Genomic DNA, 72,089 nt, shown 5'->3' with positions numbered 1-72,089 from the left:
TGTTTCTAGCTCTCTATCTCTCTCCCTTCCTCTCTGTAAAAAATCAATAAAATATTTTAAAAAGAAAAAAGAAAAAGAGTAACCGTTTTTTGAAACTGCCACCTGAGGGCTAGACTCTGCATTCCCATAGCCTCATCAAGCCTCCCCCACCCTGAGAGGTGGGAGCAGTGGACTGACTTCCCTGACTTACACCGCTTCTTTTTAAATTCCCTGGGTATAAACACAAATGTAGGAGGCGTTATTCTTTTGTGGCTTCATGTATGTTGTCTTTTTTATTAGATACAGTGTTGTACTTCCCTGCAGATCTTAGTATTTGGCATCCTACCAAGCACCATGTGAGCTCTCTGGGACTTGTAAACTAAACTTGATTTGGTAATGCAGCCTGCCTTCCACCGGACAGATTAAAACCTAGACCAGTGGTTCTCAGATCACAGCGATTTTGCAACCACCCCCCTTCTCTGGGGTATACTGGACAATGTGGAGATATTTTTTGTTGTCACCACTCAGGGGAGACTGTACCACCAACATTCAGCAGAGAGAGAGAGAGACCAGGGATACTGCTAAATGTTCCACAATGCAGACGACAGCCCCCTACACAAGAAAGAATTATCCAGCCAAAACGTCAACCGTGTCAGGGTTGCGGAACTCTGGCTTAGAGTTTCAGCCACACAGGGCAAGTGGTACTGACTGGGGCTCTTACTGACATCAATTTCCTAGCGTATAGGAGACAGGATTTTATTAGCAAGGCCAGGTTACAAAGGAGCATAGGCAGTGATTTTCAAATTTTGGTCTTAAGCAGCAGAATCCATCTGTTGGCTGACCTTAACTCTATTATAAAATGTAAATACGTTTCCTTTGATAGTTAAAAAACTCTCACCAATCAATAAGAAAAAGACTGATAGCCCAGTTGAAAATCAAGTGTCAGTTCACAGCAAGGGGAATGTAAGTGGCTTCTAAACATGTGAAAATGTAAAACTTCACTCATAATGAGAGAAAATACTCATTAAACTACAATGAGATATCATTTTTCACATATCAAACTAATACATTTGGTCATACCTTGCATTGGCAAGGATGTGAAGGGCAAGTGATAGAAGTGTAAATTGGTACCCTATGGAATGCAATTTGGCATTATCTATCAAAATGTGAAATGCACACGCCATATGTATAAAATGCCATGTATATGTAAGGATAATCACTGTGCCATGGTTTATGCTAGCAAAAGATGGGAAATACACAAAATATCCATTAACGAGGAACTGGTTAAATATATCACCGGTACATATGTTTATATGCACATAAATTATCACTAAAACTCAGGAAGTGGGTGACAAGTTGCTCCTAGAAAGGGCAAATGGGAGACTGAACAGCAGAGGTATAAAGAAGATTCATTTTTACTACAAAGCTGTCTGTGCCTTTTGAAGTCCTCACCATGTGTATCATTACATGTCATACATGCATGCGTTCGTCCTTCGCCATCTGTATATCGTACATTATATATACAGTCCTCCCTCGGTATTCTTGGGGTATTGCCTCCAGGACTCTGAGGATGGACACCAACATCCTCGGAGACTGAGGTCCCTTGCATAAAATGGCGTAGAACAATGCATATAGCTGCCCCCTGCTGTGGATTTGAGACCTATGGATATGGAGAGCTGACTATTAAATATATAAAAGCAGGGCTGTTCTGGTTGAAGTAGACTCCCTGAGTTTCTACCATGGCATTCCTCAAGCTATCACTGAGGAGATTTAGGGTCCCAAGAGAACATAGCAAAAGCCACTGTCATAGCTGTCTAGGGTAGATTAACTACTATAATAAATAATCCAAAAATATCAATGGCTAAATTCAGGTTTCCTAAAATGAGTTGGAAAGTGTTCTCTTCTATTTTATGGTATTATTTATAACTTAAATGTTTGGTAGACTGGGGTTTCTTTGTTGAAGGATTTTAAACTACAAATTCAGTTTCTTTAATAGATATGGGACAGTGAAGATTATCTATTTCTTATATGAGTTTTGGTACTTCAAATAATTGGTCCATTTTATTTAATTAATTTAATTTATGGGAATAGATTTGTTTGCAGTATTTGTTGTTTTTTTAAAATATTTTTTATTGATTTTAGAGAGGAAGGAAGAGAGAGATAGAAACATCAATGATGAGAGAAAATCATTGATTGGCTGCCTCCTGCACGCCCCCTACTGGGGATTGAGCCCCCAACCCAGGCATGTGCCCTTGGCCGGAATCAAACCCATGACCCTTCAGTCCGCAGGCCGACGCTCTATCCACTGAGCCAAGCCGGCCAGGGCTTGTTATTCTTTCTGATGTCAGTCGTGTCTGCCCCAATGTCTCCTCTTTTATTCCTGATAATGCTACAGGATGGAGCCCAGGCCCAGACCAAGTCTGCCTCAGGCTGGCCTGAAACGCGTGGATGCTTGACTTCATGCAGGAAAGATTTCCCAAAACAAGTCCGGGTGATTTTGAGAGCATGTTGTTAAAGCTGAGGAGAGTGAAGCAAGGGACGGACTTGGGATAGGAGCTGAAGCAGGCGGGAGAGCCTAGGCTCTGGCTCCCTAGGAACGTTAAAGGAAAAAGGTGAGCCAAGGAGGGGCTGCCTTTAGCTCCCTGGGAAGTCAGGCAGGGCCAGGGGTAAGCCCGGCAAGCCGCTGCTTCCCACTGTTCCCCGAGTTCAAGTCTCATGGTCCCCTAGAGTTTAGGGGGAAGGAGACAGTTCGTGCCTGAGAAGGGACAGGGGGGTTCTAAACAGGGAGCCCAAACTGAGTCTTTGTCTTGAGGGTTTTCTCTCTCTTCTGGCGAGAATCTTAGGGGAGGGTTTCAGCAGAATAGTCACCAGCTTTCCGGGTGCGTTTTTAATATGGCTGATGCCTCAAAATGAGCGCATGGAGGGATTCGGAATTATTCTCTCATCTGTTTTATTGTCTTTCTTTTATCTTGGTTCTGTCTGGTTTTTATTGGGTTTTTGTTATTTGTTCCCCTGATTTCATCTGTCCTTGAGTTTAGCTGGCACGCATGGCATTAATTGGGTCTCCGTTCTCTATTTTCCCAGCCAGGGTGATTGAAGCTATGCGTTTTGTGGTCAGGGAGGAGAGGTAGAAACCCTTTGCTCTCAAGTGTCCTTGGTTAGGGAAGATTAGGTCTTGTAATTCACTAGCTGGCTGTAAGTTGTTCAAATGGTTTGGCCTTGTTTAATTATCTTGTCTCAGTTTCCCCCATTCCACTCTCTCAGGAATTTTTCTAGCTTCTTACTATCCTACCTCAATAATAGTAACGTGTGTCTTCTCCCCTTTTCTGGTCAGTCTGGCCAGAGGTTTACTACTTGTATCGTTTAGAATTAGGGGAGTCCCTTTTCCAGCCCTCTTCTCTCCAGATTCCCCCATACTGTCCAGCTACCAGGGTTACCTTTTCTCAGCTCTCTGACCAGAAAGATGAACTGTCTCCTGGCAGTTTTAGCTGCCACAGTCGTGCATAATTGGACCAACTTTGGAGCAAACAGTGAAAGAAAAGTGAAAAAAAATGAATGGGGACCCCCTCCCCCATATGCTTCAGACCACAGGGTTCTTTTAGGCACATTCTTTATCTTTCCCCTGCGTCCAGTCTCTCCCCCGAGCCCTGCTTGGGGCTCCCGCCCTCTCTGTGGTTTTCCTGTTTCAGGTGTCACAAGAGACAGCTAAGCAGCCAAGAAGAGCTCTAGAGTCTAGAATACACCCAATTCCCTGCAAACGCCTGCACCTGCATCTGGCTTAACTGCTAGCCTTGACCCACATAAAAAACATAGAAATACCAGGCCCTCCCTACACCACTTTGGTCTCAGCCCTTCTGTTTGCAGATGTAACAATAAATTTATACATTTTGCTTTTTAATTTTCAGTTGGCCTGGTTCCTCTTGGCATCCACCTAACATTTTGGTGCCGAAACCCTGGAACGCCGAGGGGAACCCGAAGGGGACCTCTCCCTCCCAGTGCTGAATCCGCTCTACACCCCAGCTCATTTCCTCTCTGGTAAGTGACAGTTTGGTCACCCTTCCGGATTTCAGATTTGCCATCTTCCGTCTCAGACAAAGACCTAGCGCTAGGCCATAAGTCCTCTCCAGCCCGGCCTCGGCCGGGACCAGGTCCCACCCTCTTCCTCATTGAAGGGACGCCCCCCACAGGGATCAGACTTTCTTCCCTCAGAAGCCTGACTGGACAGATGGTAGGGACTTTGTTACTTACCCCCGCTTCCTACTTTACACCATGAGGATTTCTCTGTCTGTCCTCCCAGTAACACTCCTCTGTAATCCAAACACCCTCAGCCTTTCCACAGAGGTCTGGCCCAAATGCCTTATTTTCCCTTGCAGTACTGCCTGGCCACAATATAAATCAGACAGTGATTCACGTTGGCCCAAGAATGGTACTTTCGGTTTAACGTTCTCCAGGACTGAGACAGTTTCTGTCACCGCAGTGGTCAAGGTCAGAGATCCCCTGAGTCCAGGCCTTCTTTACACTCTGTAATCGTCCTCTCTGTCAAACTTGCTCTACTCATCAAATCCTACTTCTCCACTCAAAGCCCCTTCCGCAACCCCGGACCTTTCCACCTGAGGCTCCTGATCCATCTGTCCCCGACCAGTTGGATCCCTCAGCCCCTCCCTTCGATCCTTCCCCATTCAATCTTCTGTTCCCCTCCGGGTCCCCCAAACCCACCTCCTTATGCCCCTATGTTTCCAGACACCACCTCTTCATGTCCACCCCTCAGCCTCCCTACCGAGCCCCACCTCTCACTCATTCCCAGGCAGCCCAGCCTTCAGTTCTGAGAGGTGGCTGGGGCCCAGGGTATTGTCCAGGTACACATCCCGTTTTCCATGTCCGACCTTGCATACATTGAGAGGTATCTTGGGTCTTCTTCCACCCACCTGACCACTTTTACCAAGGAATGTGAGTACCTGACCCAGTCCTATAACCTGGCCTGGCACGACATATATGTCCTCCTGTCCTCCTCTCTCTCCCCAGAGGAAAAGAAGCACATCTGGCTAGCAGCTCCGGACCATGCCCATACCCTCCATAGGCAGGACACGGCAGCCAATCCAGTTGGCGCAGACATGCTCCCCCGAACTGACCTGAGACGGATGACCTGGTTAATTCTCCAGGGCGCTGGCTCTGACCACCTGTCTCATTGCCGGACTCCAAAAGGCTGCCCATAAGGCAGTCAACTGTGACAAACAGTGAAATCACTCAGGCTCTCTTCCGCCTCACGGAGGCCTTTCAGGAATTTAGTCCCTCAACCCCCCCCCCCCCCCCCCCCCGGGAACTTTTTAAAAATAATATATATTTTTATTGATTTCAGAGGGAGAGAAAGAGAGAGAAACATCAATGATGAGAGAGAATCATAGATCAGCTGGCTCCTGCATGCCCCTCACTGGGGATCGAGCCCACAACCCAGGCATGTGCCCTGACTGGGAATTAAACTGTGACCTTCTGGTTCATAGGTTGATGCTTAAGGGGCCATGCCGGCCAGGCTCTTTTTTTTTCTTTAAATATATATTTTTTATTAATTTCAGAGAAGGGAGAGGGCGAGAGAGAGAGAAACATCAGTGATGAAAGGGGAACACTCACAGGTAGAGCTGTTCAGTTACTCCAGTCATACCTAAACCACATAACTGAACATTCATCCAACAAAGTCCCCATCTTAGGACCAGTAACAACCAACACTGACCTAGCATATCAGCACCTCTTTGCATCAACAGAACACTCGCTGCAGGGAAGGTTTTAGGGCATCTTGATCAACGCCGATGCAACTTTACTCCTCAACCTTCAGCCTTCCTCCCGCTGGGCTAGCAATTTCATCACCCAAACAGCCTTTTTCTAAAACCCATTGGGTTCTCAGCCTGGCCCACCATCTCAGCCACCTTCCCAACAACCATGACCACTCATACCCCCCAGTTCTGTTTAGGTCAGCCCCTTTCCTGCGTTAGCTATTTCCCGTGGCAGAGTCGTAACTCTCAATTACAATCTAACTGCAGCCTACTCCCCTCCCGTGGTCTCACACATTCTGAATTTCGGGTGGAAACTGAGAGGAAATATATATATAACATCACCACTGGGATGACACAGGTCAATCCCAAAAGGCCATTTTCAGCCCCTTACTGGGGCAGCCTTGGCTGGAACTCTTTCTGTTTGGAAAAATGAAAACAACAAGCTCACTCACCTCTTCACCATCAAAAACACCTTCTGCTTAGAAAATGCGGGAGTCTTCTTTCTGCTCGGCACCAATGCCTGCCTATCCCTGCCTCCCAGCCCACTGGACTGGGACCTGGACCCTGATCTATCCCACCCCCCGAAATAGACATTGCCCCTAACAATGAGCCCTTCAAGGTTCCTCTCACCACTTATGCACAGACCAGGAGGGACATTGCCCTCCTGCCCCTCCTTGCCTGCCTAGGAATAGCTATGGGCAGAGGCACTGGGGTAGGGGGCTAGCAACCTCCCTTTCCTACCATCAGAGCCTATCCAGAGACCTTGCAGACAGCTTAGACTTGCAGCGGTTCTCAACCTCTGGGTCGCGACCCCTTTGGTGGTCGAACGACCCTTTCACAGGGGTCGCCTAAGACTGTCCTGCATATCAGATATTTACATGACGATTCATAACAGTAGCAACATGACAGTTATGAAGTAGCAACGAAAATAATTTTATGGTTGGGTCACAACTTGAGGAACTGTATTTAAAGGGCCAGAAGGTTGAGAACCACTGGCTTAGAGGAAATTGCCCGAAGTATTGTTGCAGTCCAGGCCCGGATAGAGTCATTGGCAGCGGTTACCCTCCAGAATCGGAGCGGACTTGACCTCCTCACAGCTGAGAAGGGGGCTATGCCTCTTCCTAGAGGAAGAATGCTGTTTCTGTGCCAACCAGTCTGGCATCGTAAGGGACAGGGCCAGGAAACTAGTCGACAGGGCCTCAAAAGTCCGACAACAGCTTTCAGAATCCTGGGGCACCTGCCTGCAGAATCCTCACTGGACCTCCTGGCTTCCACCTCTAGTCGGGCCCCTCTGAACGCTCTTCTTGGCACTCATCTTTGGCCCGTGCATCCTAAGAGCCCTTTCCTCCTGCCTTCAAAACCGCCTTCAGGCAATCATCAATAGTTCCATCGGGGAAATGATGCTGTTCCAGACGTTCACTAGATCGCACCCCCTCCCTCAGTCACCGACTAATGTGGGACATCTCCACAGCCCACCTGAGCATGAAGAAGTTACAGAAGTCCGGGGCCGGCCTCCCTCCTCCACCCCAGCTCACAGAAGGAAAAAGAAAAAGCACAGGCCCACCTTCCCCTGCTCTCAGTGGCTCCCCTGCGCTCAGTACTTTTCCCCTGAGCCCCGCTGGGGGCTCCTGCCCTCTCTGTGGTTTTCCTGTTTCAGGTGTCACAAGTGACAGCTAAGGGCCAAGAACAGCAGTTCTAGACCCAGCTGCTAGCGTTGGCCGACGTAACAACATAAATACCCCTCCCTCCCTACTCTTGCTGGCTGACACCACTTTGGTCTCAGCCCTTCTGTTTGCAGATATAACAACACATTTATACATTTTGCTTTTTCTTTTTTTCTTTTTAAATATATTTTATTGATTTTTTACAGAGAGGAAGGGAGAGGGATAGAGAGTTAGAAACATCGATGAGAGAGAAACATCGACCAGCTGCCTCCTGCACACTCCCTACTGGGGATGTGCCCGCAACCAAGGTACATGCCCTTGACCGGAATCGAACCTGGGATCCTTCAGTCCGCAGGCCGACGCTCTATCCACTGAGCCAAACCGGTTAGGGCTACATTTTGCTTTTTTATTTCATTCGGCCTGGTTCCTCTCAATATCGACCTAACAGCTCCCTTTATCTCAGTCCCTCTAGCTTGAAAGATAAGTTTCTTGTTGGGATTTTAGATGCAGGTGCCACTGCCACCACCATGCAGCTCTGTGAGTAGGGCTGCCCCTAGGGGTAGGGCCAAAGAGAAAGGGAAAGACAGGAAAAAAACAAGGAGGATTGCCCACACTCTCCTGCTTGCGGGGGCTGCCTTCCCAGGTCTTCTGACCAGAAATTTTAGAATTTCCCTAGGAGTTTTTGCTGCCTGTGCCAACTGTGCAGTCATGCATTGTGGCTGTCTTTGGGTCAAAGCCAAGCGATAAAAAAGGTTAACTATGGAAAACTCACCCCTGTAGGTGCCTTCTTTACCACTGGTTCCCCTCCCAATCTTCCTGCTACTATTGCTTTCTGTATTCTGTCCAGAGTTTTTAGTTGTATCATTGGGAATGGCAGGCTATAGTAGACGCTAACTCCTTCTTGGTTAGTACCAGAAGTCTTGAAAAGTCTTTTATTGCCCAGTAGGTGTTGCTCAGTGGTTGAGCATCGGCCACGGTTCCATTCCCTGTCAGGGCACGTCTGGGTTGTGGGTTCGATCCCCAATAGGGAACGTGCAGGAGGCAGCCAATCAATGATTCTCTCTCATCACTGATGTCTCTATTTCTCTCTCCCTCTCTCTCCCTCTCTGAAATCAATAAAAATATATTTTTAAAAAGAATGTAACCATCTTTCTGAGACAGCTATCTACACTAATAAAAGAGAAAAATGGTAATTGGCGTACGACGCTACCCTTTTCATTGGCTAATCAGGGCTATATGCAAATTAACTGCCAACTAAGATTGGCAGTTAACTGCCAACAAAGATTGGCAGTTAACTGCCAACAAGATGGCGGTTAATTTGCATATGTAGGCACAATGCAGGGAGGCGAAAGGGAAAGCAGGAAGAAGCCCCCTGCCACTGACAGTGATCGGAAACCCAGGGGGGAGCTAAGACCTGGGGGGCAGGGCAAAGGCGGCCCTGGGTCCGCCTTTGCCCTGCCCCCCAGCCATGATCGGAGAATCAGGTGCCTTTGCCGCCCTGGCCAGTGATAGCAGGAAGTAGGGGTGGAGCCAGCGATGGGAGCTGGGCACAGTTGAAGCTGGCAGTCCCGGGAGCTAGGGGTCCCTTGCCTGGGCCTAAAGCGGAGCCCATGATCGCGGGGCCGCTGCAGCTGCAGGTCCCCGCTGCCCGGGCCGGACGCCTAGGCCAGAGGCGTTAGGCCTGGGCAGGGGCGGAGCCTGCAACCGCAGGGAGCTGGGGGTCCCCTGCCCAGGCCTGACACCTCTGCCGTAGGCCTCAGGCCTGGTCAAGGGGCCAATCCGGTGATTGGTGATCGGAGGGTGATGAGGGTCAACTCCTCTGGCCGAGGCATCAGGCCTGGGTGGGGGGCAGAGCCGGGGATTGGGGGGATATGATGGTCCCCTTGCCCAGGCCTGAAGCCTGGGTCAGAGGCGTCAGGCTTGGGCGGGGGGTGGAGCAAGCGATGAGAGGGAGATGGGGGTCCCCTGCCCAGGCATGATTCCTGGGCCAGAGGCCTCAGGCCTGGGCGGGGGTCAGAGCCAGTGATCGGGGGGAGATGGGGGGGCCCCTGTCCAAGCCTGACACCTCTGGCGGAGGCGTCAGGCCTGGGCAAGGGGCCGATCAGGCGATCAGAGGGTGATGAGGGTCTACGCCTCTGGCCGAGGCATCAGGCCTGGGCAAGGGGCAGAGCCAGCAATCGGAGGGGCCTGGGGGTCCCCTGCCCAGGTCTGACGCCTGGGCCAGAGGCATCAGGCCTGGGCTGGGGGCAGAACCAGTGATGGGGGGAAATGAGGGTCCCCTGCCCAGGCCTGACACCTCTGTCAGAGGCGTCAGGCCTGGGCAAGGGGCTGATCCTGCGATTGGAGGGTGATGGGGGTCAACGCCTGAGGGCTCCCAGTATGTGAGAGGGGGCAGGCTGGGCTGAGGGACACTCCCCCCACACACACACCCAGTGCACGAATTTCGTGCACCGGGCCCCTAGTAGTTAATAAAAAAGGAACATTTATTAATATTCTTTTATCACAGGATCTCACTATTTTATTACGCAAATTCTCAAACAGTGCTTCTGCACTGTCCAAGGCATAGAAGTACTGGAGGCAGAATCGAATGTTTTGAGGAGAGCACTTTATTCTGTGAATTAAACATTGAGACGTGTCACCTGGTACTTGGTAGGTGGGCACAAATGAGTATTGAGGTGATTCTCAGGGCACACTGCACATGTGGTGGAAATGAGGCAATTTCAAAAAATTCTGAACAAGTCAAGGGAGACTTTTTGGGGGTTGGGAGCAGACGTTAATGAGGTATAGGCTAGTAAGTCAGGACAAGCAGAGTGGGGAACTGAGACAGTTTAACAGCAGTTTGCAGACTTCTAGTAAATCCTATCTATCTTAAACCAAGGACACTTGAGAGTAAGTCATTTCACTTCTCCCTAACCAGGGGTGTTTTTCTGATTGACCAGGAAGAGGGTCAATCAGAAAACACATTCAGGGAGACAGATAACAGAAATCCAAATAGTGCCATTTGCCAACCACACTAAAGGACAGATGAAGTTAAAAGAATAAACCTCATTTTGGTACAGCAGCATAAAGCTGATGAATATTGGGGCCCTACTGTAAGACCTCCCCTAAACACCCAGCCTTTAGAACCCCTCAAAATGAAGGTTCGCCCAGCCGGCATAGCTTAGTGGTTGAGCATTGACCTATGAACCTGGAGGTCATGGTTCAATTCCTGGTCAGGGCATATGCCTGGGTTGCGGCTTCGATTCCCAGTGTGGGTGGGGTGTGCAGGAGGCAGCCAATCAATGATTCTCTCTCATCATTGATGTTTCTAGCTCTCTCTCCCTCTCCCTTCCTCTCTGAAATCAATAAAAAAATATTTTTAAAAAAACCCAAAAAAAGGTCTAGCCTTCCCAGGAGCACACTGGGGCCTCCCTGCTTCACCCTTCCCCCCACAGGCATACATCTCCCAAACTCTAAGGGACCCAACAAGGCTTGCAACCAGGGCAGCAATGGGCAGCAGCAGTTCCTCCCAGACAAACCCCCTGAACCTGTCCCCAGGGCCCCTGTTCTCTGACTTCTTAGTGAACCACACAGCCCAGCCTGGGCCCATCTCCCCAGCCCTTTCTGGCTTCCCTGTCCCCAGCTTTAGTAAGCGTCCTCTAGGATTCACCTGGACTCATGTTGTGAAAGTTTTCCTGCACAAAGTCAAGAACCTACACACTACCGGCTGGTCCTAGGAGACCCGTTCAGGTCCAGGTCCCCTTGCCGGTAACATTAATAAATAGAGCCCAACAGGATGGAAGGAGGCAGCTTGGCTTTGCCTGTGGCTAGACTGTAATTGCTCAGTACTGCCCCTATCAAGTTGGAATTTTCCCTTTCCTCACTCTCCTGTCAAGTGTTCAGGACAAAGAAGGGGGGGGGGGGAGGGTTGGTTCTTCCCTCAGTCTTTCCTTCCCTTTCAGACCAAAGGGAGCTGGATAGCAAGACACAAAACTTTAATCAAGCGAACAGGAAGAGGGTCAATCAGAAAACACACTCAAAAGCAAATCCAGGGCATTGCCAAGAGGAGTGGGCGCCCAACCACACGAGGGTTATATCCAGAAGGGCAGAGGTCCTCTGGGCCTCAGAGCGCCAGACGCCGGGGTGGGAAGCTGGAGGGCGGGTTGATTCCAGGTCAGCACCTGGAGATTGGGAAGGTACTGAAATTTAAATCTCAATGTAGGATCTTAAAAGTTTACCTTCAACGCTCTTGTAGAAGGCCATAGCAGTTTCTAGGGCCCTTATTATGCAAAAGTCTCAGTGACAGTTTTGAAGGAAGTCATTTTAAAGATAGAAGAATGGAATCAGGTGGAACTGGGCAGGCTTGGGTTTCCAACCTTGGCTTCTCCCAGAGGATCTCTTAAAAATCTGCATGCTGGCCGTACCCGGTTTGGCTCAGTGGATAGGTTGAACATTAACCCAAGAACCAAGAAGTCCCTGGTTCGATTCCTGATCAGGGTATAGCTCAGGTTATGGGCTCGGTCCCCAGTGGGGGGCATGCAGGGGGCAGCAGGTCATGTTACCTTCTCACATTGATGTTTCTCTCTCTCCCTCTCCCTCCCTCTCTCTCAAAAACCAACAATAAAAACATTTTATTTATTTATTTAAAAAGTACATTTTTACTGATTTCAGAGAGGAAGTGACAGGGGGAAAAAGACAGAAATATCAGTGATGAGAGAGAATCACTGTTTGGCTGCCTTCTGCACACCCTATACTGGAGATGGAGCCCACAACCTGGGCATGTGCCCTGACCAGGAATGGAACCCAGACCTCCTGATTCATAGGTCAGTGCTCAACCACTGAGCAACACCGGCCAGGCAATAAAAACATATTTTAAAAAATAGCGTGGAAACAACACAAATGTCCATCAACTGACAACTGGATTAAAAATGTATATCCATACAATTAAATATTATTTGGTCATAAAAAGGAATGAAGTACCAATACATGCTACAACATGGATGAATCTTAAAAACATGCTAAGTGAAAGAAGCCACTCAAAAAACGCACACATATTATATGATTTTATTTGTATGTGACGTCCAGAAAATCTATAGACAGAGAAAGCAGAGTAGTGGTTTCTTAGGGTTGGGGGTCATGGAGGGATAGGATGAAGTATGGTAGCTACCATCTATAGTTTAACTTTAACCCTACTGTTTGGCTTATGTACCTATTTGCTTTGTTTAACAATGGACAGTTACTTTGATTTTCTAAATTGTATAAGTCATCCCATTCGATTGAATGCCTTCTTAGAGAGCACATTCTTCTGTACCTGGAAACAGGACAGCACAATTACCCTAAATTGTTTTAGTGGCCACAGGCGGTGTGTTCCAGCTGACTCAGTGGTCCCGAGACCAGGACAGCACAATTACTCTAAATTGTCCTGACAACTCAGTGGTCGGGAGACCCGAGGGCTCTAAATAATGTGTTTCTATCAACTCAGTGATCTGGAGACCCAAAACTGTAATTTAGATAACATGCCTAAGTTTAACCCAGGTTACCCAAGGACTCTAGATAATGTATTTCTGTCAATTCAGTGACCCCGAGACCCGAAACTGTAATTAACATGCTTAATTCTGCTTCTGTAATCTGCTTTTTTGCGAGCCAGGTGCCTCATTCCAAACCCTGGGATGTAATCAATACCTTTGTGATCTTTGCCTATATAAGTCTGGTTTTGCCACCATCTTATGGCTATGAGATTTGGGAATGACCCCTCATAGTCCCAGATTGCAGTAAATGTGACTCTTTAATTCGACTTCTTGAGGCGTCCTTCTGTGATTCGCGGGGTACGTTACAACAGGAGATGCCGGGGTCCAACCCCAGCAGGTCCAGGGGTCCCCAAAGGTGTGGACGGAGTCGGCGAAGAAGGAATGACACGGAGACAGTGTTCAGTTGATCAGCAGCCTAGCCAGGATCTCTAGCCAAGTTCTGGTCTGGATCTCCAGAGATGTTCTGCTTAGGATCTCCAGCCAGGTTCTGTGTCCATATTCTCTTGCTAGGTTCTCCAGGTTCTCCAGCCAGGTTCTGTAGCCATGTTCCCTCGCTAGGTTCTCCAGCCAGGTTCTGTCCAGGTTCTCCAGCCAGGTTCAGTCACCAGGTTCTAGTCAGGTTCTCTTGCCAATTTCTGTAGTCAGGTTCAGTCCAAGATCTTTTGCCATGCTCTCTCCAGCGAAGTTCTTCTGTCTCTAGGTTCTGTGTAGGTTCTGTCTTCTTAGTTCTGTGTTCTAAGTTCTGTCTCTTGCTGTCTTGTTACATCTGTATTTATACCAGTTGATTCAATCCTATCAATCTCTATTACAAAGGTTAGGGCGTTTCTTATCTCCATTCCAGGGAGTAAAGATTATGTAGCTTAAGCATGATTGTTCGTAGTTAAAGTGATTAATTACCCGCCTGGCACTTAGTTAAGAGGTTTTATTCCCTCCCTAACTTCAGGGGAAAATCCCTACCTGGGGGAACAACCTTTTTCAGAGAGGAGACCTTGGTTAAAACACATAGTGCCAAGAAGGTGAGCAAACATATTAAGAACAGTATGCCATATATGCCAGGTCCCTTGAAACAGCAAGCATGGACCGGCCCCCTGCAAATTCCCCCTTTTTTATTTTTTAAAAGCAGGCATTAAAAAGAAAAACCCCAAATGCTCTCTTGTATCCATTTTAAGAGTAGGATTGGCGCTTTCTGCTATTACCTGAGTCCTGATCTATCACCCCAGGGAGAGCTTGCCAATCCTGCACTTTCCCGGGGTGGAAAGGCTGCAGTGGGGTTAAGGATAAGGCTCCTTGGGCCTACCTCCTCCCATGCCTTTACATTTACCTTTCCTTCCTCAGAAAAGCATGGACATACTTCTTGTATAAAACGTTCTGTCTGACTGGGAGTAACCTTAATTCCTCTGCTAGCAAGCATATGTGTTAAAAGATCAATACACAGTCTTATTACTTTAAACTCAGTATGGCACATCTTCTTAATCTAAAGATCAATACAGAGTCTTCTTTCTTTGGACTCAGTATGGCACATCTTCTCAATCTAAGTTCTGTACTATCCACCTTCTTACCCTACTTATCCTCTATAGGGGGATCTGCAGTACCCTGGTGGAGTCCTATCCGTCCCGAATGTGGGGGTTCTCAATGGGGGGGGGGCTTACCTAGGGGAATCCTGTTCCAGGGGTTCCCAAAGGTGTGGACGGAGTAGGCGAAGACTATCCACCCTCTTCCTACAGTGGAGTCCTATCCATCCCGAGAGTGGGGCTTACCTAGGGGTCCCTGTTCGGGCGCCATATGCCGGAGTCCAACCCCAGCAGGTCCAGGGGTCCCCAAAGGTGTGGACGGAGTCGGCGAAGAAGGAATGACACGGAGACAGTGTTCAGTTGATCAGCAGCCTAGCCAGGATCTCTAGCCAAGTTCTGGTCTGGATCTCCAGAGATGTTCTGCTTAGGATCTCCAGCCAGGTTCTGTGTCCATGTTCTCTTGCTAGGTTCTCCAGGTTCTCCAGCCAGGTTCTGTAGCCATGTTCCCTCGCTAGGTTCTCCAGCCAGGTTCTGTCCAGGTTCTCCAGCCAGGTTCAGTCACCAGGTTCTAGTCAGGTTCTCTTGCCAATTTCTGTAGTCAGGTTCAGTCCAAGATCTTTTGCCATGCTCTCTCCAGCGAAGTTCTTCTGTCTCTAGGTTCTGTGTAGGTTCTGTCTTCTTAGTTCTGTGTTCTAAGTTCTGTCTCTTGCTGTCTTGTTACATCTGTATTTATACCAGTTGATTCAATCCTATCAATCTCTATTACAAAGGTTAGGGCGTTTCTTATCTCCATTCCAGGGAGTAAAGATTATGTAGCTTAAGCATGATTGTTCGTAGTTAAAGTGATTAATTACCCGCCTGGCACTTAGTTAAGAGGTTTTATTCCCTCCCTAACTTCAGGGGAAAATCCCTACCTGGGGGAACAACCTTTTTCAGAGAGGAGACCTTGGTTAAAACACATAGTGCCAAGAAGGTGAGCAAACATATTAAGAACAGTATGCCATATATGCCAGGTCCCTTGAAACAGCAAGCATGGACCGGCCCCCTGCAAGGAGATGGATATCTAAAGGATGTGAGTTTATTTTTGAGGTGTTGCAAATGTTCAAAAATTGACTGTGGTGATGGTTGCACATCTGGGCAATAGTGGTGATGTTTGTGAACATACTAAAACCAAGCCGTTGTACACTGTAAATGGATACATGTATGTGAATTCTGTATCAACAGAGCTATTTTTAAAATTTGAAAGGTATTACACTTCATAATTAGAGAAATTAAAATAAAAGCAACAGTGAGCAACTACTTTTCAGCCATCAGACTAGTGAACAAATTCAAGTCTATAATATTTATCATGGGCAAGGGTACAGGGGAAGTTGGTACTCTTGTACACTGTTGGTATAAATTGAGGTAACTGACTTGGAGGGAAGTTTGAAAAGATCTTTCCTGATTCAGTATACACACACCTTTGATTTAGTCATTCCACTTCTAGGAATTTATTCTAGCAGACATTTATCGAGCATAAAAATAATTTTTACAACATTGATTGTAATAACCCAAACTAAAACAACCAAAAGTTCATCAATAGAGAATGGAGTAAAATAAGTTATAAATGTATATAAATTACAAATATCATGCAGCTGTTAAAAGTATATTGCACAGCTACTGTTTGTGCAAAAAGGGAGGAAAGAAAGAATAGGAATATATAGATATATATATATTTGCATAAGGAAAGATACACAGTAGGCTAATACAGTAAAAATGGCTACCTGGTTGAGTGGAAACTAGGCAGATGGTAGACAGAAGTGGATATAAGACATTTCACTGAATACCTCTTTATATTGTTTTATTTTTATTTTTTGTTTAAAGTATTACATTATATTGTTTCATTTTTGAGCCATGTGAATATTTAACCTAAAAAAGTTAAATTAAAAAAATTAAGAACATAACTGAAATAAAAATATCTACACAAAGTAAAATACAACCTGTAGAAGATACAGTGAGTGAAAAAATAAGTTGCAGAATAGTATATTTAATGTATGTATTCAATGAACAAATACTTGTGAGTTCCTAATTTATGTTCTAGATACTGAGGATATGAGGTAAACGAGGCAGTCAAGGATCCTGTTCCGGAGATTAGGAGATTACATTTTAGTAGTAAGTAGGTAGTCAAGTACATAAATGAACAAGGTAATTTCAGTGACAGAAGAAAGAAGAAAATAAACCATGGCGATGGGGAGTGATTTGGGCTGGGGAATAACATTACGTGAAGGGTGTCCCAAAAGGCCTCTCTGAGGAAGTAACATATAAGGTGACACAGGAATGAGGAGGACCTGGGAGAAGAGAGATGTCCAGAAAGTAAGGCAGTCAGTCCTGAGGCTGTAACAAGTTATCAAGTTTGAGAATCGGGAATATAGTCTGCACAGAAGACAGAAAGTGGTAGGAGAGGAAGTCAGAGTCGTAGTCAGGAGACAAATCAGGATTTACATAAAAGAACAATGCAAATGTTTATTTATTTTTATTTTATTTTATTGTTTAAAGTATTACATATGTCTCCCCCCCCCCCCATTGACTCCTCCCTGGCCACTCCCACCCCCCAGGACAAGCCCCTACTGCCCCAGTGTCTGTGTCCATTGGTTATGCTAATATGCATGCATACAACATTTGGTTGATCTCTTATCCGCCCGCCCCCCCCCCCCCCCCCCCCCCCCGCCTTCTCTCTGAGGTTTGACAGTCTATTTGGTGTTTCTTTGTCTCTGGATCTATTTTTGTTCATCAGTTTATGTTGTTCATTGTATTCCACAAATGAGTGAGATCATGTGATATTTATCTCTCCAACTGGCTTATTTCACTTAGTATAATGTTCTCCAGGTCCATCCATGCTGTTGCAAATGGTAAAAGTTCTTTTTTTATAGCAGCATAGTATTCTGTTGTGTAGGTGTACCACAGTTTTTTAATCCACTCATCTGCTGATGGGCACTTAGGCTGTTTCCAAATCTTAGCTATTATAAATTGTGCTGCTGTGAACATAGGGGTGCATATGTCCTTTCTGACTGGTGTTTCTGATTTCTTGGGATATATTCTTAGATGTGGGATCACTGGGTCAAATGGGAGTTCGATTTTTAACTTTTTGAGGAAACTCCATACTGTTCTCCACAGTGGCTGCACCAGTCTGCGTTCCCACCAGCAGAACAATACACGTTTATATATAAATTAGAGGCCTGGTGCACAAAATTCGTGCACTGCAGCGGGGGGGAGTCCCTCTGCCCGGCCTGCGCCCTCTCACAGTCCAGGAGCCTTGGGAGTGCACTGATCACCAGGGGGCAGTTCCTGCATTGAGCGTCTTCCCCTTGTGGTCAGTGTGCATCATAGCGACCAGTTGTTCTGCCATTCAGTCAATTTGCATATCAGCCTTTTATTATATAGGATTGAAAATATCTGGAAGGACACATAATCTTAGTAATGTTATTAAGTGGCTATTTTGTGAGTAGGAATTAGGTCAGAAGGACTCTTTAATTTCCTATCTTCTAGTAAGATTTAGATTTTTAAAAATATATATTTGTATTGATTTCAGAGAGGGACAGAGAGATACATCAGTGATGAAAGAGAATCACTGATTGGCTGCCTCCTGCACACCCCCTATTGGGGATTGAGCCCACAAACCCAGCATGTGCCCTGCCTGACCAGGAATCAAACCCTGCCCTCCTGGGTCATAAGTCGATGCTCAACCACTGAGCCACACTGGCCAGGTCAAGATTTAGATTTTTAGAAGTATTTAAAATGCATAAAATAAGAAATATGTGTTAAAATAAGTTTTTTGTTTTTAATTTTAATTTTTTCCAGTTTGTCACTGTATTTAGTAGTTAGATTGATATTCAAATCCAATATTTCTTATGTTTTTGTAATCGCAATGGTAAACTCTTATAAGAAGCGGTTTGGCTCAGTGGATAGAGCGTCGGCCTGTGGACTGAAAGGTCCCAGGTTCGATTCCGGTCAAGGGCATGTACCTGGGTTGCGGGCACATCCCCAGTGGGAGATGTGCAGGAGGCAGCTGATCGATGTTTCTAACTCTCTCTCTCTCTCTCCCTTCCTCTCTGTAAAAAATCAATAAAATATATTTAAAAAAAAAAAAAAAAAAAAAGAAGCAGCAGCTACATTGAAACATGTTTTCAGGAGCAAGTCCCCAGTGCAGCAGTGCTGAAATATGAGCGCAACTGATGGTGAGGGTGAGGGGAGGTCTCTGGAAACCTTCACTTCTTCATGCCTATAATTATTTTTACTACAGACCACACATCATAGCACCAGGCTTCATAAAACCGAAAGATCTCGTTCTCTTGCCAACATAAGCAGTGGCTGGTGTCCCAGATCCTTGCCTGACTTATGTTCACTACCTCTCAGGACTTCCATCATGGGGAAAGAATGTGAAGTTTCAAGTTATTTTTCTTATTACCATTGTTATTGATAGTTCCTTTGGCACTGAGTTTGGGCAGGGTGTGTTTTGTTTTTTAAATAGGAGTACTGAGCAGTCATCTAGGAAAGTAAATACTGAACCTAGGAGCTCGATGATTCCTTTGGTTCTAGTCCCTCTAGTGGCCATCATGAGGTAGTGCTGGAGACTGTGTCCAAGCACAAGCTTCCCATAGTGACTTAAAGGCAACTGTTATTTAGTGGAACTCTGAAGCATAATCCAGGGTAAGAATATAAGAGTTTGCAAAGAACTCACAGGCGATCCAGGACTTTGCTACCCCAAGTGTGGTCCCTAGGTCAACAGGGACTGCACCTTCGGGGGTGGTGGTGGTGGTGGTAGTAAGAGGTGGGGGTTCTTGTCAGAAATGCAGAATCTCAGACCTCACCCGGATATCCTGAAGCAGAAGCTGCATCTGAACCAGATCACCAGGTGATTCGTGTGCACCTTTAAGTTTGAGATTCATTACTCTGGCCTGGTATCTTCCTTTACAAATCAAGGAATTGTAAATAAGACAAATGGCATGTGTTGTTTTTCACCAAGGAACCAGTAAAGGGCTGATGCAGAAATCAGGGTTCCGAATGGCATTGCCAAGTGAATTTTCTAATATGCCGAACTTCTGGCCAGATAATCTGATGCAGCATTTTTTTTTTTTAATGCATTTTCTTCACGATGGGCTTAGGAAGCAGATACAGCAAAGTTCAAATCCTAGCTTTACCACAGGCACCTAGTAGGGGCTCAATAAAGGGGTTACAACTACTTCCTGTTGTAACTATTGTTTTTTAAACTATTAAACTTATTTTTCAGAGCAGTTTTAGGTTCACAGCAACTCACTGGGCATAGAGTTCTCATATACCCCCATCCCACACATACCCACCCCCTCCCCTCTATCAATATCCCCACACCACATTATCCGCGGCGGGATGACTAGCATTTATTATTGCACTTAACACTTCAAAGTAATATCTCAGCAGCCCTGAAAGAACCACACATTCCTATCGTGTCTGACGTAAGACTGCTCAGACATATCCTGCTCTGGTCTCAGAATGCTGGTCCGCTCCGGCTGCCAGGGAGGGGTTCACTGGGCTGCTTTACAAACGGACAGGCTGCAGGGGAGGGTCAAGTCCCGGCCGACCCCGTTTTCTTTCCCCCAGATCAGAGGCAGGAACGGAGCAGTGGGTTCTGAGCGGGCGTCGGGTTCGTAGCTGGGCCGGAACCGCGGCCTTGGATCAGTTCCCAGGATCCCTGCGCAGGGAGCGGGCCGGCATGTGGGATGTCAGGGCGAGGGGTGGCAGGCAGTGGCTGGAACTCGGGCTTAGCTCCCTGGAAGCTCGGTTCCGATGAGCCGCACAGGAAAGCTGCCGGTTCTGTTTGCACGACAGAAACAGGGCAAGAGACGGGAAGGAAAGCCAGAGGCGGGAGAGTGGCGCGCGATGGACTGCGCGCGCGGGGAGCCCGCCGAGGGGCTACTTCCGGCCCGCGCTCGGGCTCCTGGGACCGGCGGCTCTGACCTCCCAGACTCCCCCCTTTCCGTTGGAGCTTGTGTTTCACTTGTCCTGATTTCCGGCTTGAAGACCGCTAGCAAACGGAATTTAAAAAAGAAGCACTTCCGGAGGGACGTTTCCGGGAGGCCGGAAGTAACTGGAACGTCTCGCGTTCCCCTTTTTACGTCGTTCTCGCGATGCCTCGTGGGAGTTGTGGACCTGGGTGGGCGGTGCTTCGGGTGAGCGGACGGGGCGTGGGGTGCGCGGACCTGGGGGGGAGGGATGCGAGGGCGGGGCGCGGGGGCTGGAGGGAGGAAGGGGAAATGAAAGCGGGGGGAGGGGAAGGGGGAAATGAGAGGACGGGGGGAGGGGGGAGTGAGGGGGGGGCGGGGTGTGCGCGGACGGGGCGGGGCGTGAGCTGACGGGCGGCTTTTCCCGTCTGGTTGGGCATGAGGTTGTGCATCTGACTCGCCTCACTTGAGGTACAAAGACCTTTAATTCGGTTAAAAATTTTACTTGATCCCTACTACCTATTTTGTACTATTTTTAAAGGCTTTCTTCAACGAAACCTATGTAAATAAGACAAATGACATCTGTTGTTTTAAAACAAAAAGCATAAAAAGAAAACAAAAGTGGTATGGTGATAGAGTTCCTAAGGCATAAACTAAAAGCCCCGTTTCTGTACCTGCCCAGCTCCCACCCTTAAAAGGAAAACATCTGCTTTTTAAAAGGGGAGGGGGGGAGTATAGGTGTAGACGTACGTGTTATTAAAAAGTGCAGAAAAAGATAATGCCTTCATACGCTCTTCAGCCTTTTCCATTTGATCCAGTTAGAGACGCACAGAGAAAGCTATCTTACTCTTTTTAAAATGGCTAGATAGTAGTACATTCCGTAAATACCATAATGTATTCATCCGCTGTCCTCTTCTTCACCCACTGAAGGACATTTTGGCTGCTTCCAGTTTTTTTCTGTTGCAAAGAATTTTCAATGATTGCCTTGGGACATATTTTGGTGTAAATCCTCAGGGTTCATTTGTAGAGAGACAGAATTGCCCAGGCAACGAGACACATGCTGATAAATACCGCCGAATAGCCAAATTGTATCAATTCACACCCTTATCCAAAAATGTATGAAAGTGCTTATTTTGTCATTTATGCTTTATCATTGGATAATATCAAACATTAGAAATTTTGCTTCTCTGATAGGTGAACCACTTTCTTTGATTAGCAGTTTCATAATTATGAATAAGTTTGCACTACTATTGATATTTATTGGCCATTAGTTTTCCTGAAAGCAGTCATATTCTTGGCCCAATTTTCTTTTAAATATTTTATTTATTTATTGTTATTTCAGAAAGAGGCTGGGAGAGGGCAACAGAGATAGAAACATCAACAATGAGAAGGAAGCACTGATCTGCTGCCTCCTGCATGCTCTCCACCGGGAGTCTAACTGTGACCTCCTGGTTCATAGGTTGATGCTCACCCACTGAGCCACACCAGCTGGGCTGATCTCCAAATTCTTAACATGTCCATGCTCCCAAATGGCAACAACTAAGAGATCAAATTACTTTCATGGTTTCAGCAGGAACAAACATCTCTCTGCAGCTATACCCACATCCTACTGAGTAGGTTAACCCTATAGGAAAGGACCAGGTACATGATTAATGGGTACCAGGAATTGAACCTGTGACCCTTGTGTGCTCCTGCCGGTGCTCTAACCATTGAGAACACCAGCCAGGGCTGCTTCCTTTTTTTTTTTATTGCTTGTTTTTTTTTTAAAAATTAAAATAATAGTATATGTTAATCTTAGCAAATGTAGATGAGTAAAAAGAATAAAATATAAGTCACCTGTGGCCCTATTATCTAATGACAACTGATCTATTTTGGTGTATATACCTTCTCATATTTTATAAATATACTAGAGGCCCAGTGCATGAAATTCATGCAAGAGTCGGCCTTCCTTCCTTCCCTCCAGCCACTGGCAGGCACCCAGGACCCGGGCTTCCCTCGCAGCCCTGGCTTCGTCCTGAAGGACAGAAGGACATCCGGAAGGATGTCCGGTCTAATTAGCATATTATGCTTTTATTATTATAGATTATTATAGATATACAATGTATGTATACATACAATTTATATTTATAAAACTGGAATCATACCATACCTACTTTTAAAATGTAAATTTTGTATTTTTTACTTTTAAAATTGAGATGAATTTGATATAACTTATACCCAGTAACGTGCATAGGTCTTAGCACTCTGAAGTTTTACATAGTACATATTGTTTTCTGATTTTTTTCACCTAACATTTCCCAGGCATTAAATATGTTTGTCCATCATTTTCAGTGACTACATAGTACATTGCAGAATGTGAGAATATGGTGGTTCAGGAAAAGGAGCTTCGAGTTGCATTTCATAAAACATGAGTGAGTGATTACCAAAATTCTTTTCACAATTATCTTTTCTTTTTGTTTTTCAGAAGAACGTTAAAGCATTGTCCTGACTCTTCTCAAGATAGAGAATAAAGGAGCAATATTTTCTTTTTCTGATCAATATTGTCTAGTGTTTGAGGGAATTCATATCACTTTTCTTTTAACTGTGGTAAAATATATATAACATAACATTTACCATTTTAACTATTTTAAGTGTACAGTTCAGTGGAATTGAGTACATTCACATTGTTGTGGAACCATCACCACCATCCATCTTCAGAATTTTTCTAATTTTTCCAAACTAAAACTTCATGCCTTTTATTTTATTTTATTTTTTATTTTTTTAAATATATTTTATTGATTCCCCACAGAGAGGAAGGGAGAGAGATAGAGAGCTAGAAACATCGATGAGAGAGAGACATCCATCAGCTACCTCCTGCACACTCCCTACTGGGGATATGCCCGCAACCGAGGCACATGCCCCTGACCAGAATCGAACCCGGGACCCCTGAGTCCGCAGGCGGACGCTCTATCCACTGAGCCAAACCGGCCAGGGCAACTTCATGCCTTTTAAACACTAACTCTTCATTTGACTCCTCCCCACAGTCCCTGGAAATTTCCATTTTTCTTTCTGTCTCTATGAAGTTGACTCCTCAAGGTACCTCATATAAGTAGAATCATACAGAATTTGTCCTTTTGTGTCTGACTTACTTCACTTAGCAAAATGTCTTCACTTAACTTTATCCATGTTGTAGCATGTGTTAGAATTTCCTTCCTTTTTTTTTCTTTTTTTTCAGAGAGGAAGGGTGAGGGAGAAAGAGATAGCAGCATCAATGATGAGAGAATTATTGATTGGCTACCTCGTACAGGCCCTCTAGTAGGGGTTGAGCCTGCAACCTGGGCATGTGGCCTGATGAGGAATTGAACTGTGACCTTCTGATTCATAGGTTGATTCTCAACCACTGAGCCACACCAGCTGGGTTCCTTCCTTGTTAAGGCTGAAGAATATTCCATTGTCTGTATATACCACATTTGTTTATCTATTCCTCTGTCAGTGGATACTGGGTTGCTTCTGGCTATTGAGAATAATAGTATTACGAACATGGGTATACAAATATTTGTTCAAGTCCCTGCATTCAAATCTTTTGGGTGTGTACCCAGAAGTGCAATTGCTGGGACTTAGAGTAATTCTATATTTAATTTTTTGAGGAATCACCATCCTGTTTTTCATAGCAGCAACTTTACATCATTTTAAGACAATTTTCAGCTATTTTGTTTAGGCTTTTGTGATACCCACGTAGGCCTTCAAAACCTCAAGGGATGTGAAATTTCTAAAACAAAATTAATTACTTTATTTATAAGTTCCATACAGAACTTTTAGCAAAAGAGGATATATAGTGAAGGATTGGTGAAAATGGTGCCTCACTACTTTATTTCTCTTCAGAAATAAGCTTTAAAAAAGATGTATATAGGTGAGCTCAGTGAAAAAGTATTTTTTCCAAGGTGATATTTATGGGGGCATTTAAAGGGTTAAGGCAGTTACAGTTTTGTATACCTCACCACTCATCTTCTCTAAATCCTAGACCTGACCTGCATTTCCTAGGGCCATGGTGAGCTGAAACACAGGTTCCCTGCATCCACTCCAGACCAGACACATTCTTGAGTCTGGAGAGAGCCAGCCCAGGAGAAATGGTACAGCAAATCCACCCTATCATCATAGAGTTATTTTTCTCACTTTCCTATCTTATTTCACGATTTTAAATGGTTTTATTTGTTTGCCTCCCTCCATCAGAATGTAAGCTCCCTAAGAACCCAGAGTTATTTAGCATACCTTTCCTACCTTCATGCTGGGCATGAAATAGGTCCTTAATAAATATTTGTTGAATGAGTAAATGATCAAATGAATGAAAATTTGCTTTCTGAGTCTATTTTCTTTTTTTCTATTTAAAATTTTTTTGAAATTTTCTAAGTTCACAGGAAACCACCCACTATTCATATCTAACAAATTCTAAGATTTTAGCATATTGCTTCAAATTTTTCTTTTATCATTTAAAAAGAAGGAAAAAGAAAAAAAAATATAGGAGATGGAGAGATGGTTCACTTGGGGAGTGTGTAAAAATGGACAGTCTTTGTTTATCCAGAAGAGAGTGGTTAATCTGCATCACTTATATAAACTCAAACTACAAGTCCCAGGCAGCACTGCAACAGTTTGCTAGGGTCTATTATTTTTTTCTTCTGTAAACAGCCAATGAAAGGTAGTTTACACAGGTCTTGGATGACATCTGGTGTGTGTATTGGCTGTGTCCAGCCTTAAACCTTGTTAGTGCAGGTTGGAACATGCTGCTGTAAACCAGATTTAAAAGGCTTTTCCTGTTCATTTGCAGCTCATCGTGCCTCTTGTTTCAGGGCAAGAAGAGTTGATTTAGTGATCTAAATGGACGCGATACTGAATTACAGGTTGGAAGACACCGAAGACTACTACACGTTACTGGGATGTGATGAACTGTCTTCGGTAAGACAGTGAATTATGCTGTTCTTTTTCACAACAGTATTTCAGGTTTTATTTAAGATTTTAACTTTGACATTTTAGTCACATTGCCTAAAAAACTAATCTTGTATTATTTTAAAGTACCTTTGGCTCAGAGAAAATTAAGGTGCATTGGGTCTTTACTTGAATAGTGTCTTCTTGCAGTTTTATGGATACTTGTGATTGAATATGTGTATTGCCATAGACTCTATTTCAAATATACTAAAAATAGATATTTGAAATTTTGTTGTAATTGCTATTGACTGTGTTTCATAGCATACATAAGTGATAGCTTTATTATGGCAATTTAAATTTTAATTGAGATGAAATGTAATTTTAAAATGTTTTATTAAAATGTGTACTGTTATGTGAGTAGCTAAATTATGCAAACCAAGAAGCATCCTTTTATGTTAATAGTTCAAATTATGTAAGAGAAATTACTTCTTTAAAGGGTGGCTTCTGATACAAACCATGTGAAAATTCTGTAGTTTTTCACTTGATCCATAATAGAATAATGTTTTAAAGGTGCCCATAGACAATTATAAAGGTTGTAAAAGTTTTTTAAATTATAGGAAACTCATTTATAATTCTGTCTCCAATGGTAACACTGTTAATGTTTGGCATATTAATCTTCAGTCTTTTTCCTATACATATTTTTGAAGACATGTTTGGGAGGATATTATATGTACTTGTTGATTCTTGCTTTTTATCCACTAACATTATAACAAGGATTTCTCCATGCTATGAAACATTTTTCATCATATTTTAATGATCACATAATTTTATTGTACCACAATGGATGTTCTGTTATTGTTACAAATTTTATTTATTTCTAGTTTTCAAAATTTTAAATATTGAGATGAATATGAAATATATTTTAATTATATTATTGCATATATTCATATTATTTATGTCTATATTTAAAATATATTTTATTTCATTACTAAAATATAGCTATTAAAATAAAATATTTTAAAGTAAAATATTTTTTCTATTTAATTTTGTTTTATATGGCTGGAGTTTAGTAATAAAATGAAATTAAATGCTATTTTGTGTATTGTAGACTAGAATGCTATATTGGACACAAAGGATTAAAATATCTACCATCATCACTTTGAGGAGTTTACCTTGAGTACCTTGTAGTTACACACACACACACACACACTAAACAGGTTATATTGCTCTTTTAGGTGCATATATATTTCTTCTTTAGGATAATATGTTACTCTTGCTTACTTTTGTGGTGATTTTGCTTATAGCGAGTTTGAAAGCTTATTACCATTTTTACCATGTGTTATTCATACCTTGGATTCTACTATTGCCAAATAATTTTTGAAGGAACTTTTTAAAATCAAAGGAGCATAATCAAACTTGATAAGTTTCACAACTTGGGTTAAAAAATACTGTCATGCTAGGTTATAAAGAATCTTTACATTTCCATAATAAATCTTTCAACTGTTTAGTCAGTCTCTTGTAGTTCTGTTATTGTCTTTTTAGTCTACACAGGAGGAGGATTAATTTTGAATAGACTAAAAATATGGTCCTGTTGTTTATTTGTAATGCTTGTAACAGTTTAATTTCATGGTTAGCAGTTATAGTCATACTTCTCTGCATATACTGTGGGATATATTAAACGGATAAAAGCATTATACTCCTTCTTCTAGATGCATTTTACTGATTCTGTCAATGGCACAGAAGTGTAGATAACAATCATTTGTTTAAAATGAAATGACCTTCCATAATTTTGTCAATTCTTTTTATATGTATCCTTCCCATTTAAAAATATCTTATGCCAATTTTGAGTAGTGTGACATTTCCTTTACTTGATTTGTATTGGATGGATTTCCTTTACTTCAAATATTCCTTGATTTGATGCTCTGAAAAATTGACCATAACTGTTCATATCCCAAAACAATTTAGCAGTTATAATTTCAAAGCCACTTGATATTTTAATTTTTATAACAATTGAGTTGAGACACACATAATTCTTTTAAAAATATTTTTATTGATTTCAGAGAGGAAAAGAGAGGGAGAGAGATAGAAACATCAGTGATGAGAGAGTATCATTAATCAGCTGTCTCTTGCACACCCCCCTACTGGGGATCGAGCCCACAATCCGAGCATGTGCCCTTGACCAGAATCGAACCCAGGACCTTCCAGTCCACAGTCCAACGCTTTATTCACTGAGCAAAACCAGCTAGGGCATTCTTTAAAAAATAAATAAATAAATAAAAATATATGTATGTATATATTAATTTCAGAGAGGAAGGGAGAGGGAGAGAGAGATAGAAACATCAGTGATGAGAAAGAATCATTGATTGGCTGTCTCCGGCACTCCCCACACTGGGGATTGAGCCCGCAACCTGGACATGTGCCTTGACTGGGAATTGAACCATGACTTCTTGGTTCATAGGTTGATGCTTAACCACTGAGTTATGCTGGCCGGGTCACACATAATTCTTTTGCTTTAGTATATAGTTTTTACAATTTACAGCTTATGTTAGAAATTAATTAAATGACAAATGTAAACTGTGGGAGGATTTCCATGCTGTTGAGTAGAAACCAACATACCTCCCATTTAAAAAACATTTATGAAAGTTTGAGTCCAAGTCAGTCAGCGTTTCCTTCCTATATCAGATTTTACACAAAAGACACATGCTATAATATAACATCTTCTAAAGTCCTTAATGATGCAGACACCACACACTGGTGGTATAAGGCCTTCTTTCTGGTGTGGATCTTATTTGATTTTTAAAATATTTGGTCACCATTTTACAGTAATGATAAGAAGACTTCTTAATTTCAAGATTTCATGGACTTGAATACTGAGCATAAACTCATGAAGGGAAACGCCTGTTTCTTTTTTCTAGTTCTTTTTCTTGTTGACTTCAAACCACCTGGGTTTAAATCTTACAATTTACTAGCTGTGCGACTTTGGGAAAATTGCTTAACTTTTCTATGCCTTGGTTTCCTAATCTTCAGTTGGGGATAATAATAGTCCCCACCTCATAGGGTTGTTGTGGGGATTAAATGAGACATGATATAGAAAGTGCTTAGAATGGTGCCTGGCACATAGTTGTAGTTGTGGTATGGTGTTGTTTTGGCCTCACAGTAATACTTGGAACTTTGTAAATTTATCCTTATTCTATAATTCACATTAATTTTTAAAAGTTCACATTATTTAAAAATGATTTGTAATAGATACATATTTTTAAAATATGTTTTTATTGATTTTTTTTTTTTTTTTTTTTTTTTAGAGAGAGGAAGGGAGAGGGAGAGAGAATGAAACATCCATAAGAGAGAAGCATTGATGGGCTGCCTCCTGCATGCCCCCTACCTGGGCAGGGAATTGAACTGGCAACCTTTGGTGCATGGGATGACATTCAACCAAGTGAGCCACACTGGGCTAACATCTGGAGTTTTGTGTGGAAAATGCAGTTTCAAACTAATTGAATTGAAATGATGGGTACTAAATAACCGATTTATTAAAATGAGTTTTGTCTTTTCCTCAACATAAAAGTTTCCATCACTAGATTCAGTTCATTCTTTTAATGAATAAATCACAATTTTCAGAAAGCTCCTATTATATTACAGTCATACTATTTGAAGTACATCTGTCAGTCTGTAATCAAGTATTTATTCAACACTTGGCATCCGGGCAGTCTTAGAAGCAATGTGGGGTGGGGCTGGGGGGTGGGGGAGAAACAAAACGGAAAGGTGAGACACGGTATGAGTATATAAGGAATTTAACATCCAGTTGAGGAGCCAAAGCTAATACACAGGAAACAATTTGAGAACAAATAAGCACTGTGTTATACGGTACTGTCTATAAGTGAAATGGGAATTAGAGAGAGAATATCTGAAAAGACTTCAGAGAAGAGATGGGGCTTGAAATGATCTTACACAGTCAAAATTTAGATGACAGAAGGAGAGACATGGGGCATTAGTGTGGCCAGGGAAAGCTAGACAAGATCTGTCCAAGTGGGAATCAGATCAGTCCTTATTGAATACTAAAGTATTTCCTGGCACAGATCAAAATATTGTGCTAATAGGATATGGAAAAGATAAGTTTTTAAGTTTTAAAATTTAATTTCTAAAATTAGATTATCCTATCTAATAAAAGGGTAATATGCAAATTAACCATCACTTGGTCACAAATATGGCGGCGCCCATAGCCACAAGATGGCGGTGCCAAGTTCCCTCAGCCCCGCCAGAGTCCCTCAGTCCTGTGAGGATGGCTGCTGAGAGCGGGCAGCATGAGTGGCCTGGTTGAATGCTTGCTTCGTCGCCGTGGCGACGAGGCAAGCGTCTTGCCCAGGCTGTGGAGGGCCTCTGAGCCGCCGAGAGCCTCTGGGCAGTGGGCGTGGAGCAGCCAGGCCCTGTAGAGAGCAGAGAACCACGGGGAGGTTCATCAAATCAAGCCGTCAGGGCTCCTGGATTGGAGAGGGTGCAGGTCGGGCTGAGGGACCGCCCCCCCCGCCCGTGCACGAATTTTGTGCACCGGACCTCTAGTGTTTAATAAGGAAATATGGAGTATGAAGAGAGCACAAAGAAAAATGCCAACTTAGATGCCTAATATTTAGGTTTATGACATGCATAGCAATTATGTGTGCATATAGATATGCTATGTCTGTCTGTCTGTCTGTCTATCTGTCTATCTATCTATCTATCTAAAAGCTTAAGCGACTGAACAACCAAATGACCTGACCAGTCGACCAGTCGCTATGACATGCACTAACCACCAGGGGGAAGATGCTCAGTGCAGGAGCTGCCCCCTGATGGTCAGTGCGCTCCCACAGTGGGAGTGCCATTCAGCTGATCAACCGTCCAGGTGGCCCACCAGCCCTGCGGCAGCCACTCACTCCCTCAGTAGTCTTGCAGGTCCAATCTCCGGAGAATGGGCCAGGCACTGACGGACTGGCACTGCTGGCACGATCCCAACAGTGACGCTGGCCTCCTGGAAGTCGGTCTCCGGCATCATGGCCACTTCCCCTCCCTAGATGCTCTGCAAGGAAGAAATGATATAAAAGCGGCCGCCAGGTGGCTCCTGACAACTGGCGCAAATGTCAGCTGGACAGATCCAGATCCCAGGCCAGCAAGAGCATCCCACCACCTGTCTGGAGGGCCAGTCACATCCCGGACTCCCCCACCCCCTTGGGATGGGTGCCAGAGGCAGGGCTCATGGCTGGCGAGTGCTGCTCTGGCGGGGGTGGGGGGTGGGGGGGGGAGGCTGGGTGGCAGGGGATGGGGAGGCTGGGTGGGTGGGAAACCCCAAGCATAGAAACATGGAACAAACTGATGAATCTCAGAGGAAGGCGGGGAGGGGAGAGGGCGGGAAGAGATTAACCAAAGATTATATGTATACTAGAGGCCCGTGCATGGATTCGTGCACTAGTAGGGTCCCTAGGCCTGGCCTGCAAGGGGTCCCAGATTGCAAGAGAGCACAGGCCAGGGGTCTGATTGGGACTGACTGGGCATGAGCCCGCAGTAGGTGCAGCGGGGCTGGGATGAGTGGGAGCGGCAGGCAGGAGCTGCAGGTGGCATTGGACTGCTGGTTTTGGCCCAATCCCTGCAGGCCACGCCGAGGGACCCCACCCATGCACAAATTCGTGCACCGGACCTTTAGTATATTATATAAATAAGTACATGCATGTATGTGTACATATTTGTATGTGTATTTTTATATGTTTGAAATTAGATGGCCTGAACTCAAATCCTGGCCACTTACTATCTGTATGACCTTGGGAAAATTATTTAACTTTTCTATGTCTGGTTTTCTAATTTTCAAAATGGGAATAATTGTAGTTCTCACCTCATGGAGTTGTTGTGGGAATTAAGTGAGACACTATATGTAAAGTACTTAGAGCAGTGCTTGGTGCACAGTAAGTCTCCATACATCTTAGCTATTATTATTGTTATTACTAGAGGCCTGATGCATGGATTCGTGCACTGGTGGGGTCCCTTGGCCTGGCCTGTGCCCTCTTGCAATCTGGGACCCCTCGCAGGCCAGGCCTAGGGACCCCACTAGTGCACAAATCCGTGCACGGGCCTCTAGTATGCATATAAGATCTTTGGTTAATCTCTTCCCACCCTGCCCCCTCCCCACCTTCCTCTGAGATTCATCAGTCTGTTCCATGTTTCTATGCCTGGGGTTTCTGCTCTTGCATTGAGCGTCTCCCCCTGGTGGTCAGTGCACATCATAGCCACCAGTCAGTTGGCTGGTCGCATAGGCTTTTATACATATAGATTATTATTATGACATATGTATATATGTGTTCGTATATATACATATGTTACATCATTCCTTTTGAGGTTAAACATGGATTTATACTGCAAAATATGCTTTGTAGCTTACCTTTTTCTCATAGAAATGCATTATATAAATTATCTCAGGTTATTAAAAGTTTTTATTATAAGATGATTTTTTAATGACTGCAAAATATTCCAGCCTATAGCTATATTACAGTGAACTGTAACAAATGTCTTATTATGGACACATAGGTTTTTTTGTTTACAAGGTATAGCATGAACCTTCTTATAACTAAATTCTTTTCCTACCTTGGATTATCTCCTTAGCCCCGTGGTCGGCAAACTGCGGCTCACGAGCCACATGCGGCTCACGAGCCACATGCGGCTCTTTGGCCCCTTGAGTGTGGCTCTTCCTAAGCCATAGGAGTACCCTAATTAAGTTAACAGTGTACCTACCTATATAGTTTAAGTTTAAAAAATTTGGCTCTCAAAAGAAATTTCAATTGTTGTACTGTTGATATTTGGCTCTGTTGACTAATGAATTTGCCGACCACTGCCTTAGACAGATTCCTTAAATTGGAATTGTTGGATCAAAGAATATGAAAAAATATACATATATCTCAATTGCTTTCCAAGAAATTAGCTCCAGGAGAGCATGAGAATGCTTAGTTCTTTGCACCTTCAGTAACACTGGATGTTATCATTCCTTGGATGTTCTGCTTTATTTGAGTACAAATAAAGTAGAATATTTTTGTATGTTTACTGGCCCACAGGGTAGGTAGTTTTCCAGACCATTGAACATTGGCTTAGGAAGTTGGGATTCAGTGGACCTTGCCATGGAGGGCCTCACCTGCTCATGGGTTGCACTTGGCATTGGGTACATGGGGTGGAGATGCCAGGAGGTTAATAAAATGTGTCCAAGACAAAGTAGCCCAGTTTACCAGTTAGTTTAACCAGAACCAGCCCTACATAAGAGATTTATGATAAACTTTACAATAGTAAAACTGTGAAAGGTAATGAAAGATACATATGGACTATTCTTAATTTTCTAAAATTGGCAAAATATAGAAATCTACACTAATAAAAGACAAACATGCAAATTGACCATACCTTCGCTATGCCTTAAGCCATGCCCACCAGCCAATCAGAGTGACTATATGCAAATTAACCCAACCAAGATGGTGGCCGGCAGCCACGGAGCTGGAGCAAGCAGGAGGTTTGCTTGCCCCAGTGATGGAGGAAGCCAAGCTTCCCGCCTGCCGCGATGGCTCTGAGCTCCACTTAAAGCAATGAAGTTTCAATTATAGAAGGTAAATAAACCCCAGATACCTGCTTTCAGCCGGCCGTGGCCACGGAGCTGGAGCGAGCAGGAGGCTTGGTTGCTCCAGTAATGGAGGAAGCCAAGCTTCCCACAGCCGGCTGTAGCCTCTGCAAAAGGCAACAAAGTTTCAATTATAGAAGGTAAATAAATTCCAGAATAAAAAGAAAAAGAGAAAAGGAGAGGCTGGGAGCTTCCATCACCAGGGGGCTTGGCCAGCCTGAAAACGGCCCTCAGCCCCTCACCCAGACTGGCCAAACCTCCATGGGGTGCGGGTCCCACTAGGGGGGACTTGACCAGCCTGCAAACAGCCATCAGCCCCTCATCCAGGCTGGCCAGGCACCCCAGTGGGGACCCCCACCCTGAAGGGAGTATGGCCAGTCTGAAAACGGCCCTCAGCCCCTCACCCAGGCTGGCCAGGCACCTCAGCAGGACCCCCACCCTGATCCGGGACACCCTTCAGGGCAAACCAGCCGGCCCCACCTGTGCACCAGGCCTCTATCCTATATAATAAAAGGGTAATATGCAAATTGACCCTAACAGCAGAATGACTGGGAATGACTGGTCACTATGACACACACTGACCACCAGGGGGCAGACGCTCAATGCAGGAGCTGTCCCCTGGTGGTCAGTGTGCTCCCACAGGGGGAGCTCTGCTCAGCCACAAGCCAGGCTGACGGCTGCCAGCACAGCAGTGGTGGCGGGAGCCTCTCCCACCTCCTCAGCAGCACTAAGGATGTCCGACTGCAGCTTAGGTCTGCTCCCTGCTGGTAAGTGGACATCCCCTGAGGGCTGCCGGGCTGCCAGAGGGATGTCTGGCTGCCAGCTTGGGCTCGATCCCCCAGGGAGCGGGCCTAAGCCAGCAGGTGGACATCCTCCAAGGGGTCCCAGACTGTGAGAGAGCACAGGCTGGGCTGAGGGACCCCCCCGAGTGCATAAATTATTGTGCACCAGGCCTTTAGTATACATATAAAGAAGAAACGATCATACACATTAGCACTATGGAGAATTAACTATTTTAACCATTTGCTTCCAAGGGCTAATAGCAGAATGATTCCTAATGGGATTGGAATAAAAAAATAAAATAACAATAAAAACCCAAAATTTCTACTGTTGATAGATAGGTATGATTTTATCCATTTATTAACATCCCCACCCCCAAGATATATATGTATATATGTAAAAAATGGGCCTTGAAGAATGTAACCTTTTATCTTGGAAGAAGGAGGGTAAAGGAGCTTTTCTTTTTTTTTTTTAAATATATTTTTAATTGATTTTTTTACAGAGAGGAAGGGAGAGGGATAGAGAGCCAGAAACATCGATGAGAGAGAAACATCAATCAGCTGCCTCCTGCACACCCCCCACTGGGGATGTGCCCTCAACCAAGGTACATGCCCCTGACCAGAATCGAACCTGGGACCATTGAGTCTGCAGGCCGATGCTCTATCCACTGAGCCAAACCGGTTAAGGCAAGGAGCTTTTTTTTTTTTTTTTTTTAATATATTTTATTGATTTTTTACAGAGAGGAAGGGAGAGAGAGAGAGTTAGAAACATTGATGGGAGAGAAACATCGATCAGCCGCCTCCTGCACATCTACCACTGGGGATGTGCCCGCAACCCAGGTACACGCCCCTGACCGGAATCGAACCTGGGACCCCTCAGTCCGCAGGCCGACGCTCTATCCACTGAGCAAACCGGTTTCGGTAGGCAAGGAGCTTTTAATTTTTATCTGTATTGCTAGATTTTTTTTTCAAAGATTGATTATGAGTATTCATAAATTACTTGTTAATTATAAAATTCTTTTTTTTAAAATTAAATCTTTATTCAGATCATTACAGTTGTTCCTCTTTTTCCCCCCCAATTTATAAAATTCTTGCTAGGATCTTTAGAATATTTAATATTTTAAAATTGAAAAACAAGCTATTCTCAATTTTCTTTGCTGTATAAGCAGGTAATGGTGACTGATGGTTTAAAGGGAGCAACAGGAAGAGGAAACAATTGATTTCAGTTCTTAATAGGAAGTCTATATCTTCCTGTTATTCTAAGAGGTTCTCAGTAGTTGCTTAACAAGGAAAAGGAGAAAATTATTGAACTAAGCCTTTGGGAGGTGGAATTCATGCACTGCTATGATGTAGAAGTTTCTGATTTTGAAGAAGCAAGATGATCTATGTAGCTTCCTCTTTGCTATTCTAATACTCTGTATTTACTTGTGGATATCCTTCTATACTAATGCCCTTAACTTAATTGTTAAAAATGGGAGAGAGTTTCATTTAATATGATCAGGGAACCTACTTCTAGCTTATCTAAAAGTAACACAACTTCCAGTTGGTTCTGCAGCATGAAGGTGAAGAAATCAGGTGGTTGCTGCATGGACTTTACCCAAACTTGTGTTCTTCCTCTGCTTCTAGTTATCTAGTCTAGAGGTTATGTGTATGGTGTGTTCTGCTGGTAAGTCTCTGCTCTTTAGGCTTAACATACCTGTGGGGCATGCATTCCTTCCAGCAGTAGTAGCTTCACTGTTACTTGTTTGGGCTTAGAAATGCTCCTTATCTGTAAATGTGATTTAAAATCTAAGCCATGATGCTTTATTTATTAAAACAAAACATTTAAGTGAAAAAAATAAAACTAAATTGTTAGATTCCAGAGCCACATAACCACTATTGTCTCCTGCTGCTGTCATTGCAGTTATATTAAATAAAGCCAAATGTTGATTATTTCTGATACTAAGGATTAAATTAAATCATAGATGGCCCTAAACATAATTCTAGTTTGGGCTGGAGTTTCTGTTTTCCTAGTCAAAGTCTCTAACCAAGCTGTTAATTGGTAGCGAAATGATCAGGTTTGAGTTATGTCCTTTTTATTTTTTTAAATGTATTTTTATTGATTTCAGAAAGGAAGAGAGAGGGAGAGAGATAGAAACATCAATGATGAGAGAGAATCATTGATCGGCTGCCTCCTGCACGCCCCCTCCTGGGGATCAAGCCTGCAACCCAGGCATGTGCCCTTGACCGGAATCGAACCTGGGACCCTTCAGTCTGCAGGTCGACGCTCTATCCACTGAGCCAAGCCAGCCAGGGCTATGTCCTTTTAAAAAAAAATTGTGAAATTCTTTTTTTTTTTTTTTTTTAAGTACTTGGACATTTTAATGAGCTCCCCTCTATGTAGCTTCAAGCTACCAGGACGCAGGCCCCACCAACACCCTTAATCTTCTCCTCGGCTCTTCTGCTGAAGAACTTGGCCTTCACAATGACAGGCTGCTTTGGGAGCTTTTTCTTCCCCAGAACTTTGTAGTAGCCCGACCGTACCACATCAGTGATGGGAGCAACTCCAGTCTTGCTTTTGGCAGCATTCGCCCGTGTCTGCTCACTGACCAGGGTCCACAGTTTATCAAGGTTGACAGTTGGGCAGAAGCTCTGGTTCCTCTTCAAGTGGTAATGCCTCTTACCAACTTTCCCAAAGTAACCTGGGTGATATTTGTCGAAGTTGATCCTGTGATGATGCAGGCCGCCAGCATTCCCACGGCCCCCCCGGGTGCTTCCTGTGCTTGCTGATGTGGCCGTGGCCGTGGCTCACGTGGCCCCGAAGTTTGCGGGTCTTCCTCAGTCTGGATGGCATGTTGGCGGCCGAGTTGCAAGAGCGTGAAATTCTTAATAAAACTGAAAAGGGCCAAAAGACAGGAAGAAGGAACTTTATAATGAATAATTTATAAACTGGACAGTCATCCCTGAATAATGAATGGTGGCTAAGTATCTTAAAGAACTCAGATGTAGGACTTGCACACATTCTTAGGATAAACCTATCTGACCATTTTTGACAAATGTATTGAGCTCATAGATGTCTTGGGCCATCAACAAGTTAAATTGTCATCACAAACCACTATTTGAATTGGGGCTATTACTGGATGCTTTCTGAATTGTGTGATTAAGGAAATTATTTCTTAGAGTAAAAAAGTCAAAATACAAATATAAAGATCAAAATGAAAAGTTGTGTTGATCATGGCTGTTTTGGGAAGGACTGATGTCCAAGTTCTTCCTTCATGGCATATAATCTGGACTCTTTATTTTAAACATTGATTTTTGTTTTAGGTGGAACAGATCCTAGCAGAATTTAAGGTCAGAGCCCTGGAATGTCATCCCGACAAGCATCCTGAAAATTCCCAAGCAGGTAGGTATTTAATAGCTGTTTCTCGTGGAAATGAATAGCATACAGAACTAAAAAGCCATTGTAACTTAATTTTCTTTTCTCTATTACTCTCAAACTTATTCTTTTGTTCAATGCCAAAGAATGTTTTTGTACTATTGAATGGTAGGAGGGGAGGGAAGAGTGTAGAGTCTTTCCTCTAATGGTAGTCATTGAACATCCATTTTTCTTTCGGCTGTAATGTGCTGCTTCATGGTTTAAAATGTGTCCAGTTTATGCCTTATTTCACCAGCATTGGAGTGTTAACATAACTTAAGCACATTTGTAACCAGATGGTTGAGTTGATGAGAACTTTGCTGTGTTTTCTTCATTTCAAGGACCTGAACATGTCCACATATGCTACATGTCCATATGTATGATAATGTATTCACACTTTAGTTTTTTCATTTATGATCATTTAAAATCCATTATCATAAATTTAGACATAAATGCTTATGTATATCTTAACTTGAGAAAAAATACTAACAAACTAAAGTCCTTCCTTAACCTATCTTCCTCCTGCTCCTCTCCTTCCCTTTAGAGCAGTGGTTCTCAACCTTCCTAATGCTGCGACCCTTTAATACAGTTCCTCGTGTGGTGGTAACCCCCAACCATAAAATTATTTTCGTTGCTACTTCATAACTGTAATTTTGCTACTGTTATGAATCGTAATGTAAATATCTGATATGCAGGATGTATTTTCATTGTTACTAATTAACATAATTAAAGCATAGTGATTAATCACAAAAACAATATGTAATTATATATGTGTTTTCCGATGGTCTTAGGCGACCCCTGTGAAAGGGTTGTTCGACCTCCAAAGGGGTCGCGATCCACAGGTTGAGAACCGCTGCTTTAGAGCCAAACTTTCTGAAAAAGAAGTTCACAATTGATTTTTCTACTTCCCTTCTGCCCAGTTTTCCCAATCTGACTTCCTCCTCACCTTTCTTGGAAATTGCTTTTTTTTCTCTTAAATATATATATATTTTTTATTGATTTTTTACAGAGAGGAAGGGGAAAGGATAGAGAGTTAGAAACATCAATGAGAGGGAAACATCGATCAGCTGCCTCCTGCACACCTCCTACTGGGGATGTGCCTGCAACCAAGGTACATGCCCTTGACCGGAATCGAACCTGGGACCTTTCAGTCTGCAGGGCGATGCTCTATCCACTGAGCCAAACTGGCTAGGGCGGAAATTGCTTTTGTAATAGTCACCAAGGACTTCTTGGCTACCAAATCCAATGGTTGCTTTTTTTGTCTTCCTCTTCCTTGAGTAGCAGGATTTGGTACTGTGGATCATGCTCTCTTTCTTGAAACGCTCTTTGCTCTTAGCAACCTGGGCATGTGCCCTTGGCCGGAATCGAACCTGGGTCTCTTCAGTCCATAGGCCGACACTCTATCCATTGAGCCAAACCAGCTAGGGCCTAATTGAGATATTTTTATCAAGTGTGTGAATAAATACATAAGGACTGGTACAAAAAATGTTTCCCTTATCTTAAAGCTCTTTATTATATTTTTATAGCAATCCTTGATCCTTTTGATTTATTTGTATAAGCAGATGTTTTTCCAATATAGGAAGTCATTTATTTTGTTAAATACTTAGCTATTACTTTTGCTCATTTGATTCCCACTCTTTTTATTAAGGCATAACTTGTTTAAGACCACAGGAACAAATCATAAGTGTAAACTTGACAGATTTGTGTCTATGCACAGCCAGTTTAACCACTGCCCAGGTGAAGATGTAGGACATTTCCAGCACCCTTTTCATGTCCTGTTCAGAGTCAGACCCTCTCCCATTTGTGGATCTCTGTTGTCATTATTTAGTTTTGCCTGGTTTTGGATTTCATGTAAATGGGATCATACAATATGTACTCTTTTGTGTGTGGCTTCTTTTGATTTACATTGTGTCTATGGTATTAACCCATAGTGCACATGTAGCAATAGTTCACTCTTTGTCATTGCTGGGCCTTTAGGTGCAAACCCCCTCATTTTGTGCCCTCCCCCATCTCTCCATTTTCATATTCTCTCCACCACCATGCTACGGTCCATGTTTTAGCCACTCAGAATATTTTGGTTCCATAGGTGCTCTGCTTTCTACTCTTCAGACCTTAATGTCTGCTGCTCCCTCTGCCTGGAACTCCCCTGAGGCCTGCACACGTCCCTGCCCTGCTTTGATTGGCAGGTCATACACCTGCATCAGGTCTCGGCTTAGCCCCCTCTTCCTCTGGGAAGTCATGTGCGACTTCCAGAGCACTCTGTACGTCAGGCAGCAAACTGTGTGTCAGACCATCTACTTGTTGCCTATTTGCTTACTAGTCAAACTGGAAGCTCAGTGAGGCTTATCTTGTTCCGATCGGGGTGCCCCAGCAGAGGACATCTACCTACCGCAGAGGACATCTACTTTGTGCAAATAGTAATTAGTGGAGTGAGTGAATGAGTGACTTCAAGAACATTTCTTTAGAAGACAGTAAGGACTCCTCTGAACTGGAGTTAATATTAAAATAGATTTTCTAGCATAAAAGTGTAAACGTTTGATAAACACTTAAAAACAACTATCAGCCCCAGGTTATTCTTTAACTGGATTTTTCTCCCAATGAAGCATGGCTTTGAGTATTTGTCTGTCCCTGGCACAGTTTCTATTTGGGATACATGATGAATCACTGTGCAATCATTGCCATTTCTAGTTGCCATAGTGATGGAGTTTTCATGTACCGGCTACCTCAGTCTTCTTGTTCAGAGAAACACTAGACTGTGTAAATATTGTTTAAAATGAAAAGGTACACAGACATCAGTACCTTTCCTTGTCAGCCTTGCAGTTGACAGATGATTCAACCTTTGGGTAGAAATAGTTTTCAAGTCTGTTTAAGCATCCATTTACTCAGTTTGGATGAATAATGTAAGTGGTTCTTTACATACTTGGAAAAGGATTATGGTTCCTGATAAAAAATATTTTAAGGTCCTAGCCGGTGTGCTCAGTGGTTAGAGTGTTGGCTTGTGGACTAAAGGGTCTTGAGTTCAATTCTGCCCAGGGGCACATACCTTGGGTGCAGGTGCGTGCAGGAAGCAACCAATGGATGTGTCACTCTCACATCGATGTTTCTCTGTCTCTCCCTCACCCTCCCACTCTCTGTAAAAATCAATGGAAAAAACATCCTCAGGTGAGGAGTACCCCCCTCCCCCAATTTTAAAAAAATGTTAAACAAAAATTCACCCAGATGCTAACTTTTAACTTGACAGAAGTCCAGAATACACTGGAAAGATTTTGAAGTGTATTTCATTAAAGTGAAAGGCTACCGCTAGCCTGTAGAGCAAGTGTACGTAGGAGAAATTAAACATGTATATATACCCTTTGGACCACTAAATGTAGTGTCAACCATTGCCATTGAAATCACTGATTTGTTAGCATGATGGAGTAGGAGATATGAACATAGGTTGTCTGTCTGGATTGCTCCTAGCTCCCACTTCCAAGCTAGCTGACCTAGGGAAACTTCTCTGAGCCTGGGCATTCTCACAGGTACATGGGTAGACAACAGTATATTACTTCATGTGCTTGCCGTGAAGATTAAACGAGGTGTCCTGCATGCAGGAAGAGCTCAATGAATGTTGGCAATTATGATTCAGTGGACTTTCTGTTCTCAGCACTCTAAGATAAATATTGAACAAAATGGAATAGTTTCTTTTTTGTAAGTAACCATCAGAGCTTTCTTGCTTTCATTTAAAAAGAATTCTAAATCTAAGGCTTCTGGAAATCCCTCCTCCTCTCCAGGTGTGGGGGATGGACAGAGACTGGTTGTGCTATAGAAATTATGTCTTTGAGCTCAAAAGATCCTGACTACTGTTCACACCAGTCCCGTGTATGCGCGTGACAACAACCGTTTCAGGCCAATGGTTTAAAACTTCTCTTTGACCCTGAAGAAAGGGGTCAAAGGTTTTGTGAAATGGTGTTTTTGTTATTGATTTGCGGGCTTCAAAGACATACAGATATTTGAAGAAAGGCAGCTCTTTGTCCCTTTCTATTATCTTTGAATGTCTCAATGTTTTCCTACTTCAAAATCTCTTTACCCTGGCCGGTGTGGCTCAGTGATTGAGCGTCAACCTGTGAACCAAAAGGTGTCTGGTTTGATTCCTGGTCAGGGCACATGCCTGGGTTGCAGATGTGCAAGAGGTAGCCAATAGAGGTTTCTCTTTCATCAATGTTTCTATCTCTGTATCTTTCTCCCTTCCTCTCTCTCTCTAAAAAAAATCAATAAAAACATAAAAAATTGCTTCTTTTCCTCAGAATAAAAATAATACATAGTAATAAATAATGTTGAAGTGAAAGTCTGCTCTCTCTGTCAGAGACCACTATTCACAGTTGGGATATTTTCCTTCAGACTTTTCTCAAAGCATGTTCTGACATCATATTATTATTATAACTTAAGTAATGACAAGTGTTCTGCATTTAAAATGTGGCTATAATAATACAAATTCTGTTGTGAAATATGAATTTAAAAGAACCTGTGTGTTTTCAAAACAGGAGTTAAGCCACAATGTCTCTCAAAGGTTTCAGCATCATTTGCTCGTATAAGCTTATAAAATGAGATCTCTTTTCCCAGAACTGGTAAATATTTATCTTGTGTGATTCATTTGATTAGCTAATATATTAAAGGACAAATATAAACCCAAACTCATTTTTATTAAATGTGGGGAAGAGGATGGAACAAGGAAAAGGCTTTCTGCTTATCAATTGTTGTTGAGGGACTGACAGAATAATTCCAGACGGGCTTCTTTTGTTCCGGAAACTCTGGAAAACAGGCCAGCAGTAATGTGCAAAGAGAAAGTGACTCACAGGTAAATATGTAAATATTTACAGCCCCTACTCAAGTAGTGTGTGCATCTGTGGTGATAATTTAATGAGCTTTTTATTCCTGTTGGGAAACATGACATCTCATTTATACAGAGAGACATTTACATGGTCACCAGCAACAGGAAGGATTGCTCACTGGAGCCAGCTGATACAACAAGATGATTTTTATTTGTTTCTTTGTTTCCCTGTAGCTTTCAATAGCCCCATCTTTAGGTTCTTCCCTTTAACCTGTAAGTGCTACTACCTCCAGCAGTGATATTAAATAGATAATGGCCTGTTAGGTTTTTATGCTGTCCAGCCTTGGAGCAGGGGCCTGGAGGTGCTGTCTGTGGCAGGCTGCTCTCTGGCTGCCAGGGGGGTGGGAGTGGGGCAGGGGGGGAGGGCACTTGAAGTGGCGTATTTGGGGGACTGGGGCTCAAAATGTTATAAGGGTACCTGTGATTTCTTTGTGCTTAGAGCTTAGGGAATAGCACTGTGTGATTATTGTTATGTTCACATTTAAAATAGGAGACATTCACTTATTCATTCAGTGAGCAAATACTTCTGAGCACCTGCTATGCTGTTGCAGTACAGGGGATGCAGCAGAGAACAAAAGAGATAAAGTCTCTGTCCTCACGGTGGGTGCATTCTGGCAGAGGAGCCAAATCACAAACAAATAACTAGATAATGTCAGAGGATAAAGAAAAGTAAATAGCCCTAGCCAGTTTGGCTCAGTGGATAGAGCATCGGCCTGCAGACTGAAAGGTCCCAGGTTCGATTCCGGTCAAGGGCATGTACCTTGGTTGCAGGCACATCCCCAGTAGGGAGTGTGCAGGAGGCAGCTGATCGATGTTTCTCTCTCATTGATGTTTCTAACGCTCTATTCCTCTCCCTTCCTCTCTGTAAAAAATCAATAAAATATATATTAAAAAAAAAAAGAAAAGTAAATAAGGCAAAGGATGATGGGGCGAGCAGCCATATCTAGATGGCATGGTCAAAGAAGACCCCATTGGCAAGACAACAAGAGGTCATCTGAGCCAACATCTGAAGGCAGTGACGTGAGTGCCTGGGGTAACACTGTTCTTGGCAGAAAGGACAGGGGACAGCAAGTGCCAAGGCCCTGAGGCTGAAGTGCTGTCAAGGAGCAGCAGGGAAGCTACGAGGGCTATAGCAAGGGGAGAAGGGGAGAAGTAGAAGGAAATGAGGTCAGAGGGAAGAGAGGACAGGGCAGGCAGAGCATGTCAGCTTACTAGCCATGGTAAGAATTTTCAGCTTTATTCTAAGAGAAATAGGAAGTTGCTGGAAGTCATTTTGAGCAGAGGAGTGATAGTATGTGACTTATTTTTTAAAAGATCACTTTAACTGCTGTGTAGAACACAGACTGAGGCAAAGGCAGGGGGATCAGTTGAGAAGCTACTATAATGATCCAGCTGAGGCAGAACCATGGCTTTGGCCAGAGCAGTGGCAGTGGAGGTGGTGACAAGAGGTCAGATGTTGGGTATATTTGAAAGGCAGAGCCAGTAAAGTTTGCCAGTGCATTAGAAGCGAAATGTGAGAAAAAGAGGAGTCAAGGATGAATCCAAGTATACAGGAAATGGATGAAATATTTCCTGCCTCTCCACACAGAATCTGTCTTGCCTCTCTATTTCTGTTTATCACGTATTGAAATGATTTGTTTATAAATCTGCTTCCTTACTCGACTCTGAGCTCCTCAAGGGCACAACCTGGATCTTATTGATGAATGATGAAGTGTTTACTATTCCTGGCAGTGAGAAAGAAAGGAGGAATTAGAGCAGTGGTTCTCAACCTTCCTAATGCCACGACCCTTTAAAACGTTCCTCATGTTGTGGTGACCCCCAATTTCATTGTTACAAATTGAACATAATTAAAGCATAGCGATTAATCACAAAAACAATATGTAATTATATATGTGTTTTCCGATGGTCTTAGGCGACCACTGTGAAAGAGTCGTTCGACCCCCAAAGGGGTTGCGACCCACAGGTTGAGAACCGCTGAATTAGAGGGTAACATGCATTGTAGGAAAGTCAGGACGGCGGTCAAGGAGACTACCAGCTGGGGAGTCCAGTAGGCTCGGGTTTGAATCATGGCTCCATCACTTGAAGTTTTGGGATTTTGGGCAAGTTACATTAACCCCCTTCAGTCTTAGATGCTATAAAATGGAAGTAATAATAATAATAATTGTGAGAAAAAAAAAGAAAAAGAAACTCATTAATGATCACTTCTTATTTTCCCTGGCCCAGCCCCTGGCAACCACAAATCTACTTAACTGTCTATAGATTTGTCTATTCTGAGAATTTCATATAAATGGAATCATATAATATGTGGGTATTTGTGCCTGGTTTATTTCATTTGGCATAATATTTTTTTAAAATATATTTTTATTGATTTCAGAGAGGAAGGGAGAGGGAGAGATGGAAACATGAATGATGAGAATCATTGATCGGCTGCCTCCTGCATGCCCCCTAGTGGGCATTGAGCCTGCAACCTGGGCACATACCCTGATCAGGAATTGAACTGTGACCTCCTGATCCATAAGTTGATGCTCAACCACTGAGCCACGCTGGCTGGGTTAGCATACTGTTTTTAAGGCTTATCCATGTTATAGCATGTATCAGTACTTATTTCTTTTTATGGATGAATGATAATTCCATTATGTGGATATGCCACATTTTATTTATCCATTTATCTATTGATAGACATTTTTGAATTTTGAGTTGTTTTTGCTTTTGGGCTAGTATGAATAATGCTGCTGTGCATTCTAGTATACAAGTTTTTGTATGGACATATTTTTCAGTTTTATTGAGCTTATATAGTTGTCCCTTGGTATACATGAGGGATTGGTTCCAGAGACCCTATGGATACCAAAAGTCCGTTATGTAAAATGGTAGTATTTGCATATACACTAATTATTATTATTATAATACCTAATACAATGTAAGTGCTACGTAAATAGCTGTTTTACTTTATTGTTCAGGGAATAAGAACAAGGAAAAAGTGTGTACATGTTCAGTACAGATGCAACCATTGTAGGCTTAATTACATAGTATATGTGAGCAACAGTGTAACTTTTTTTTTCTGAATATTTTTAAGTCATGGCTGGTTTAATCCATGGATGTTGAACCTGGAATACATAAGGCTGACTGTACTTAACCATTGAAATTCTTGGGCTATATGGTAACTCTATATTTAACATTTTGAGGAACTGCCAAACAGTTTTTCAAAGTAGTTATACAATTGTACAGTTTTATCTTTAATGTATGAGGCTTCCAATTTCTCCACATCCTCATTAACACTTGTATTTATCTTTTTATTTTATCCTTTCTAGTGGTGAGAAGTGGTATCTCACCATGTTGTTGTTGTTTTTCACTGTGTTTTTTTTAAAAAAATATATTTTTATTGATTTCAGAGAAGAAGGGAGAGGGAGAGAGAGAAACATCAATAATGAGAGAGAGAATCATTGGTCGGCTGCCTCCTGTACCCCCCCTCTACTGGGGATCAAGCCCGCAACCCAGGCAGGTGCCCTAACTGGGAATTGAACTGGTGACCACTTGATTTCTGGGTTGATGCTCAACTACTGTGCCACGCCAGCAGAGAGCCAACTTCATTCTTTTATATGCGGATATCAGTTGTCCCAGCACAATTTGTTGAAAAGACTATTTTTTCCCAATTGAATTGTCTTGGTAATCGTATAGAAATCCAGTTGACTGTAAATGTGAGGATTTACTTCTGGACTCTCAATATTTCATTGATTTATGTTTATCCTTATGCCAGTACCACACTGCTTTCATTATTGGAGGTTTGTAGAAAGTTTTAAATCAGGAAGTGTGAATTCTTCCAATTTTGTTCTTATCTTTCAAGATTGTTTTGGTTATTCTGGGTCCTTTGCATTTGCATATGGATTTTAGGACCAGCTTGTCAATTTTTACAAAAAAAGCCAGCTGGGTATATTGATAGAGATTGTATGGAATTTGTAGATTAGTTTGGGGAGTATTAGCATCTTTGCAATATTAGGTCTTCTGATCTATGAACATGATATCTTTATTTAGAGATTTAATTTCTTTCAGCAGTGTTTTATAATTTTCAGTGTGTAAGTCTTGTACTTCTTTTGTTAGCATTTTTCCTAAGTATTGTATTTTTTAAAAAATATACATTTTTATTGATTTCAGATAGGAAGGGAGAGGGAGAGATAGAAACATCAATGATAAGAGGGAATTACTGATCAGCTGCCTCCTGAACGCCCCCTACTGGGGATGAGCCCACAACCCGAGCACATGCCCTTGACAGGAATCTAACCTGGTACCCTTAAGTCCACAGGCTGACACTTGATTCACTGAGCCAACCTAGTTAGGTCAGTATTGTGTTCTTTTTAAAATATATATATTTATTGATTTCAGAGTGGAAGGGAGTAGGAGAGAGAGATAGAAACATTAATGGTGAGAGAGAATCATTGATCTGCTGCCTCCTGCATGCCCCCTACTGGGGATCAAGGCCACAATTCAGGCATGTGCCCTGTCCAGGAATGGTAACTGTGACTTCCTGGTTTGTAGGTGGACACTCAGACACTGAGCCATGCTGGCTGGGCAAGTATTGTGTACTTTTGATGCTACTGTAAATGAAATTGTTTTCTTAATTTTCAGATTGCTCATCACTAATGTATAGAAACAATCGATTTTCACATATTGAACTTCTATCCTTCTCTATAGAAAGTTTAACTTTACTGAGGAGCAGAAGTGACATTGGAAGTGTTTCCAACTGGGCCAAGAATGGTTTCCATTGTATACCATCTGGCCAAATAGATCAGCGACAAAGCTACCAATTATCAACCATCTATCATGTTATTTCCTGTGTTTAAAACCTCCCAATAGCTTCCCATTGCTTTTGCAACAAAAAAATCAGACTAGAATCCTCAGTATGACCTGTAAGGTCCTGGATACTGGGTGCTTTTGTGCACTCTACAGCCCTATCCCTCATTGTTCTTCTGGCCCTGTGTCTCCCAGCCACATTGTCATTCCCTACTTCCTCTACCTTACCATGACTTAGGTGTTTTTATTTGTAATGTTCCTCTAGCTTGGTCATACCCTCCCAGACAAGAAAAGGTAGTTTTCTTCCTCGTAGACAAAAACTATAATTTTCCCAGTGTTTATAAATGGCTATCCCACTGAATAGATCATGTCTGTTTTCACACCTGTGTCATCAGCACCTGGAACAGCACCTGGCACATTACTGGAGCTCAGTAAAGGGAGTGGATAAACTGTGAGCCAGGCACTTTACAGACATAATCTCACTTGTCCTTATGGTACACTTTACAAATGAGGAAACTAATTGTGAGAAGCTGAAACTGGTCCAAGGTTACACAGCTAGTAAGTAGCAGTGACTGTTTGGGAGTTTTAAATAATCCCTCCAAGAGAGTAGTGCTTATCTTTTGATTTGTTTTCCAGTGGAGACTTTTCAGAAATTGCAGAAGGCAAAGGAGATTCTGACTAATGAAGAGAGTCGAGCCCGCTATGACCACTGGCGAAGGAGCCAGATCGCGATGTCATTCCAGCAGTGGGAAGCTTTGAGTGACTCGGTGAAAACGGTAGGTGTCTCTCTGGGATGAAGTGAATTTATGAAGCTCAGGCTGCCCATGGATTAGACTTACATAGTAACTTAAATAGTCAATAGGGGATGGGAGGGAGAAGGCCCAAAAGGTGGTAGAATCTGGATGAAAGTCAGTCGGTGTCCACAAAACCCTGTGAAGGGAAATGTAGTGGATCAGTGCCAGAGAGCCCGTGACTATGCTTGTGAGTCTCTTTAGCTATTCGATTCGTTATATACACTCCCTGTTATCATTTACTGTTTTATACATTCTGATAACTCTGCTTCTCAAGTTGCTCATACAATACTGCTGAATTTTGAACCATTGCAAATTTATCTCCTTCATCTTTTTAGTTCATATGAGCCTGTTCTCTTCTCAAGGCGTATAAACTCCATAAAAAAACAGGATCTGATTAATCAAAGAAAGCTCTAAATTATTTATAAATTACTTTCATTATAAATTCTTATGAAAGAATTATTGGATAGACGCAGGACTAAAGCATTGTGTTATTTCTTTATGCCATTAGAAAAACCCTAAATATCAAAATAATCACTATATTTACTGTTATTTGTTTATTTTGTTTTTTTACATTAAGCTTTATATATTACTAGAGGCCTGGTGCACGGATTTGTGCACTGATGGGGTCCCTCAATCTGGCCTACACCCTTTTGCAATTTGGGCCCCCTCGGGGGATGTTGGACTGTGGGGATTGGGCCGAAACCGGTAGTCTGACATCCCCTGAGGGATGTAGCAGTGTGTGAAGCGGCAGGTGGCTGGGGAGGAGCCCGAGCCGGGGCCAGGTGCTGCGCCACTCCCGCTCATCCCGGCCCCACTGTGCCTGCTGCCGCCACTTGGTAGTGCTGCCGTGGAGGTGGGAGAGGCTTGCGCCACCGCAGCTGTGCTCACCAGCCGTGAGCCCGGCTTCTGGCTGAGTGGTGCTCCCGCTGTGGGAGTGCACTGACCACCAGGGGGCAGCTCCTGTGTTGAGCATCTGCCCCCTGGTGGTTGGTCAGTGTGCATCATAGTGACCAGTTGACCGGTTGAGTGGTCGAGCAGTTGAGTGATCAAGTGGTCAACTGGTCGCTTAGGCTTTTATATATATAGGTAGAGAAAATACAATTTTAAAGGTTTCTACAGTCTTAGGCATGACTTATTATCCAGTTTTTTTTTCTATAGGGACACTTTTCTATGGCATGAGACTTAGAATACAGAAGTTACCTTACAGGCAAGTCTTCAGGGACATTTATTAGAATTAATCTACAAGGTCCTAGCCAGTTTTCTGAGTGGTTAGAGTGTTGGCCTGCAACTGAAGGATCTCGGGTTCGATTCCAGTCAGGGGCACCTGCCTAGCAGTTTGATTCTGTCCAGGGCACGTGCCTTGGTTTCAGGGAGGCATCCAATCAATATGTTCTCTCACACTGATGTTTCTCTCTGTGTGTCTCTCCCTTTCCCTTACACTCTCTCTCTCTCAAAAAAAAAAAAAAATTAGTCACAAAACGATTCACATGTTTTATTTACTTATTTTTCTTTTATTTGATTTGAGAGAGAAAGGGGGCGGGGGAGAAACATTGATGTGAGAGAGGAATATCAATTGGCTGCCTCCCACACTTGCCCCAACGGAGGATCAAACCCACAACCTGGGTGTATGTACCCTGACTGGGAATTGAACCCTCCACCTTTTGATGTATAGGACGATTCTCCAACCAACTAAGCCACACTGGCCAGGGCTGATTCACATCTTTTACATTACAACCTGTCAGCATTACATTTAAATTTCTTTCTTAATAGTTTTATTTTAAGAAGACTTAAGCACATTGTTTTTCCATTGATAAAAGATCTGTAATAGTAAGCGAGGGTCTTTGAAGTAATTGAGAAGAACAATGCAAAATTATCAAAGTACATAGTTAAAGCCACTCTATATAAAATGTAAATAATATTCTTCATCTCATTTTGGAATGAGTGTATATTCACATGATTTCTTTAAGTGGGTTAATTATTCATGAAGGACTATTGAATATATAGAATGAGGTAAAAGGTTTACTGTTCATATGGAAAATAATACAATAATTAATAAAAAATAATACAAGAATAAATTCTGTGTTTTGTGTACTCACAACTGTAAACCTACTTTTGCCATGTCCTGTATGCACAAAATAACTGAGAGAATTTTTTGTTTTTATCGATTAAAGAGAGAAGGGAGAGGGAGAGATAGAAACATCAATGATGAGAGTGAATCATTGATGATCGGCCGCCACCTGCATGCCCTCTACTGGGGATCGAGCGTGAAACCTGGGCATGTGCCCTTGACTGGAATCGAACCTGGGACCCTTCAGTCCACAGGCTGATGCTCTATCCACTGAGCCAAACTGGGTGGGGCTAGAGAGAATATTTTTAAAATAGTGAGTTAACTTCACATACTCAAAAGTAAGATTTTTTTCCCCTTTTACATTGTGTATACCTGCAATTCCTTGTTGGCACGGACTAAATAGACATTGTTCTACCACCTCTGCATAAACCATATTTCCATTCTGCTGTGTGTGACACACTGTAACTGCAACTGAATTAGTGACCCTTGCTATTTGAATGCCTTTTGATTTATAGTTCATTTTTCTTGATGATCCACTGACTCTTGTTACTTAATTTTAACTGCTAATATCAAGTTAGCTGTGGATCTTAACAAAACTCTTCTCTAAATTCCTGCTCTAATTTATATTGCCAATGTCTTTCCATTAAATACTTATTTTTTGTCTCCAAACACATCATTTCTGCTTTGAATTTATCTTAACTATGAACTGTTTGAGGTCTTACAATAATTACATTTTAGATCTTACTGGCTACGTCATTTATGTTGTCAGCAAAAGTAAAACAGTATGCCAGGCTAGCGTTTGGTTTTGTATGTATTCTTATTATGATACAAAAATGATGAGATGCATATCTTTCTGCATTAAATTAGCAGTATTATGTTTTCTTGCACAGTCTTCTTTGGGCTAAACCTTTTTTTGCTTCCAACTTGCTTTTGCTTCTCTTTCTCAGTGGACTGCATGCCAAGTTTCACATGTTTTGTACCTCATTCGTTAGACTTTCTGTAAATTTCCTTTCATTCTTTTCTGTTTTCGTCCTCACAGTGACTTCTGCATGTGAAAGCCTCCCCTCTCTCTGTAACATTTTAATTATTGCTTTCTATATTTGTGCATTTCATTTGTTCAACTTTTCACATTCACTATAATTATTAATTGTCATACCTAATATTGTTCATCAACTCATAGATTGGGCCTATCTTTTTGTAGATAAACATCAGCATTAGGTCTTTTGGGATATATATATGACATATGCCATTCTGACAATAAAATGTTTGTAAGTTTGTAAGTTAGGGTTTGGGTAATAGGTGACATTTATCTAAAACACATGTGCATGGCCACTTGTTCTACACATTTAGAATGTTAAATCTCATAAAATCCCTACCTTTCCATCATCAACTTTGTGTTTCTGCTTTTTATTTAAGCAGTATAACCCCCCTTGAAGGAAAAGCATTGGTAGGGAATGTTAGTCCCAGCACCTTCAAGGCAGGACAAATCATAATGCATTTTTGCAGCATCACACACAGGTTCATATTGTAGGACTCTCCTTTGGGAGAATTCCTTAAATGACTCATTTCTATCATCCAAGAATGATGGACTGTAATTGGTATTTTTTTTCCTCCATGCCAAGCACCTGCCACTTCACTAGCTATTTATCTTTCTTTTCCTTTTTAGAAGTTCTTCCTGATAGTTTAATTTGTAAAAATATTTTAAGAATTTATTGAGGTCAATGAATATGTTGGAAATTTAAATTTAGGTATGTGATGTTGGTTTTAAAAAAAGGGATGGGGTGAGGGCTTCCGTAACCAGGGCCTGTGGGAGCTTGGGATAACTTGAAAACAAGATGCCCTTCTAGCTCAGTGAATTTTAGGGAAATTCATTATGGTCATGCTATAAATGGTTTTCTTCAAGGAATTCAGGGGATGACTTTCCCTCTAGCTCCAAAATAATATGGCAGTATGCCTTTAGGATAGCTGTGGGAAAGCGGTTGTAGCAAAGCCACAGTCTAAATAAAGTGCTGAGTAAAATTCTCATAAGCTGTTAAAACTGGCCCATGCCGTATAAACTGCTATAATTTTATAAAGAGCTAATAAAAATATATTTTTGATGAATTGATTGTTTGAAACATTGATTGTTACTGGGAGGGCTTGTTGGGGCTGCGAGTCACCCTCACGTGGACCTCTTGTCTGTTATTTCTGGCTGGTCAAGGTGTCTTTGGGATGAGTCCAGTTGGCTGCAGACTACTAGGGAAGCTTCCTGGTTTCCCTGGTAGCCACAGTTTCCCTAGCCAGATGGGAAACAGTTCAAGGTCCTCTGGGCTTATTCAAAGGCAGTTTGTCCTAAATGGATGTTATTCAAAAACTGTCAGAGGTCACCCAGGAAAGTAAAAAAATATGTACTCATGGAAAACCAGGATAAAAATAACCCATCAATTTTGAATAGTCACTTAGCTGAACCATGGCTCATCTGAGTCCATCGATTTTTTTCTAATTGTCTCAAAGTTTACTATAGACACAATGTATTTATATTCCAGTGTTAACCAAGGTACATAATTTAAGAAAATGGCTTTCTAGATTAAAGAAAAACAAAAACCCAGACAATCCATGAAGGAGATATGGTAAACAAGTTAATTGAGAAGCAGAACAACGTGCCGGTTTCACAGAATAGGACAGTGGCTTTGCCCCCAGGCTGGGTGGCTGTTTAGAGTTAGCCAGCTCCATGCACACAGTGATTTTCATCTGGGCATTCATTTTACGGTCCAGATTCTCCCTCTCCCCGGAATTCCTCTTTGTCTCTATCTTCTGCTATCATTTTATATTTTTATTGATGCTCATTCTATTGATCTGAGTCACTCCACAGTAGTTTGCTTGATGTTAAATATTGTTGTGCCCAACTGCTATGCTAGTGGAGCTGAGAAATACATTCTATGAACACAGAAATGTATGATCTAATTGTGTCCCAGCAAACCAGGCTGCTTAGCATTGCTCTTATGGTAGTCCTTTGATTGAACTATAAAGCGTAAGAGGTGCCTGTATAGGTTAGATAGTTTGGGTTTTCCCCTTGGGTATTTGATTAATTGGGATCAGCAAATATGAGGGTTGATAATAAAATACTTTATTCTGATTTGCTCATAAAGGGGATGGATGAGTAAGACGACTATCTCAGTATCTTTTCACTGAGTGCTTGGAAAGCATTTATTACCGGTGAGTCCTGTGTCCTTCACTCATCTAAGGCATGCCATAGGTCCTTTTATTCCAAGAGAGAAGTGCTACGACACAGAATTAATGTTATACTGTTGTAATTAACTAGTTATTAATAACAGGATAAGAGCAAAGGGAAGGCCAGACATGATGGACGTGTTCCCTGTAAAACACTGGGGGAGGGAATCACATAGGGAAGATACTGGCCTGTCAATCACGCCTGGTAAATAAAGCGGTGCCCTCAGGCAGAACTTGGCAACTCCCATATTATAGATAAGTTTAGACCTCCCAGAAAAGGAATGCGCTACAGATGAAACACGATATGCCCCTTGCATCATGGGGCACATGTGTAGCAGAGGCGGTGGCCACTTCTGTGGTTCTGGCACAGTTTTTAAATGTCACAACTACTGACCTAATTCAATAACCTTGAACTTCAGAAAAACAATGTTTTGGTTTCTTTGCTTTGATTTCTTGACACAGTAAACTCTCAATCCCTCTTTCTCACTCTGTATTCATTTATTCTTCCATCTACCCATCTATCTAATTTTAAACATTTTTTTTTAAGAGCAGACAAGTTATCTTTTTAAAAAATATATTTTTATTGCTCTAATCGGTTTGGCTCAGTGGATAGAGTGTCGGCCTGTGACTGAAGGGTCCCAGGTTCGATTCCGGTCAAGGGCATGTGAAGTATGGTAGCAATCATCTCAGGTAGAAACTGTAGTTTAACTCTAACCCTGCTGTTGGGTTTAACAATAGAAAAGTTACTTTGATTTTCTGAATTATATAAATCAGGGGTCCTCAAACTTTTTAAACGGGGCCAGTTCACTGTCCCTCAGACTGTTGGAGGGCCAGACTATAGTTTTAAAAAAAACTATGAACAAATTCCCATGCACACTGCACATATCTTATTTTGAAGTAAAAAAACAAAATGGGAACAAATACAGTATTTGTATTTGCATGTGGCCCGCGGGCCATAGTTTGAGGACCCCTGATATAAGTCATCCCATTTGATTGACTACCCTATTGATTTTACTGTGAATATTCCATTGGTTGTGGTCATACTGATCTTAGAAAGCACATTTTCCTTTACCTGGGAAGGACAGCACAGTTATCACAAAGTCAGAGGGCTCCAGTTAATGTGTCCCTGTTGACTCAGTGTTCCGGAGACCCAAAACTGTAATTTAGATAACATACTTAAGTCTGACTAGGTTCCTCATTCCAGACCCCAGGGCTCTAGATAATGTGTTTCTGTCAATTCAGTGATCCGGAGACCCAAAACTGTAATTAACATGCTGCTTCTGCTTCTGTAAACTGCTTTTTCGCAAACCAGGTTCCTCATTCCAAACCTTGAGATGTAATCAATACCTTTGTGATCTTTGCCTATATAAGTCTGGTTTTGCCACCATCTTATCACTATGAGATTTGGGGAATGGCCCCTCATAGTTCCGGATTGCAATAAATGTGACTCTTTAATTTTTGAGGCGTCCTTCTGTGTTTGGCGGGGTACATTACAACATATGTACCTAGGTTGCGGGCACATCCCCAGTAGGGGGTGTGCAGGAGGCAGCTGATCGATGTTTCTCTCTCATAGATGTTTCTGACTCTCTATCCCTCTCCCTTCCTCTCTGTAACAAATCAATAAAATATATTTTTTAAAAATATATTTTTTTATTGTTTTCAAGGTAAGAGAAGTGCAGAGAATGCTACCTAAAAAATGATTCCATTTTTAAGACCTATTTTTTATTTCTCCCATACTCCAGATCCCACCATACAAAGTCAGGGTTATGCTGGCAAAATCATACAGACTATAACCCAACCCAGGTTTGACTGCCTGTTGTAAAGAAAGCCGAACTTGTGAAATAGGTACTGGTGTAAAGGAAACAGGTGTATTCAAATGTCAGCATCTCAAGAAGATGGGGGACTCCTATCCTCAAAAACCCATCTTAATATCGGTGCAGGCAGAGATTTTTTTAAGGATGGAGAGGGAAAGCAGAACAAAGAGATAAGGGGAGGGGTTATGGACTTGTCCTCACTCCCAGGAGTGAAGGGAAGGGGAGTGAAGGGGAGTATGAATATGCAGTTTCTCAAAATTCTTCCCCTCCTTTTAGTGCTATTTCTCTTCCTACAGGAGTTTGTAGATTTAGGACACACATTTAGGTCTTCACAGCTGGCGCCAAGCAGCCTCCCCGCCTTCCCCCAAAAAGGCTGCTCTAAGGGGATGGGGGGAGGGCTAGATAAGAAATGAAAACATAGGACTTTATTTACATAAGCTAAGAAAACAGTTGGCTGTAGCCTTGAGAGAATGCAGAATATGTAACCTTTATTGCTTAACTTAAATGTTAAATTATGAGTACAAAATCACTGGGCAAAAGACCCCCACCAGCATATTCAACACAATTCTGTATCAGGTTTCCAGAGAGTTTCAGGGGTCTTGGAACATGTATATTTATATATTTTTAATTTTTTAATTTTAATTTTTTAATCTTTATTGTTCAGATTATTACAGTTGTTCCTCTTTTCCCCCCCCATAGCTCCCCTCCACCTGGTTCCCACCCCACCCTCTGCTCTTAACCCCCTCCCACACTGTCCTCATCCATAGGTGTACCATTTTTTTTTTACTTTTATTTATTTATTTTTATGTATTTTTTATTATTATTTTTTTTTATTGCTTAAAGTATTACAAAGGGTATTACATATGTGTCCTTTTTTCCCCCCTGCCCTTGACAGTCCCCTAGCCTCCCCTATCCCCCAGTGTCTTATGTCCATTGGTTATGCTTATATGCATGCATACAAGTCCTTAGGTTGATCTCTTACCCCCCTCCCTCCTGCCCCCCAACCCTCCCCAGCCTTCCCGCTGCAGTTTGACAATCTGTTTGAGGCAGCTCTGCCTCTGTATCTATTATTGTTCAAAAGTTTATAATGGTCTCTATTATCCATGAATGGATTCCTTTTGTTTGGGGCTCTCTGCACTTCTTGGACTTGTAAGTCTATTTCTTTCACCAGGTAGGGGAAGTTTTATGTCATGATTTCTTCAAATAGGTTTTCAATATCTTGCTCTCTCTCTTCTTCTGGCACCCCTATAATTTGGACGTTGGGACACTTGAAGCTGTCCCAGAGGCTCCTTACACTATCTTCATATTTTTGGATTCTTTTTTCTTTTTGCTTTTCCGGTTGGGTGTTTTTTGCTTCTTCGTATTTCAAATCTTTGACTTGATTCTTGCGATCCTCTGGTCTGCTGTTGGGAGTCTGTATAATATTCTTTATTTCAGTCAGTGTATACTTAATTTCTAGTTGGTCCTTTTTCATAACCTCGTGGGTCTCACTAGATTTCTTGCGGGTCGCTTCCCTGTGTTGATAGAGTGGCTTTCTGTGCTAGGTGTCCTATAGGGCCCAATAGCTCAGCCTCCCCAATTACTGGAGGTGGACACTCTTGGTGCACCCCTTTGTGGGCTTTGTGCACAGTCTTGTTGTAGTTAAGCCTTGATTGTTGTAGGTATCACTGGGAGGAATTGACCTCCAAGCCAATTGGCTGTGAGAATCAGCTGTGTCTGCAGTGGGAGAACTTCTATGCTGGAGACACCCTTCTGGGGCAAGACTTACTTCAGTGGGGCTTTGGTGCTCACTGAGTCTGCCTCCTGAGTGTGTCCCTTATGGATCTGAGGAGTTGTAATCTGGATGGTCCCACTCTGACCACTGGGTACACTGGCTCTTGGATCTCTAAGGAGGTGCTAATTTAGCCTCTGCCTGAGGCTACCCAGCAGGAGCCCAGCTATGAAGCAGTGCAAGCTGCTGTGGGGCCTTGGGCCTTCTTTTGGATGTTCTGGGTTTCTCTGATCCAGCTGCAGTTTGTTAGGTAATTTTCAGATTACAAAGGGCCAGGCCTTTCATATGCGAAAGCCTCTGCGCACAGCTTGGGTGGGGCGGGGTCTCAGGGGATCAACAGGGCGGAGCAAACAACTATGGCTGCTCCTCAGTCCTGTCCTAAGAGGCCCCGCTTCTCAGTGTCCCAGTAATCGTTGCAAGCACTTCTGAGAGAAAGCCACCCTCGAGTTCAGACCAATGCCAGACAGTCCAGTTTCTCCCGTATGAGTCTGGGTCCCCAGAGACTTGCCTGGAACTGGAGTTCAGAGTGGTCAGGAGCTTGAGACTCCCTCCTGGCTGAAAAAGACAACGGCTCCCCAGTTGCCAGTTCTCTCCATGTGCACCGCGTCCTCAGTTGCCAGCCCTTTCCGCGTGCACCTCCATACCTCTGCACTTTACTTCCGCACCTCCTCTGAGTCTCAGTGTGCTTTTCTCTTTCCTTCTAGTTGTAGAATTTCCACTCAGCCAGCCTTCCTGTGGTTCTGGATGATGTGTGTTCTGTCTTTTAGTTGTATTTTTAAAGTGGTTGTTTGAGGCAGCAGTTTCCGGTGTTTACCTATGCCACCATCTTGGTTTCTCCGGAATGTGTATATTTCTAAAAATATAAAAGTTATACCAGAAATCAATGGGCAATACCAAACCCTGTTGATTTATGACCACTGCTTTTTTTAAAAATTGTAAACTAACACACTTTGTTTTTTAAAAAAATCAATACAGTACAATAGGATATGTAATAAAAGTCAGTTCATCCTTATTTCAGACCCCAGTTCTACTCACCCAGAAAGCCACCATCGCAGTTTCTTGTTTCCTTCCAGAAACCTTCTCTATAGTGTACATGTACACATTCACATTATCCTTAAAGAAAAAAAGGAAATATACTTAGAAAGTTCTTGTTATTTGAGGATAACTGGACTTGGAAAAGTTCATATAAAGTGAATCCACTTAAAGTTAGCACATATGTTTCATAGTAAATATTGATTGAATTCCTGCTTCGTGCCATGTGTTTTCTTAAAGAGAAGATGTATAATCCAGAATTCTAATATTTTTATTGCCAGACTTCTAATGCCAACTCTGCATTGGTCAAGCTTAATGGAAGGTCACAATAGTAGTTACAATAGTTACAATAGTAGTAGGCTTAATCTCTGGCATGACTTGAGACACACAGCCTCATTGTTTTTTGGTGGTAAAATACACATAAAACTCATTATTTTAACCATTTTATTTTATTATTTTTTATTTTCTTAAATTTTTATTTATTGATTTGAGAGAGACAGAGAGATTGATTTGTTGTTTCACTCATTTATGCATTCATTGGTTGATTCCTGTATGTGCCCTGATGGAGATTGAACTCACAACCTTGACATATGGGGACAATGCTCTAACCAACTGAACTACCCTGTCAGAGCCCATTTTAACCATTTTAAAGTGTAAGATTCAGTGGCATTAAGTACATTCACAATGTTGTTCATCCATCATCACTATCTAGTTCCAGAACTTTTTCATCACCCCAAAAGGAAACCCCGTAGCAATCACTTTCTATCCTCCTCTCCCCCAGCTCCTGGTAATAACAACTCTGCTTTCTTTCTATATGGATTTGTCTATTCTGGATATTTCATGTAAGTGGAGTCATATGTACATATGTAGCTTTTGTATCTGGCTTCTTTATTTAGCATAATGTTTCCAGGATTTATCCACATTGTAGTACTTCATTTCTTTTTCATGGTCAAATAATATGCCATTATATGGATATACCACCTTTTATTTATCTATTCATTGGTTGATGGACATTTGGGTTGTTTCCACCTTTGGCTTTTGTGAATGAATATTCATGTATAAGTTTTTCTTTTAACATCTGTTTTCAGTTCTTTTGGGTATATACCTGTCAATGGAATTGCTGGGTTCATGTGGTAAGTCTAGGTTTAACTTTTTGAGGAAACATCTAATTCTTTGAATCTCTCTGATGTTTGTCCCTTTGTTCTGTACCATAATATAGATGTCTCCTTATATCATTAGTCTTCCAAACCAGGGAAGATTAATTAATTAATATCTGGATTAATTGATTAATATTTGGTTATTAGTCAAGTTTAACACTCTGAAATTAGCATTATAATAGTAAGTCAGGTGTCACCACATATTAAACTTTAAATACAGAAAGCTATATAGTATTGATTTTATATTATATGTCTGCTCTTAATGTAGTCAATGCACTGGGCTGTCAGAGGTAAAAAAGATCGAATGCTGGAAGAACCTGACCAGATTCATACCAACAAGATTGAAAATGAGGAACAGAACGAACAAAGAGAAATAAAGAAAGAAGAGTTGGGCTCAACCACTGAGAAGATGGAGCAAAAAGAATCTGAGTCCTTGGAGAAGTCATCCTCCCGACAGAGTCCAGATTCTTCAAGTAAGTCATGTTATATAGCTTTGCAGACAAAGAAAGTCTGAATCTTGCCAAATTTAAGGGTTGGCTTGTCCTTAAACACTTACTTAGCATTGACATGGAAACTAGATGATACATTCTTTTTTTAAAAAAAATTAGTTTGATATTCTTTTAATATTTTATTGATTTTTTTTTACAGAGAGGAAGGGAGAGGGATAGAGAGTTAGAAACATCAATGAGAGAGAAATATCGATCAGCTGCCTCCTGCACACCTCCTACTGGGGATGTGCCTGCAACCAAGGAACATGCCCTTACCGAACCGTACCTGGGACCTTTCAGTCCACAGGTCGACGCTCTATCCACTGAGCCAAACCGGTTAGGGCTAGTTGATACATTCTTTAATACAATCCTGGTAAAGGGAACTTTGAGATATTTCTGGGAGTGTCTTCCTCTCCACTGAACTAATGTTAGCTAACATTGGGGAGTTTACTATGTGCAGGAATGTTTTCACAGGAATTAGTTTACATCTATTATCTCCTTTAATATTAATGTTACACATATTTATTTAATCCTCCCTACAAGTTTGTGAGGTTGGTATCAACATTATTCTTATTTTACAGATGAGGAAACTGAAGCCCAGAGAGGTTGAGTAATTTTCTCAAGGTTATGGAGATTGTGTGGCAGGGCAGGGGTCTGAACTAAGGCAGTTTGGCTTCAGTCTGTTTCTAAGGCACTGCACTATCTTGAGAAGATGCCTTATCTGAAAGTAGCTCTGTAGACATTCTGAATCATTTATAGATCCACGGGAGCAGGGTGTTAGGAGGTTGAAATCCTGGCTCCCAAACTACACATCCTGACTCTACTACTTATTGTCTGTATTACTTGGTAAAAGTTACTTAACTTCTCTAAACCTCAGTTTCCTCATCTACAAAATAGAAATCATAATGGTACCTTCTCAAAGACTTATCATAAGGATTACATGAGGAGATCCATGCAAAATGCTTAGCACAGTGATTGGTCTTTAACAGGCCCTGGGTAAATGTGAGCTATTATTATCATTTCTTTGTTTGTCTGTGTAGCCATTCCACTGTGTGTCTTGTGTCGATAGGTGTGTTATGTACACACATTGTAACTGTCCTTCAAAATCTTATTTGATTTCCAGGGTTGTGATTCAACACTCCATTAGATTTTAGCCTTTAAACAGAAGGTTCCTGAACATCCTTGAACACCTATTTAATAAAAGAAGACAAGTAGATAGTTTGTGGTGAATTATAATCTTTCTAGAAATGGTCACTTCAGATCTCTCTTTGGGGAGAACTTATAAGTGCTCACTACTTTTGGGAATAAAGATTCTTAGAGTTGGATTCAGGTTTTAACCAAAAGATCATTTTGTAGCCTGTACATTGACTGCATCAGCCTTGTAACTGGAAATGTGTTACAGCAAGCTGATCAAAGCTGAAGCCCGAATGTTAGGAAATCGGTTTTAAGCAACACACCCATGCAAACACTCCCCCCCCCCCCGCCCCCCCAACACACACACAAAGGCAAACATGCAAATGTTTCTCCATTCAGCCTTGGAAAGTTCAGATCTGTCCCTCTCTAAATCCTGGAGGGTGCCTGTGACTTTCTATTTTGGATTCAGACTTCACCAGAACTTGGGGTGTTGGACACTTTAGAGACTCAGGCATGATGCTGAGGCCCCACTTGACTGCCTGTCATAAGAATCTGAAAATTTCTTTCTTTAGAAAAGTTATATAGCCCAGCCAGTGTGGCCCAGTGGTTGAGCGTTGATAAGAAGTTACTTTTTGGCCCTAACTGGTTTGGCTCAATGGATAGAGCGTTGGCCTGCGGACTCAAAGGTCCCAGGTTCAATTCCAGTGAAGGCCATATACCTTGGTTGCAGGCACATACCCAGTAGGGAGTGTGCAGGAGGCAGCTTATCGATGTTTCTAACTCTCTATCCCTCTCCCTTCCTCTCTGTAAGAATTCAATAAAATATATTAAAAAAAAAAAAGAAGTTACTGTTTGGATTCCTGGTCAGGGCACGCACTCAAATTGTGGGCTCGATCCTCAGTAGGGGGTGTGCAGGATGCAGCTGATCTATGTTTCTCATCAATATTTCTATCTCTCTATACCATTCCCTTTCTCTCTCTCTAAAATAAGTAACAACATATTTTTAAAAAGTTATAAACATGTGATAAACCCCCCAAATAATGAGCTTATCATTTAAAAAAATCAAAGAATTATATACAAACAATAACTTAGTGTCTACCCCAGTCTCCCATCTTTCTCTGTTTCTGTTTCCTAAAGTAACCAATGCAGATGCCCAGGTGTGTCTCCTTCCATACTGTTCCATATGCTGATACAAGCATATATGAACAACAGTATATGTTCACTCGTGAGGGCTTTAAAAATATAGAACAGCCATACACTGAGCACATTTCTCTATGTTACACAGGAGGCTAAGAGCACCGTGGCCTTAACCAGATCCCAGCTTTTCCAACCATGAGTTGTGTGGCCTTGGGCAAGTGAATGTGGATGAAAAAAGGCTTTCTATGGAAAGTCACCGCACAGGGTGATCTGATCATAAATTCCTAACCGGGCAGCTGGATTCAGGTGTTAACCAAAATCCTGCCCCAGGCATGTAACTGCTTTAGCAAAAGGCTTATCTTGGCCTTAATCAAGTTCTGTCAGTGGCTTCCGTGCTTCTAGGTTAACACACCTTTGAAATGACTCTTCAGAGCTCTCCTAAACTGTGACCACCCTCAAGAGAGTAATCAGATCGCCACCTTCATGTAATCCTCCTTTACATTCCCTCCTTAATCTCAAATACACACAGAAACTACAAACTGTTATTCAGGGAAACATTTTTCTGTCTATTGAGATCTCACTTCCAGGCATATCCTCTGTTTAACTCAAACAACAAATTTTTATAAAAATTCTCTACAGGTTTGGACATTCTTATGTTAATAAGAGTTAATCTCTTTGATTTTTTAAAAAATCTGTATACTAGTGGCCTGGTGCATGAATTCATGCACACTGAAAGAAAATTCATTAGAAGAAATATTTTAAAATCGCTATTCGCCCTTTCTCTATAAAGGAAGTGTCAACCAAATTCATGATTGACAATGACAGATGGAAACACACTCGTGCGATTGGCACCAGCGAGAGCTTTATATGAATGGCGCATGTGCGAGTCAACTTAGCCTTTTATAGATATAGAATAAACTTGCTTAGTTAGACCTGCTTTCTGATTTAGGTAAACTTTTTCCAGCCCAGTGACGCACCCCCAACTTCTCTTTCAGATAATTATCAGCAACACAGCAGTAAATATCAACACGGAGTAGATTATTATTGTAGATCACACAGGGAGAACAAAGGGTAAAATATTTAACTGCAGCAGTGTTTGACTATATTCTATGCAGTGAGAAAACCTGAAGTCATTTTCAAAGTTCAGCATTTCTTACTTCTTTTCATTTGGGTCAAGTTCCTAAGCTTTCCAAATCTCCATTTTTCCGGCTAATGAAAAGAAAATAGGATTCCACGGAGTCTCCTATCTACCTACTCCAGGACTTCTATGAGGATCAAATGAGATGAGGCATGGGAAAACACTTTACAGATATTTGGTTACAGTGTAAAGTGTTTGCACCTGGCTATAAAGCAAGTCATGTTTCTGGGCTGAAGAAACTCCAAGGAGGCTAGTCACTAGGGAGAGGAAGCTGGGCGTTGCTACATGACGTCATTACCCAGATGGACACTTAGCATATTAGCCTTTTATATATATTATATATATAGATAATGGTTAAAATAGTAGTTTCTACTTTGAAAGGTTATGTTTTTGGTATAAATTATTACTATCTTACAGTAATTGATTAAGTTAAGCAGACTTTTTGAGGAGTAAATAACTTAATATACATAAAATGTTTCCATCAGGCATATAAAAGTTTTTTGTGTGTGTCAGATTTTATTATTATGGGACTTCTCCTTAAAACTTTACTTTTAGAATTAACTCATTGTTTCTAACAGCTGATAAATATTCCACAGCGCAGATATATCAATCAGGATAAATTGTGAATGAAGTGGAGGGGGTGAGAGGAGGAAGGATCCTCGTTCTGAGAGCTGTTTGTTGGAGAATAAGAATCATGAAATTTTGCCAAAGGTTGCATTTACCAGTATTTTCTTTGTTTTGTTTGTTTGTTTGTTTTTGTTCTGTTAATCCTCACCCAAGGATATTTTTCCCATTGATTTTTAGAGAGAGTGGAAGGGAGGGAGGAAGGGGGAGAGAAAAAGAGAAAAACAGGGGCCAGGGATTGAACCTGAGACCCTTGGGTTGGAGGGCCAACACTCTAACCACTGAGCAACACTGGCCAGGGCCTACCAGTATTTCTTAGTGTGGTTTAAGATATTGTTAGCTGTTCTGAGTAGTGCCTTAAAGTTGGAGTTTGATATACCGAAGTGCAGTTCCATGATTATTTATAATTTCATTTGACTGTAGTGTAAATTTTTATAATGTCAGCATTTAAGAAATATTATTCACGTCAGCTTTACTAAGCCCTGAGAGGCTGCTCACATAGCTTTTAAGCATACTTGTTAATTTCCTCAAGCAATGCTTGATATTTACTTTGGAGTTTGCCTTTTGATGCTCTTATGTGATGAGCCATCAAATAGTCCCCGTCATCCACTTGACTTCATTGTAACCTGTAAAATATGGACCATGGCATCTGCAAACCAGTGTGTGAGACAATCTCACCTTTTTCTCTTTCCATTTAAATATGCAATGAATGGGGCTTCTGATAAATACTCTTTTAAAATCAAACTAGAGGCCTGGTGCACAAAAATTTGTGCACTCGGTGGGGGGGGGGGGGTCCCTCAGTCCGGCCTGTGCCCTCTCACAGTCTGGGACCCCTTGGGGGATGACCACCTGCTGGCTTAGGCCCGCTCCCCAGGGGATTGGGCCTAAGCTGGCAATCAGACATCCCTCTGGGGGCCGGCTTGTTTGCCCTGAAGGGTGTCCTGGATCAGGGTGGGGGTCCCCACTGGGGTGCCTGGCCAGCCTGGGTGAAGGGCTGATGGCTATTTGCAGGCTGGCCAAGCCCCCCGGCGACGGAAGCTCCCACCCTCTCCTTTTTTTCTTTTTTCTTTTTTTATTCTGGGATTTATCTTCTATAATTGAAACTTTGTAGCCTTGAGAGGAGCTCAGAGCCAGCCAGGGTGGGCGGGAGGGAAGCCTCCTACTCGCTCCAGTTCTGTGGCCACAGCCAGCTGAAAGCAAGTATCTGGGGTTTATTTACCTTCTATAATTGAAACTTTGTTGCTTTGAGTGGAGCTCAGAGCCTGATGCAGCAAGCAGGAAGCTTGGCTTCCTCCATCATTGGGGCAACCAAGCCTCCTACTTGCTCCAGCTCTGTGGCTGCTGGCTGCCATCTTGGTTGGGTTAATTTGCATATGGTCACTCTGATTGGCCGGTGGGCATGGCTTAAGCCATGGCAAAGGTACGGTCAATTTGCATGTTTGTCTTTTACTAGTGTAGATAGTTTTCTGTGACATCCAGGAATAAAAACAAAAAGTCAAAGGTAGCCCTAGCCAGCTTGGCTCAGTAGATAGAGCGTCAGCCTGTGGACTGAAGGATCCCAGGTTCGATTCCGGCCAAGGGCACATGCCTGGGTTGCGGGCTCAATCCCCAGTAGGGGGTGTTCAGGAGGCAGCCGATCAATGGTTCTCTCTCATCATTGGTGTTTCTATCTTCTCTCCTTCTCCCTTCCTCTTTGAAATAATAAAGAAATATATTAAAAAAAAAAAGTCAAAGGTAGCAGATGCTGTTGCTGTGCAGTCATGTCCTTGGGGCTTCTGTCCACCCCCAGGCCGGGCCCGCCTGTGTGCCTCGCATTGGGCTTCCTCTGGCAGAGGCCTGCCTGGCAGCGGGTGCGATGTGAGAGGATGTGGTCAAGCAAAAGGGAGAAAAAACCACTTGTAATCTTACCACCTCAAGAACATACCACTGATCTTTTGGTATATTTTTATATGTTAGTGTACTTAAAACTAAAAGGGCCACATTGTCCATATTTTGTGTGTGCTTTTCAATTACAGGTTGTCAGAAAGAATTTCCTGTTTGCTTTTTCTCCAAATGGAAATTCTTTAAATTTGTTTTCTGTGATAATTCTAAAGAAAGTGCAAGCAGATCCTGTTTTTCTGAGATAATCACTGTCCACAATTCTGTGTACATTTTTTCTGCCTAGACTTTTAGATAACCGTTTAAATATCAATGGAAGCATATTTTATTTTTCTGTAACCTGTATTTTCATTAGCAATACTAGTAGCCCGGTGCATGAAATTTGTGCACATTAAAAGGGAATTAATTCCCCTAACTGGTTGGCTCAGTGGATAGAGCATTGGCCTGCGGACTCAAGGGTCCTGGGTTCGATTTCGGTCAAGGGCATGTACCTTGGTTGCGGGCACATCCTCAGTGGGGAGTGTGCAGGAGGCAGCTGATCGATGTTTCTCTTTCATCGATGTTTCTAACTCTCTATTCCTCTCCCTTCCTCTCTGTAAAAAATCAATAAAATATATTTTTTAAAAAGGAATTAATTAGCAGAGATATTTTAATATTGCTATTTGCCCTATAATAGAAATGTGAAGAGATGAAAGGAAATTAGTAAAATGTATATGAAAATAATATATAAATTTATTAATAAATAAACAGTAACAAAAGAATATAACAACAACAGAGGCATGATATAAAAACGACAAAAACATGATATAAAAACAACAGTGATGCAAACAACGACTGATAAAGTGATTAAACTTATTCTAATATCTCCCTGTACCCCACATTAAGAGTGAAAACACTTTCAGAGTGCTTGACTAATTTCCCTTGTGCTGAAGTACTTAGAACTTTAACTGTAACATCACATGCTCTTCAAACTCGAGAGAAAGCAACATATAACTGACCATGTGTGAAAACGGGTTCAGGCAGGAATATGCCTACTCTGTCTAGAGTTTGTCCTTGTGATTTATTAATAGTCATCACAAATGCTAGCATCACGGGAAACCGTCGTCGAATCAATTTAAATGGGAGGCCAGTGTCAGATGGGGACAAATTAATTCTTGGAATCAGAACAGCCTCTCCTTCTGCAGATCCTGTTAATACTTCAGCTTCGATAATGTTAGGTCGTAATCTTTTGATAATAAATATGGTACCATTACAAAGACCCCAATTACAATTGAGACTTCTCAATAGCATGATGATTGTACCCACTTTCAATTTTAATTTATGACACGGCATTTCCGAAGGAGTAATACTATTAAGAAATTCAATGGGAAAATTTTCCTTTTCAGGATCATCTGTGGAATCAATAGAATCATCAGTCAAATATGTGTGAAAATCTCCATCGAGTATATCCAAATTTTCTTCATTTAATTTTTGAACATGCTCATTTTTTGGACAAAGAATTGCACGTTTAGATATATTTTTAATATTATCTATAGCAGTGGTTCTCAACCTTGGCTGCACATTAGAATCATGTGGGAATCTTTTTAAAATCCTGATTCCTGGGCCTCATCCTCTGGAAATTGTTTCTTTGTTATGGGGTGGGGCCACAACATCAGTAACAAAGAAGCAGAATTAAAACTTTATTTTGGGGAGCCGCTACAGTGTTTTGGACAGATTCAAGCCTTGGACTGATGAAAGGGTACAGTCCTCTCATTGCCACGTGCAAATCCCAGCTTGGAGAGCAGGGCCCTCCCAGCACAATTATAGCCAACAGCTGTAGTTGTAAGCTTGAACCTATGGTCCAAACAAGTGGCCCCACATGCCTGAGTGATGTAGGCATGTAGTTGAGTAGGATTGAAACCCAGGAGAATGTTGTAAACATCTTGGTCCCGCCCTTACTTTGCCTTGTAGCATCTGCTATAAAATAAAGGCATGGCTGTGGGCATGGTCACTGCCTCTCAGAGAAGCAGTGTCCCACCGATACCCGGCTTTCATTCTCTTGTCTGTCTTTTCTAAACCTTTAAGCCGCCCCCACTCAGGTTCACCCTGGCTGTGCTGGCGTAGCACACTTTAGAAAAGATATGCCTCCAGGCTCCCAGGGAAGGTTCCTGCCTCAAACCCCGCCCTTACAGGAAACAGCTCCAGGAAACAGCTCGGGGGAGGGTGCAGCTGTTGCCAAGACAATCCCTGCAGGACTGACTTCTTTCCGCTTGGTCGCAGTGGTTGTGGTCGTGATGAACACCCCCCATGGTTTTTATATAAGTAGATTATAAACAACAAAAATGACAAAAGGCATACTTATTCACTGCAGAAAAATAAGAAGACACAAATAAACAGAAAAGGGCATTAAAAAATGAAAATTACATCTATTCCAGCTATCCAGGGATAACTACTGTTAACAATTAGGGGTAATTCCTTATAGACTTTGAACATTTCTTATAGAAATACCCACGTAAATAAGAAATTTAAAAATGAGTCCGGCTGTTGTGGTTCAGTGGTTGAGTGTCAACTTATGAACCAGGAGATTATGGTTTGATTTCCAGTCAGGGCACATGCCCGAGTTGCTGGCTTGATCCCCAGTAGGGGGTGTGCAGGAGGCAGTCAGTTGATAAGTCTCTCTCATCATTGATGTTTCTATCTCTCTCCCTCTCCCTTCTTCTCTCTGAAATCAATAAAAACATATTTTAAAAAAATGGGATCACACTGTTTTCTAACTACTTGTCACAGCAGTATGTTATGAGCATTTTAATATGACTGTAAGTATTAAAAATTGTTAATGACTATATCACAGCCTTTTAACCAACTTTCTATTGCTGAATACTTGGAATGTTTTTTTTTTTTTTGAATATGTTTTATGGATATTTTTAGAGAGGAAGGGAGAGGGAGAGAGAGAAACATTGATTGGCTGTCTCCTGCATGCCCCCTCCTGGAGATTGAGCCTGCAACTCAGGAATGTGCCCTGACTGGAATCAAACTGGTGACCTAGGGATGCATGGAGATGATACTCAACCAACAGAGTCACACAGGCCAGGGCTGTTTTTTTATTTTTAAAAACATTTATAAAAGGTATCATGTTAAACATCTTATAGTTAAAACCCTTGAGCACATCTGTGATTATTTCCTTAAGATAAATTTTCAGAAGTATAATTGTAAGGTTAGTGTTTATGCATTTTAATGAGTTTGATAAATATTGCAAGTTTCCTACCCAGAATAGTTTTGTCAGTTTACATTTTCTCTAGTAGAGGGAAAATGACCTTTTATCTAATTTTCAACAAAGTTGTTTATTACTCTAAAAAAATAAATCTTACTCTCATGGAATACATTATTTGTATCTCCAGAATCCTTTACCATTGACCTTTTATTTTTGGCAGCTGTTTGAAAGTTGTTTCCAATTTCCTTGCAGGTGAATTGTCAAAATTACCAGCACTTGGAGGCATTATAAATGTCCTTTTTTTTATTAAGTTTAAGCATGTGAGATCCTCTCATCCATATAAAATAAATCCTGTTCACAAGAATTCAACATCCTGCCCAAGTTAATCAGTTTCTGTAAGATATTAATAATTCATCCCAAAGACTTACCCTTACATTTCACTTATTGCAGTGAAATCTCACCAGCAAGCTGTCCTACTATTACAAGCTTGACTCCTTTGTTCCCACTTCTGATTTAAAAATCTTCTCTTCTCTCCTTCAAAGGTTTTTCAGATGTGAACAGTTGGCACCTTCATTTCCGCTGGTTTGGGGATGCTCCTTCAGAACTCCTGAGGAAATTCAGAAACTATGAAATATGAAATGTCCCTGCTCAGTAGGAGGGAGAGCGAGTGAGCAAGACCACCGCCTGTGCTGCCAACATGCAGTCTTTGTCCAAATCTTTAAAATGTCATGTTATATGCCATGTTTGTGAATCGCTGAGTACCGATTGATTCCTCCACCCTTGAACCCATTCTCACAATATGTCTTTTAAATTAGAGAAATTTCAGAAGAAAATTTAAAAGAAAATTTAGAATGTTCTTTTAATATTAGAACAAATTAAGCCTCTTAGATCCAGAGTGGATTGTATTATGTGTGTTTTCCGATAAATGCTATTTAGAGAAATCCATTTTAAAATCAATCTCTGTATTTAAAAATTTCATTGATATATGATGATCTCTATTAGTACGGAATGTACAAGAAATGTTTTCTGACTCTGGACTTAAATTGAAATGTGAAATTACTTGTCTAAACCCCATAGAATGAAATAAATAATTTTCCCAAAGTTCATAATGAATGTAGAATTCAACTTTTTTTTTTTTAAAATAATCTGAATAGGTATTTCGACTTTAATTTCAATACTTGTAAATTTAAAAGGTTATTAATTTGAGGAAACACATCCCTACCAGATTTTTTTTGTTATATAGCAAGTGATCAGAAATTTATTTTCTTACAGTTTGAAGGCTTGAAGTCCAAGATCAAGGTGTCTGCAGGTTTGATTTCTCCTGAGGCCTCTCTCCTTGGTTTGCAGGTGGCTGCTTTCTCACTGTGTCCTCACATGGCCTTTCTCTGTGCATGTATATCCCTGGTGTTTCTACTTCTTGTAAGGACATTGGTCATACTGGATAAGGGCCCCAACCTAACAACCTTCTTTTAAATTAATCATCTCTTTAAAGACCTTATCTTCAAAAAGGTTACATTCTGAAATACTGGGAGTTGGGACGTCAATATATGTATTTTGGCCCTGGCTGGGTAGCTCAGCTGGTTGGAGCGTCATCCCCATACGCCAAGGTTGAGGTTTTGATCCCAGTTGGGGCACTTGAGGGAATTAACTAGTGAATACATAAGTGGGTGGAACAGCAAATCGATGTTTGTCTTTCTCTCCCTTCCTCCCTCTCTAAAATCATTACATAAAAAATTACTTCAAGATATGAAATTTGGGGGAACCCAATTAAGTGAAAACCTTTCCCCCCCAAATATTCTTGTTTTATTGATTTCAGAGAAGAAGGGAAAGGGAGATTGAAATGCCTGCTACTGGGAATTGAACCTTGACATCCTGGTTCATAGGTCAATGCTCAACCACTGAGTTACACTGGTGGGGCGAAAAAAATTTTTTTTTAAACAAATACAATCCTGTATTGGTTTCCTTCATTTTATTTGAAATTTTATTGTTTTGTCAAATCTGTAGAGAGAATGATTTCTATCAGTATTTTATCACTTCATTAAAATGTGATTTGGCATTGTTACCATATCTGCAAATTTTACTTTAAAAATAGAAAAAATATAAAGCATGTTAAATTAATAAAATGAGGTTTTGGACTACAATTGCCTGCCATAATGCCTGCCCGGTCCAGGTGGCACTTGAAAAAAATACTAGATTGAATAAGTGAATTTTTAAATCTAAGAATTGGAGTTTTAATTTTTCTCCCAACGCCCCATTGTCTGATTCATAGCACTGATGACTTTTAATGACTTGTTAAAGGGAAAAACACTCCCACTTCCATGGCCCACTCTGCTTTTTTACAGATGGATTTCCCAGTTATTGACAGGAGGACTTTTCTCTCCCGTGAGGCTGGCAGCCTCCAAATAAGAAATGAGAAAGAGCTGTGCTGGGATGGGGATTTATGACGGGCCAGGCTTGTGCGAAGCACTTCATGTATTTGTGCTGAGCACTTTATGTAACTTAGTAGGAGATCTTTTATTCTTAAATACTCTCCTGAACTCAAAGTTTAAAAAGGACTGCGTGTTGATTATACAGTTTTTCTCTTGGAATGAAAAATAATGGGAAAACTGGACAACTTTTCTTCAATAACTTGTTTGACTCCCCAGTGTATTCAGCACAGTTACAATTGTACGTATGTATAATAGCACATTTTCAAAGCCATTTATTTTTGAGTTTTGGCTCGACTTCATGGCGGAACAAAACAATTATAAAAAGATAATTATAGATTAAGGTCATTAGGCTTTTAAGTCAGCTCTAAATGCTAAAGATAATTAGTTTCTCTTATATTTGATATTGCATGAATAAATGAATGTGGTACATATTTCTTGAGAGCATTATTATTATTATTTTAAAATCTTTATTGTTAAAAGTATTGTTACATATGTCTCTTTTTCTCTCCCATTGACCCCTTATAGCTTGCCTCTGTCCCTCACCCCAGGCCTTCACCACCCGATTGTCTGTGTTCCTGGGTTATGCATATATGCTGCATATATGTTCTTATATCAGTTCTTTGACCGATCTTTTCCCACCCACCCCTGCCTTCCCTCTGAGATTCAACAGTCTGTTCCATGCTTCTATGTCTCTGGAACTATTTTGTTCAACACTTTATTTTTTCATTAGATTCCACATATGAGTGAGATCATGTGATACTTGTCTTTCTCTGACTGGCTTATTTCACTTATCATAATACTCTCTAGGTCCCTCCGTGCTGTCTCAAAGGATAAGAGATCCTCCTTTTTTTGGGGGGGGGTATATATTTTATTGATTTTTTTACAGAGAGGAAGGGAGAGGGACAGAGACTCAGAAACATCGATGACAGAGAAACATCGATCAGCTGCCTCCTGCACACTCCCTACTGGGGATATGCCCGCAACCAAGGTACATGCCCTTGACCAGAATCGAACCTGGGACCTTTCAGTCCTCAGGCTGACGCTCTATCCACTGAGCCAAACCGGTTAGGGCAAGATCCTCCTTTTTTTACTGCTGCATAATATTTCATGGTGTAAATGTACCACAGCTTTTTTATCCATTCATCTACTGATGGGCACTTGGGCTGTTTCCAGATCTTAGCTATTGTAAATTATGTTTCTATGAACATGGGGATGCATACATTCTTTCTGATTGGTGTTTCGGGTTTCTTAGGATATATTCCTAGAAGTGGGATCACTGGGTCAAATGGCAGTTCCAATGTTTATTTTTTTGAGGAAACTCCACATTTCAATCATGGCTGCACCAGTCTGCATTCCCACCAGCAGTGTACTAGGGTTCCCTTTTCTCCTCATTCTCGCTAGTACTTGCCATTTGTTAATTTGTTGATTGTAGCCATTCTGACAGGTGTGAGGTAATACCTCATTGTCATTTTAGTTTGCATCTCTCTGATGATCAGTGACTTTGAG

The 72,089-nt window shown here is 42.0% G+C and overlaps 1 protein-coding gene and 1 pseudogene across 4 annotated transcripts; one reads left to right on the top strand and one right to left on the bottom strand.

Moving 5' to 3' along the window:
- Window positions 1–20,590: 20,590 nt before the first annotated feature.
- DNAJC12 (DnaJ heat shock protein family (Hsp40) member C12) lies at window positions 20,591–69,258 on the top strand. 4 transcript variants are annotated; one of them, XM_036336869.1, is made up of 7 exons: window positions 20,591–20,608; window positions 22,712–22,791; window positions 25,204–25,309; window positions 36,977–37,055; window positions 47,356–47,495; window positions 58,834–59,038; window positions 68,697–69,258. In XM_036336869.1, exons 3-7 carry the CDS (start codon window positions 25,232–25,234, stop codon window positions 68,789–68,791), a joined length of 597 nt encoding a protein of 198 aa, XP_036192762.1. In that variant the 5' UTR covers window positions 20,591–20,608; window positions 22,712–22,791; window positions 25,204–25,231; the 3' UTR covers window positions 68,792–69,258. The 4 variants fall into 4 exon arrangements, with proteins under 4 accessions (XP_036192762.1, XP_036192761.1, XP_036192763.1 ...); XM_036336868.1 differs by having other exon boundaries at window positions 20,592–20,608; window positions 25,182–25,309; XM_036336870.1 differs by lacking the exon at window positions 20,591–20,608 and adding an exon at window positions 20,837–20,851.
- On the bottom strand, window positions 36,059–36,523 carry LOC118670062 (annotated as a pseudogene).
- Window positions 69,259–72,089: the final 2,831 nt, after the last annotated feature.

This window comes from Myotis myotis, unplaced genomic scaffold (genome assembly GCF_014108235.1).
Source record: "Myotis myotis isolate mMyoMyo1 unplaced genomic scaffold, mMyoMyo1.p scaffold_m19_p_15, whole genome shotgun sequence".
NCBI classification, from domain to species: Eukaryota; Metazoa; Chordata; class Mammalia; order Chiroptera; family Vespertilionidae; genus Myotis; species Myotis myotis.
Note: the sequence above shows the minus strand (reverse complement) of the source record. Positions and strands in the feature narration are given on the sequence as shown.

What these genes read in the sequence shown, in the direction of transcription:
- DNAJC12 (XM_036336869.1), top strand. Translation starts at nt 25,232, where the DNA reads ATGGACGCGATACTGAATTACAGGTTGGAAGACACCGAAGACTACTAC. An exon ending in TCCTGAAAATTCCCAAGCAG is followed by an intron (nt 37,056 to 47,355) that starts GTAGGTATTTAA and finishes TTTGTTTTCCAG; the next exon opens with TGGAGACTTTTCAGAAATTG. An exon ending in ACAGAGTCCAGATTCTTCAA is followed by an intron (nt 59,039 to 68,696) that starts GTAAGTCATGTT and finishes TCTCCTTCAAAG; the next exon opens with GTTTTTCAGATGTGAACAGT.